The 72,089-nt window shown below is 36.2% G+C and overlaps 5 protein-coding genes across 11 annotated transcripts; 2 read left to right on the top strand and 3 right to left on the bottom strand.

Moving 5' to 3' along the window:
* Window positions 1-36,802: 36,802 nt before the first annotated feature.
* On the bottom strand, window positions 36,803-39,300 carry LOC145074984 (zinc finger CCCH domain-containing protein 11-like). Its single transcript, XM_079021292.1, has 8 exons — window positions 38,994-39,300; window positions 38,813-38,897; window positions 38,570-38,710; window positions 38,382-38,470; window positions 37,740-37,928; window positions 37,481-37,611; window positions 37,182-37,272; window positions 36,803-37,093 (listed from the first exon to the last, which is right to left on the bottom strand). Exons 1-8 carry the CDS (start codon window positions 39,159-39,161, stop codon window positions 36,935-36,937), a joined length of 1,053 nt encoding a protein of 350 aa, XP_078877418.1. The 5' UTR covers window positions 39,162-39,300; the 3' UTR covers window positions 36,803-36,934.
* Window positions 39,301-39,860: 560 nt separating this feature from the next.
* On the top strand, window positions 39,861-44,315 carry EMB3136 (Ribosomal protein L10 family protein). 6 transcript variants are annotated; one of them, XR_013691138.1, is made up of 3 exons: window positions 39,861-40,633; window positions 43,945-44,044; window positions 44,140-44,315. XR_013691138.1 is itself a non-coding variant. In XM_079019212.1 (2 exons), exon 1 carries the CDS (start codon window positions 39,909-39,911, stop codon window positions 40,608-40,610), a length of 702 nt encoding a protein of 233 aa, XP_078875338.1. In that variant the 5' UTR covers window positions 39,861-39,908; the 3' UTR covers window positions 40,611-40,633; window positions 44,140-44,315. The 6 variants fall into 6 exon arrangements, 3 of the variants coding, with proteins under 3 accessions (XP_078875338.1, XP_078875337.1, XP_078875336.1); XR_013691136.1 differs by having other exon boundaries at window positions 43,945-44,067; XR_013691137.1 differs by having other exon boundaries at window positions 43,945-44,076.
* A 272-nt stretch (window positions 44,316-44,587) lies between these two features.
* LOC145076620 (uncharacterized) lies at window positions 44,588-49,569 on the bottom strand. Of its 2 annotated transcripts, none has more exons than XM_079022433.1 (3): window positions 49,444-49,569; window positions 47,919-49,319; window positions 44,588-45,165 (listed from the first exon to the last, which is right to left on the bottom strand). In XM_079022433.1, the coding sequence occupies exons 2-3, from the start codon at window positions 48,835-48,837 to the stop codon at window positions 45,017-45,019; spliced, it is 1,068 nt and encodes a 355-aa protein (XP_078878559.1). In that variant the 5' UTR covers window positions 48,838-49,319; window positions 49,444-49,569; the 3' UTR covers window positions 44,588-45,016. The 2 variants fall into 2 exon arrangements, with proteins under 2 accessions (XP_078878559.1, XP_078878558.1); XM_079022432.1 differs by having other exon boundaries at window positions 47,919-48,987; window positions 49,109-49,542.
* Window positions 49,570-52,593: 3,024 nt separating this feature from the next.
* LOC145076615 (putative adenylate kinase 6, chloroplastic) lies at window positions 52,594-54,138 on the top strand. The gene is made up of 4 exons (XM_079022429.1): window positions 52,594-52,985; window positions 53,102-53,245; window positions 53,330-53,602; window positions 53,715-54,138. Exons 1-4 carry the CDS (start codon window positions 52,599-52,601, stop codon window positions 53,856-53,858), a joined length of 948 nt encoding a protein of 315 aa, XP_078878555.1. The 5' UTR covers window positions 52,594-52,598; the 3' UTR covers window positions 53,859-54,138.
* A 7,980-nt stretch (window positions 54,139-62,118) lies between these two features.
* LOC145073545 (uncharacterized) lies at window positions 62,119-66,562 on the bottom strand. The gene is made up of 18 exons (XM_079020088.1): window positions 66,307-66,562; window positions 65,905-65,974; window positions 65,336-65,815; window positions 65,045-65,242; window positions 64,820-64,933; window positions 64,672-64,730; window positions 64,522-64,588; window positions 64,378-64,429; window positions 64,177-64,269; window positions 63,962-64,045; window positions 63,490-63,839; window positions 63,364-63,425; window positions 63,228-63,297; window positions 63,048-63,128; window positions 62,872-62,973; window positions 62,658-62,782; window positions 62,476-62,542; window positions 62,119-62,328 (listed from the first exon to the last, which is right to left on the bottom strand). Exons 1-18 carry the CDS (start codon window positions 66,360-66,362, stop codon window positions 62,239-62,241), a joined length of 2,220 nt encoding a protein of 739 aa, XP_078876214.1. The 5' UTR covers window positions 66,363-66,562; the 3' UTR covers window positions 62,119-62,238.
* Window positions 66,563-72,089: the final 5,527 nt, after the last annotated feature.

Raw genomic sequence — 72,089 nt, 5'->3', positions numbered from 1 at the left:
CCCATCGGATTAGTGTTTTGGGCCGAAAACCCTAATTAGGGTATAAAAGGAGGGATTTCGGCCTCCCCCCTCACTTTTCACGCCTCCACCGAAATCGCTCCTTCTCTCCTTCTCATTCAGTATCGTTTGCTTCTCAATTTCCTATAATCGATTCATCAATTTTCCTTGTGTTTCATCAAAATTGTTCATTGATTCATCAAGGTAAATGGATTGCGAGTGCAGTGCATCAGATCTAACATGATTTTATTAAGTTTTTTTGCGGGTTTTAGGACTAATCCACGATTCTAGCAGAAGTTCTTCGTCAATGTGGGTTTAGGTTTTCAGTGACGTGTTTTCGGCCGAAAACCCAAATTTAGGGGTTTTAGGTTTTTTGGTGTAAAGTTTTCGGCCGAAAACCCAAATTCAAGGGTTTTAGGTTTTCGGTGGGATTTTTTCGGCCGAAAACCCAAATTCAACCTAAAACAGACCAAATAAATTGAACCTTGACCACTTTGACCAAAATCAATTTAATTTTGACCAAATTTCAAGCCTAATTCAAGCCTGTTTGACTTTGGTTGACCGAAATCAACCTTAGTTAATCGAAATCAATGTTTCGAGAAAATTAATTTTATTTGTTTAATTTTTCCTTTCTCACTTGGCTCGTTTGGTGCATATAAATGGTTGGATTGAAATTTTCTGACACTCACAACATTGTTGGATGTCTTTCTGATCCACCATAGAGCCATCAGGAGTTTAAGTCCATGGTTCATGGTCTAAACAACTGCAGGATCACTCACACACTTTGAGCAAATCCTGTCATTTACAAAGATTTAGTGAGTGATTTTTGGGATAAGGCGTCTCTCAATAAAGTAGGAGCGGATGGCGTAGGCACTGTAGAGTCAACAGTCAAAGGGGAGAAGATAATAGTGTCAGATGAAACCTTCGATTTGGAGATCAGCCAGGATCCCCGACTGAAATTCCTGCTACTCAGATTAGGGAGGTTCTCGAAATAATGTGTTATGAAGGAACCTTTCCTCCGACCTTGAAGAAGCTACTCCCTCCCTACGGGCGCTTCCTTGCTCACACTTTTGTGATATGCATTTCAGGCAGGAGACAGGTAGCTGATGAGATCTCCCAGTCATCTACTGGTGCCATTATTGCTCTTATTGTGGATTTGGACTTCAACTTTTCTAAGTTTGTGTTCAATGAGATGAAGAGCAACCTGCAATGGAAAAAGAAGGATGCATTCTTGATGTACCCAAGGTTTCTACAAATGATCTTTGATGATCAATATCCTGATTTGGAAAGGACGGGTGAAACTTTAGATATGAAATCTTTGGGTCCAAACTCCTTTGGCTTGATGAAAAAAATCGCAAGGGCTCAAAGATTGTATTCAGGGGGACAGGTCCTTTAGTAAAATTTGGAAATTTTGCTAAGATCGAAGAAGCTCTTGTACTTCAAGATATTCCAGTTGTTGAACCAGAAAATGTTTCAGAAGATGAAAGAATTTTTGTTCCTGAACCTGAGGTTGTTCCTGCTGTCAACCCTCCTGTGGCAATTGTGGCAGAGGAGCATGTGCCCGTTCTTGATGTTGATGATGATGATGATGAAGGAGAAGATAATGATGAAGAGGGTGATGCATCGGGTTTTAATGATGAGGATTTCATGTTTGATTTTGAGCTCAGTGATGATGACATTCATTAGTTTTTTGAGTTTGATGAAGTCAATGACGTTGTGAGTTTTCCAACAGAGACTGAAGGAGATACGAGCATTTTCAAGCTGCCGTTTCAATCGCCCGCTCAGATGGCAGAAGTCATTGCTCAATTGGATTCAACTACGAGGATTTCTCCCCGAGCAGTTGTTACTCCAAACATTATTCCATCTGATAGTTATCTTGAAGAGTCTCACGCCTCCCAGCCGCCTTTGAAATGAAAACATGTTGATCCTAGGCCGGGAGTGCTCATTAGGGAACAAACTCAACCAGCTCAACAACCAACCGCAACCACTGAACCAGCCCAACAAGCTCGATATGAAGGCCCAATTTTGCATGAGGGGACTATTTTTGCTCAAACATCTTTTGAACCAGGAAGCTCTTCAACTCCTGGAAGTTCTTCAGTTCCTCAACGTGCGCATGATGTCGCTTCTGAAAGGCTTGCCAAGTTTCTTGCTCGAGAAAGTGTTGATCCTGCACCTAAAGGCAAAGGTATATATATTGGTGCAGGGAGCTCCGATGATGAAGATAAAATAATTTTTGAGCTAAAGGAAGAAATTGGGGTCTTAAATCAAAAGATTATCGAGAAAGATGTCTTGATTGGAACTCTGGATGTTAGAGTTTCCGAGCTTGAAAGAGAAAATGCTCAAAAGTCAAAACAGATTTATGTTCTGCAGCTAAATCTTGGTGCTCTTACTGCCAGATATTTTTATTTGAAGAATAAATTGAACAGTGAATTTGGCAAAAAATTCAAAACATCTGTCAGTGAGCCTTATGAAGCCAATGCCTACCCAAGTGTACCTACCCAAGCACCACAAGATGTTCCTCTTCAGGCCAATGCAAATCGTATTGTTGACCAATTTGATAATGAACCTACTAATGCTGATCCTAGAGTAATCTTGAAGCGAGCTCCGAGGCAAGCCAAAACTCAAGGAAAAGGTCAATTGCTTTTCATGAAAATCTCTAATCAAAATGTTCATGGAGATCAACCTCGATTAAGTGTCACTGAGCTCGGTAAAAGGAGATTCTCAGCTAAGTATGGCGATCGGTCGGGTACAAAGGTGTGGGGATTTCACGACAAGAAGAATATATGGGCGGTCAAAAGAAATAATGGCAACGTGGAGTGCTACGAGCATCAAAATGACTTTAGTTATTGGACTAAGGTTGATCTTACATAATTAGCTAGTGCTCCCTTCCACAACCCATCGAATGATCCTCATGGAACTGAATTCAAGCTCTTCTTGGAGAATCAAGTAAAGAGAAAGTTCGATGGGATCAAGACTGCAAATTATTTCATCAAGAAAGTCAAAGGTGTATTTGATCCCAACACCAACCGAACCGTGAAGAATGTGATGTGGCCTCCCACCAAGCAGATGAAACAAATTCCTATTATTCAGCATTCACTTGACAGTTCTCTATGTAATATGGAATATTAGGTTTTTGATGAACCCACAGCCACTGCCGTCATCAAGCTTCTGACTGGTGTTATTCGCCTTCTTGAAGTGAAGGATCTTTTACAGTTCGGTGAGCCTGATATCCGTACTCTTGCAGGTCATCAAATCGTGGTCAAAATGATATTTTGGAGGTTGTTGCCAAAGAGTTCACTAGTATGGTTGCTGAAATCATTAACAAGAAGATGTGGACAGGTGTTATGGGGAGCTCAGATGTGTTGATTGTTGACAAGCCTTGAGATCAAGCTAGCATCAAACCAAGGGGGAGATTGTTAGGTCCTGTTTTGTTGGTTTGCGTTAGGCATATATATTATAGGCTTTTTTATTATTTATTTAGGCCTTAATTTGGGTTTTTGGTTGGTTGGACCGAAATCAGTCTTGATTTCGGTCCTATGGTGTTTTCGGTTTTGGGTGTCCTTGTTCCCTATATAAGGAGACTTAGATGGTTGGTTCTAGGGATAGTAGTTTATGGTCATAGCATTGTGAAGGCTCCATTATACTAGACGATTTCTTAAATATATAATCATGTGCATTGGATTGATTTCGCTTCTTCTTCTTGATTAATTTGATTTGATTCATCATTTGCTTAGTGATTTCGACTGGTCACTAGTTAGTTCATGTTTTGGGACTTACATTTCTCTTTTTCATTTTATGTGAATAATCACTAGAGTGATACTTTTAAACAACCATTTTTTATTATCCTATTTTAATAAAAGAAACATGAGAAATATGATCCTCATAAGTATAATCATTACAATGTAATTTGTTAATTTTTTTTATCATAACAGTGTATGAAAATTTTTACTAAGTAATATAGAAATGTGATATTTTTATTTTTGTTTTCTATTAATCTATTTAAAATGAACGTTTTTCTGACTTTTATATTGTTTATTTTAATTGTCTAGAAAATCATGATGAAAAATATAAATATCAAAACACATCTTTCTAAGAATGTGCTCGTTAAAATTAGCCGAAAGCTCGAAAATGTAGCTTTAATTGTGTATGATTGTTCAGCAAAAAAACGATTGTCCAAATTATAATCTTAAAATTTATAAATATTTTATAATTATTTTAATTTGTTCAGATGTTTGGCTTTCTATTATTTTTATGTATACTGATATAGAAATATTGGTCCCTCAAATTGATTTTATTTTATGCAAAAGACACGATAATGGACACTTCAATGTATGAAATAAAGCTTGTATTATAAAAATCAACTACTTTACAAGGCAGCTTCTCGATGGATTCTAAAAATGAGACCTTCTTCTTATTTATAGGGACTTTACACCTCCTCAAATGGAGGTTTCTAGGTATAGTATATTCCCAACTATTCTAGACTGTTCCAATGATATCTATATAACATTTACAAGACTCTGTAATATACTACACTATTCTACGATGTCCTAGAGATATCTAGGTCATTCCAGAATTATCCAACTTGTTCTTTCATGACCTAGCATCTTCTAGGTCGTTCTAAAGTCACTACAAACTAAATGACATTTGCTAGCATACATTTTTAATGGCATATTTTATTTGTGCCACTATATTATGTATTTAGTGACATATTATATATGCCACTATAAAATTAATAGATTTAATGACACTTCACATTTTATGCCAATAATATTCATATTTATTAGTGACATAATGATTTGAAGTGTCACTAAAATTTATGGATTTTGTGACATATAAATCATTGTATGCCAATAATGTGCCACTAAATGTTTTACAATGAATTAACTAGTCTGTTATGCCACTATAGATTTTAATGTATTGCTTTTCATTTCCCTTATCTCTTCTCGCCCAAAGGTTTATAAAGGGAAAAAATAAAATTAATCCTGATTATTTGGCAGGTAAATCTTAATATACATTTACACCACTTCAGTGGACCAGCACGTGACCTAAAAAACTCACTCAAAATCATGATTGTAAAAACGTTGACAAACATTTCATGATTTATCAAGAAAACTCGACATCTCTTTGTATAATTCTCAGGTAACTTTACAATGACGAATGCACATTCGAGTACTCTTCCTGGCGACAAGAATCATCGATGCTCACCTTCCCTCTCTTCAAAAAGATGAATTCATCTATCATGGATTCATCATCTCTTTTTCTCGACTAAATGATCGTCAATTTTAGGTACTCAAACCTCCCTAGGGCTCATAAGCTTGTAGATTTATTCGATCGATGTTCGTAATCGACGTTGATTTCAGGTGCTCTTCACGGCGACCCAAGCCCTTTCCAGCATTCTCTTGTCGACGACGACCCCGTATTGTGACCATTTAATGACCAATCAGCACATACATGCATATGAATTCGACTAAATGGCCTCAATCTGTATCTAAACAATATAATGAAAATTTTGAGCCTTAAATTCTTTGTTCTCAATCTCTATCTCAGGTATATAATTTAATTTCTCTCCACAACTTGTATGTTGATGTTTTTATTAGATTATTGATGACCGTTAGGACAACTTTGATTGAATCGATAGCTTCAGATGAAGATAGTTTTTTAACCATTCTGAAACATTCTTGCCTGAATTGTATCATATCATCAATTGCCTATTAGTCATGGTGAGTCTTAGTCTCTTGGAGGGTTTTCTATGTTAATTTAGGTTCTTTTTACTTATTTCACTAACTATTTTCAGTAGTTTTTTCCACTAGTGACATCAACTGTTAATCAATATTGAATCACTGTTACGTGCATTTCATGCACCCATTTTGTAGCTTTATTTCATAAAAGTGCATTGCATATAGGCTTAAACTCATGCATTTTTCATGTTTTTCTGGATTTTTCATGAGGCAATTTCATTCACGCATTTTTGTGATATTTCAGGGACTTTTGGAGGTAGGATCATGTTTGAGGAGGTAAATAAGAGTTGCGGACAAAATTTCGGGACTTACGGAGCACCGAGGAGGAAGATATCAACGAATTAAAGATTTTGGCTTTTCAGAGATTTGCACGGCCGTGTAAATGGAAGCCTTGTGTTTACACAGGCCGTATAAACAGAAACTCTTGAGCATTATACATTGAAGACCTGACCAAATTACACAATGTACTTTTGTATTTACACGGGCCGTGTAAATGGTAGTGTTAATTTACACGGGCCGTGTAAACATGGTCGTCAATTAAAAACAGTTTTTCTTCTTTCTAAAAAGGGGTAACCGATTCCATTAGAAGTTGAGTCGATTTTAGAAGTTCTGAGGATGATTTTCTGGAAATTTTGGAAAGCAATTCATACTTGGAAACACTTGGACTTCGTTTGGATTTCATTTGTAAGACTTTAATTTCAATTTCTAGATTTGTGTTTGGTTCTAGTCATGTGTGGCTAGAAACCTAGACTCTCCAACTTCATGTATTGACTATGGTGTGTGATTTAAATCATGTGACTTGATGTTTGCTTTTAAATGTTATCTAGTGAATTTGATTTTGTTTTATTGAAAGTTTGATTTCAATTCTATTTCTTTTTGGCCATTTGGGTTAGGGTTGAATCACCCAAGTTATCTATTTTGCAAAATTCGTAATTGTTTTGTTAAATATAACGAGTAACAAGCACTAAATTGAATTTCTTCAAGTGATTCTAGTGTAAATCAAATTCACACATTCTTACACTCGTGAGCTTATTAGGAGTATTGAATGTTGTTGGGAACATTCACATAAAGCTCAATGCAATCCTTTAATCTAATTCTAAGAGCTTGTTTAGATTCGGTTAGTAAGGTTAGGGTTAATCAAAGAGCTTGTTTTGGTTAATTAGTGTGGTGAATGGGAAGTGTTAGAGCTTGTTAACACTGTCAAGTACCAACTTAGATAGAATTGAACAAATATCATTTCATCCTTGGAATCACATTGCTAATTTGTCTTGCATGGAGTTAGAGTACTTACAAATCTTGAATTTATTTTAATTAATCAATCGTTTACTTACTACTTTAGTCTTTTGCTTAAATCAGTGCATATAACCCCCCCCCCCACCACTTTTGTAACCACATTTGTACCTTACGCAAAAAGGTATAAACATGTGTTCCGTGTCTCTGTGGATCGACCCTCCTTACCTTGTTTTACATTTTTTCAGTCCAAAGTAGCAGTGCTTTTGGATTCATTTGTACCCCCTTATTTGTTAGGTTTGATATGCCTAACAGATTGGCGTCGTTATCGGGGACACGGTATTACTAATTGTTTATGCCTAGATCTTTACGTACAGGTACACCACTACCAATTGATTCGGAGATAGAGAAGACTGCAAAGAAGTTAAGGTAGCAAGCCAAGCTTCCTAAGAAGCAACCGGGATCCGGGACTTCTTCATCATCTAAACCTCTAGTGATCAACATTTGGGAGTACATACCCCTCTCAAGTGTATCCGCATACGAAACAGAAAGCCTATCACTCTCATCTCAACCAACCTCACCCAAAAGTACCACTCCACCCACTTCACCTACTTACAACATTCCAAACACTACACCTATAGAAACTTCAACCACTACTCATACCATGGGAGAAAACCAAGGAGGGAATCCACCTCCAAACCCACCACCCGAACAAACCCTTAACCAATAGGCAAGGTAGGAGGTTACACAACAACCTCTTTGCATCACATATCCGACAGCTACCAATCTTGAACTAAAATTCGGACTCATCCACTTACTCGCTACCTTTAGAGGCCTAGAAAACAAAGATCCTCACAATTTTCTAACTGAATTCCATGTCATGTATGTGGGAATGAAGCCACACAATGTTACGGAGGATCAAATAAAGCTCCAGGCATTCCCCTTTGCGGTGCAAGATGCAGCAAGAGACTAGCTCTATGACCTCCCATTGGGGACTGTTACTACTTGGGTAGATCTTGCACGATTGTTTTTGGATAAATACTTTCCCGAGATGAAAGTTTCATCCCTATGGAGGGAAATCATTGCAATCAAGCAACATAAGAGAGAGGCTTTTCACACATATTGGGAAAGATTCAAGAAACTTTCTGCCCGTTGTCCTAAACATGGAATTACCGAGTATCAGCTCCTCCAATACTTCATTAAAGGCATGAATCCAATGGAGAGAAGGCTTTTTAATGCCTCAAGTGGCGGGTCTTTACCCGACAAGACTCCAACCGAAATCTAATCAAAAACATAGCTGAAGATTCTAAACATTCAAGCCATTATGAAGAATGGTACACGGATGCACCCCGAGGTGTAAAGGAAGTCCAAACTCCTCAAATTGAGGATCAATTGTCCGAGATTTCAAAAGTGGTAATGATGCTAGCTAAAGATAAAGGTGTGCAGCCCACACCCTGCCCTACTGGTATTTGCACTCAAGTGGGACACCCAACCGATATATGCCCACAACTTCAAGAAGAAGATTATGAAGAAGCAAAATTCATGGGAGGCTATTTCGGATCAAATCAAAGAGGATACGATCAGCCATGGGGTGACCAAAGATGGAATAGCAGTCAAGGTTGGGGAGGAAGTCACCAGGGAAGCTATCAACCAAATCAACCACATCAATACCAATAAAGACCACCTTTTCCACCACAGAACTTTCAGTCAAGGCAGTCACAACACCCTCCACAAAAAGCGGGTTCATCAAGTATGTCCTTAGAAGACATAGTGAAGAGTTTGGCAACTAGTACACAAGCTTTCCAAGAAGATGCAAAAGCAAGCATAAAGAACTTAGAGCAATAAGTTTCACATCTTGCTACTTCTGTAAGCAAACTAGAATCTCAAGGAAAGTTGCCTGCCCAAACTGAAACGAACCCAAGGCACAACGTGTGTGTCATCACATTGAGAGGCGGAAAGAGTTACAATGGTCCAAAAGAGTCGGTTGATCAAGAGGAAGAAGAAATAGTGTTCAAAGAGGCAACCAAAGAAGAGAAGAAGGAAGATAAAACAACCGAAAAGAATCCCTTCTTCACTGAATCTAAAGCCACACATGCTCCATTTCCCGAAAGATTAAGGAGCACAAAGAAAGAACGGGAGGAGAGTGAGATCATGCAAATGTTCAAAAAAGTTCAAATCAACATTTCACTCCTCGAGGCCATCAAACAAGTACCTAGATGTGCAAGATTCCTTAAGGATCTTTGTGTATCTAAAAAGAAAATAAAAGGAAACCAAACTATAACAGTCAACGAAAATGTATGCACGGTTTTGCAAAAGAGGATGCCCCCGAAGTGCAAGGATCCCGATGACTTTACCGTGCAATGAAAATTAGAGAATCGTTATGTACCTCGAGCCATGCTCGATCTAGGTGCATCCATAAATTCCCTACCATATTCTATTTTTAAATCAATTGGTGTAGGACCATTGAGCAAAACCGGTGTGATCATCCAACTTGCCGACCGGTCAATAGTACACCTAAAAGGTGTACTAGAGGACGTGTTAGTGCAAGTCAACGAACTTGTTTTCTGGGTTGATTTTTATGTTCTAGATATGGGAGATGATGACTCTCCAAGTTCAAGTTCCATACTTTTAGGTAGACCTTTTCTTAAAACTTTTAAAACTAAAATTAACGTCTACAATGGAACTTTAACTATGGAATTTGATGGTTAAGTTATCAACTTTAGTATTCATGAAAAAAGGTTCCTTCCAAGGTTCAATCTGTCAATCTTGTGGATATGATCCAACCCTCAACTAAAAAAGGTTTGAACTTGTCTAACAATGAATTTCTAAAGTTAGTTTTATCACGAAAATTAGACAGGAACAAAGCCAAAGAACTTGCAAAGGAATTCATTATAAATGTACATATGATATATATATATATATATATATATATATATATATATATATATATAACTAATATTTAGACGACATTCGGACGAATAACCGATGCCCTAAGGCCACATCCCAACGAGGAAAAGGAAATAAAGCGAGCTAGTTGTCCTAAGTCCTTCAAACATTATTTATATAACTATACATATATAGGCATACATTTGCCAATATAAAAATATAAAAGAAGTTTTGTAAAACCTTTCAAAAGTTTAATAAATAAGAAATGATGACTTGATGTCAGTTTATAAAATGATTTGAAAGCAGTTTGTTTGATAAGAACAGTTTTAAATATAGGAAGACCTTTGTTAGAAACATGATTCTAACAGCGTTTGAAAGGAATCATAAAGTATGTAAGATAGTTTGATAAAGAATTTTTAACATGTAAAAATGTTTGTCGTAAACTAATATAGTTTTTCCAAAAGTTTGTTTCGTTTGTATAGTAAACCCTAGTGAAATGCTCACTCGTTATGTAAAGTATAACTTTTGTAGTGACATAAATGAACATATATACTCAAAGTTTAGATAAAGTGTTTGATTCGTATATGTTTAACAACATATTTAATTTAAAAAGACAAGATGTTATCGTGATATATTTTGTGTACGAAAGTTTCCATGTAGTAGTTATGAATCACATATGGTATACTTGATAAAAAGAGTATATAATGAAACTTTAGGTTACACACGATAATAACCGTGTGTTTACTTGTATTCCCCCCCCCCCCCCTTAAAAATGTATAAAAGCATTAATAACACATTTGAAAATGTAGTTTATAGGGGTATGAACTCACCGAAGAAAGTGTGTGATTTGAAGAAAACGAGATATTCCCGGGCGGCACCTTGACCGGAAAGTGACGAGATTCTCGGGAATCTCGGGGCTTCGGACCTTCGTCGGGGCTTAGATATGAAACCGGGAAGTCGGGATATTGTCGGCACGAAAAACAAGGTGAAATGTGAGTGAAATGAAGAAAATGAGCATGGATGGCCGACACCCTCGCATTCTAGTTATAGGGGTGAGAGAGGCCTCGTACGATGGGCGTACTTCGGGCTTACGCGGGGCGTACCTCGTACGTTGGGCGTACTCCGAGGTTACGATGGGCGTTCGCTTGCATCACTTCTGACCGCATCCTCGGGCGAAGTGTTTGGTCGATGTGGACGATCCGGAGCCTAGCATCCGAGTACGCTGGGCGTAAATCGTTTCGGTGTGTGTGCCACGAACTTGTAAAATCCGTAACTTTCGCACACGGGCTCTGTTTTTGACGTTGTTTATATCCACGCGCAGGTGAGAAAATACTCTACAACTTTCATTTAGACTCCGTCGGCTAATTTTGACTTTATTTTTAATTATATTTTAATTAATAGGCCGGGACACGATAACTTCGTTAAAATCCATAACTTCTTTATCCGACGTCCGTTTTCGTTTGTCTTTTTACCATTGAACACTATTGTCGAGACCTTCAACTCTTGTTTAAGTTGTGTCGGCTAAAAATCGCTTGATCTTTATTTCGAGTTTTTAGCTGTCTACCGCTGTTACGAAACTTAGAAAATTTGTAACTTCTTCATACGAAGTCCGTTTTGGGCGTTCTTTTTATGCATGATCACGGTTTAACGTAATCTACGACTTTCGTTTAGATACCAAAGGCTAAAAATTATTGTATTGAAACTTCGTGTTTTTCGCTTAATCGGTGTTGCCTGGTTTTACCGAGAATCTTCGGTTGGTCATAACTTCTCCGTTATAACACGGATTTTAGGGTTCTTTATATGTACGAAAACCTTGATATGATTTCTACTACTTTATTTAACCCAGATAAGATTTTTAGGAAAGTTATATTTTGGCCTAAATTTGACTGGTGTTTCATTTTATTGTCTCAAAATATCGGGTTGTCACATCATCCCCCTGTTAGAGGGAATTTCGTCCCGAAATTAGAGTTTTAGCAGAATTAATAATCATGCTACGGATAGAAGTTTTATTTGCTACTAGTGTTCTTAAGTGAACTCTGGTCCTCGCTTGGCATTCCAGCAAACCTTTCACTATCGGGATACGACTTTGCTTCTTTCGTTTGACTTCACTGGTATGATAACTCTTCTTTGTCGAATGTGTGTTGAGTGTTTTTGTGGTCTGTGAGAGTATTACACCTTGTACCCTACAAGTAGTGTCTTCGGATCTTCAGAGCCATTACTGCTGCTCATGACTCAAGATCACGTGTTGAATAGTTAACTTCCTGTGTCTTAGGCTGTCTTGAGGTATAGGCAGTGACTTTTCCTCTTGCTTAAGAGCACAACCAAGCCCTTGGTTGGATGTATCGCATTACACCATGAAATATTCTATCCCTTTTGGGAGGGATAATATTGGTGCGATGCATTCGGCTTACTTTAGCGTTTTGAATGCTCTTTCTTGTTTACAGACAAGTCCAGTGCTCCTCCAAGTGAGAAACTTGGCCTAAAGAATCCCCTTCTGAGGAGTTTGTTAAGCTCGCTAGGAGGTTCTTGCATCTCGGTTGGAGCTCGACCATAAGGTGATTTAGCTACTAGGGTAGCCCCTGGAACTAAGTCGATTCTGAATTCGACTTGACATTGTGGTGGTAGTCTCGGTAGTCCTTCTGGAAAGGTGTCGGGAAAACCATGTACTTCTTGGATGTTCTGAATGTCATTCACTTCTCGGCACGTCTCGGCGATGTGTGCAAGGAATGCATGATATTCCATTCATAAGCATTTCTGACCTTGCATACACGAAATGATGAGGGGGTTCGTACTTGGTTCGTCACTATAAATAACTAGGGTCTCGTTGTTTAGGGAGGTTAGGACGAACTGTTTATCAAAGCACCTGATGTCGGCTCGATGTAGACTTAACCAACTCCTACTGATTGTGATGTCAAAACCTTGGGGTGGATTAGATGTCGTGAAGATCTAAAAGAAAGTATGACTACTCATGAATTATGTAACATCCCGAAATAGCAAGAGTAGAGTTGAAGGACTAAAAGTGTTATTTGGGAAGAGTGACTCGGCGAGTCCATGGATGGACTCGGCGAGTAGAGTCGCGACTTGGTCGCGTGTTAAGTAGCCGACTCGGCGAGTCGATGAGATGGACTCGGCGAGTAGGCGCTGGGTGGAGAAAACCCTAATTCTCGGGGTTGAGCCCTATATAAAGAACATAACAGCCCACTCTCAGCCTCTTTATTCATCTCCAAGTCCAGAAACCCTTAGCCTTCGTGTGTGAGTGATCCTATCTCAATTGGGAGCTTGAAGGAGATGATTATTGAAGGAATTTTGGGAGATTGAAGGCTTGGAGCAAGGGGCTTTGCTTGGATTCGAATTTCATTGCAGTTGGGGCGTCCATTGGAGGTATTATCTCGTTCTTGGTCTGTTGATATGTTGTTTCTTCATTTTGGGGTTTGTGGGAACTTGTCTATGGATGTAATTGGAAGTCTAGAGGTTAGATCAGGGCGGTTCTGTGCCGCCCGAGGTTATTGGTCAGATGAGCTCGTGCGAGTTGGATGCGAGGATTCGCGAGATCCTGCATGATGAGGTTGTTGCTTTGTTCCGGGCTGAGTTGCCGGAACTGTTTGGGTCGATCAAGACCGCCACGGTTGAGTGTTTGAATGAGCGCTATGCGGCTCTCGCGGAGACGGCTGCCGTGGCGGCTACAGTAGCTGTAGCAACGGCAGGGGGAGGAGCTGATAGGGATTTTCAGTATCAGGACTTCGATAATGCGGAGCCTCCCACCTTCGATGGAGTTCAGGACCCGATTGTTGCTATGAGATGGTTATCGGACATGGAGGGGTGTTTCTTCATGTGTTCATGCCCTGCTGATCTGAGGGTGAGGTATGCTCTGAGCCTGTTGAGACTCGGGGCAAAGGATTGGTGGAGATTGACCACGGGGTCATACTCGGATGCGCAGAGGGCTACGGTTTCATGGAATCAGTTCAGAGAGATGTTTAGCACTCGATATGATCCGCAAGTTGCGAGGGAGAGATTGGCTCAGGAGTTCCTTGAGCCGAAGCAGGATTCGGAGTCTGTGACTGAGATCGCCAGGATGTTCTTTGTGAGGGCGATGCTTTGCCCTGAGTTCGCTTCAGAGTAGGCTCAAATGTCCCGATATCTGAGTATGCTCAAGGGGGGAAATCAGACAGTTCGTGTCTGCGCAGAGGTGTGAGACTTTGTTGGAGTTCCAGGAGGCCACCAGGCGGCGTGAGTTAAAGGTTGAGTTACAGTTGCGTGAGCTGAGGCAGGCTCCGATGCAGTCGCAGTCGGCGCCGAAACGGTCCAGGACCGTTGATGTTAGAGTGGGGAATCTGAGCGGCCACACTTGTGGGAAGTGTGGGAGGGGTCATACCGGAGTTTGTTGGTCCAGTGGTGCATGCCGCAAGTGCGGAAGGGAGGAGCACTATGCGCGGGATTGTCGGCAGTCAGTGCCGGTTCGGGATTTGAGGATTTGTTATCATTGTTGTCAGGTTGGACATTTGAGGGTCAACTGTCCACAGCTTTCTGCAGGACCGGTGCAGGCTCCAGCACCGGCCACTTTGAGGATTCCAGGAGGAGGTCAGGATGGAGCGGAGCCCCAAGGGCTCAAGGTCGTGCTTATCAGCTTGCGGCAAAGGAGGTCACAGCAGTGCCGGAGGCAGCTGCGGGTATGTTTCTTTCTTGATGTTTTGTTATCTTGCGATTATGGTGGTGTAATGTTTGTGCTGGTATCTTTGTGTGGATTTCGATGCGGTATTCGTCGTTGTGCGGGTTGAGGTTTGGCATGGTTATGGATTTATGTTTCGGGTTTTCGTCTTGGTATCCGTTGTTCCTTGAGGGTTTGGCATGGTTTTGGATTTGTGTTTCGGGTTGGTATCTGTTGTTCCCTGAGGGTTTGGTATGATCATAATTTAGTGTTTTTTGCTATCGTTGGTTATCGTTCATGAGGGTTGTTAGTGGAGATGTGGCATTGGGTTGAATGTCGGGAAGCATCCACATTCGTGGAAGGGATAATTGGAGATCGGATTCTTTCGAGCGGATTGATCAGTGAGGAGATGTATTTTGTTGAGGGTTGCTTATGCTTGTGGGAAGCAGTGAGTGTGAAAGTGTTCTCTTTGTGCGGGGTTGTTCTGGGAGGTCGTTAATGGCGACCAGTGGTTGTTAGTCAGTGCTTAAAGTGGGGGAGAATTGGGGAATTCTCCGGGAGATCGATGAGTATTTGAGGGTGCTTAGCTGTTGGGATTCAGCAGTGTTTTGTCAGCCCAGAGTATAGGCTGATAGGAGCAAGTGTCGGGTATGCGGGGCGAGATACAGACCTAGGGCATTTGATTGTGGAGGCCTGGGAATAGGCCGGGATCAAGTTTGAGTAGGTAACCGGGGTTATGTGATCATAGTATTTGTATGCTTTATGTATGTTATGTGTTGTACTGCATTATTTCTATGTGATTTATGCTGTGCATGTTTACAGATTTGGAACCGGAAGGTTCCTGGAGTTAGAACCGGAAGGTTCACAGAGTTAGAACCGGAAGGTTCGCAGAGTTAGAACCTGAGGGTTCACGGAGTTTGGGTGTACGGACCCACAGAGTTATAGCCTCGAGTGGCTAATATGTGCTATGTGAGTCGGTCCAGTATGCTGGAGACTCTGTTGGTATTGTCGGATCAGTTTGAGATTGCGGATTGTGTATGTTGCAGTGGGATTGCATTGGAAGGTCTGGCCCCGGGTAGTGATCTTGTTTAGTTGAGGTAGTGCAGGGGCTTGAGAGTCCCTGCGAGGAGATTCAGAGTAAGTGTGTGGGATGGATAGCGGAGACGCTAAAGGGTGGTGTAGCGTTAGACGTGCACCGTGGCATTTGTCGGAGTGACATTGTGGCCGAGTGGATTTCTTGGTAAAGGAAGAGAGAGAGAGGTAAGAGGTGTGTAACTCCAAGAGGGAGTGCAAGTTCACGGAAGTGAAAGCGGCAAAGCAGAGTTATGATTAGAGTAATTCGAGTTTGGTTACTGAGCAACGTGTTTGCGGCAGTGGAGTAGAAGCTCATCCGGTTTGGAATGTCTGCTGAGGTCGCGGAGGGAAATCCGCAAGTGTAGAGCCAAGAGGCTCGGAAGGGATGCAGGGAGAGAGAGTCTTGGACTCTCACTATGATTCTGATCAGGGTATGGGGTGTATATTAGTGGTTCACCCTGGGAGATGTTCGAGGATATTATCAGTGTATCAGGTTTTCCTAACCTGAGGGTGTTAGAGTTGGTTCAGCTTGTGTGTGCGGTTGCAAGGGGAGAATTCGTGAGAGTTGCTCTGAGATTGAGAATGGGTCCCTCAGTCGTCCCGGATTGGATAGAGTGGGATTCGGATCGGGGATCCGATGGTTCATGGTTTTCTAACCCTTATGGGTCGAGGGATTATTGAGATTTGGGGCAGTGATGCATCTTGGGTAATTCTCGGTTATTGAGAGTGATGATCAAGGGTACAGTCGGTGCCCGGTTCGAGACGGTGGCTAGGACACCGTGAAGGAAGGGAAAGTGTGTTCGAGTTTCGATAAGTATGCCTTGAGGGACCTGGCCTGGTTGAGGCCAGGTGGTGCGTTGCGGGAGTATCTTTGGAGTTGAGCTGTTGTAGGCTTCGAGGACGAAGCCTAATCTAAGTGGGGGAGAATTGTAACATCCCGAAATAGCAAGAGTATGTTATTTGGGAAGAGTGACTCGGCGAGTCCATGGATGGACTCGGCGAGTAGAGTCGCGACTTGGTCGCGTGTTAAGTAGCCAACTCGGCGAGTCGATGAGATGGACTCGGCGAGTAGGCGCTGGGTGGAGAAAACCCTAATTCTCGGGGTTGAGCCCTATATAAAGAACATAACAGCCCACTCTCAGCCTCTTTATTCATCTCCAAGTCCAGAAACCCTTAGCCTTCGTGTGTGAGTGATCCTATCTCAATTGGGAGCTTGAAGGAGATGATTATTGAAGGAATTTTGGGAGATTGAAGGCTTGGAGCAAGGGGCTTTGCTTGGATTCGAATTTCATTGCAGTTGGGGCATCCATTGGAGGTGTTATCTCGTTCTTGGTCTGTTGATATGTTGTTTCTTCATTTTGGGGTTTGTGGGAACTTGTCTATGGATGTAATTGGAAGTCTAGAGGTTAGATCTGAGGTTGCTACCTCAGATCTGGAATGAAGAAGAATCAGAGAGCATGAAAGTCCCTGTGTTGGAGTGTTTAGTGAAGCTTGCATGTCCCAAACCCTAAAACCAAAGTGAATAAGGCCTAGATCTCTTTGGATTCACGTAAAGTTTGCCACTTTACGTGATGGATGAGTTGTAGGAGGCTAGATCTATGTTTTGGATCAATTGCATGGTCTGGAATGCTTCTGTATGGATTCAGATCGGTGGTACTCGGCGAGTCACATGGGTGAACTCGACGAATTGTTTGAAGATGAGCTGGGACTCGGCGAGTTGGAAGAACAACTCGGCGAGTCGGATGAAGATGGCCTTGGACTCGGCGAGTTGTATGAACAACTCGGCGAGTAGGTTGAAGATAGCCATAGACTCGGCGAGTCTGTTCTTGGACTCGGCGAGTCTTGTCGAAGAGTTCCGATATTCTTTGGTTGAGTCGAGAATCGGTGAGTCAAGGGATCACTCGGTGAGTTGTGTGCGAGAGGACTCAGAAGTTGTGGGACTCGGCGAGTCTCGGGGTGACTCGGCGAGTTAGGTCGCGAATTGAGTGAGCTCTGAGTATGGGAACTCGGCGAGTCATCGAGTTGACTCGGCGAGTAGGGTCAGTCAGGGGTTGACTTTGACCTTGTCTTTGACCAAAGGTTGACTAGTGGTTTCCAGGGGTATTTTGGTAATTGTTGTTTATGGTTTTGAGTTCAGTGCATTGGTGGCTGTCCAGCGGTGGAGATCGTATCAGTGATCGGAGCAGCTTGAGTTATCTGTTCTGTCGGCAGTTTCGAGGTGAGTTATCCTCACTATATCGATAGGGTTTATGGCACCAAGGCCAACTATTTTATCGGATGGAAATCCGGATAGTTGTCTATTGCTATGATATTGCGGAATATGGGCCGGAAGGCGTTATATGTTGTGGGCCGGAAGGATTACATGTTGTGGGCCGGAAGGCATTGCTATGTGGACCAGAAGGTCATGGCCTGGAAAGGCGTATGTGTGCATTTAGTATGTTGACTAATTCGAAGGGTGATGTTATGCTAGTGACCGGCTAGGCCGGTATCTTGATTAGAGTAATGCTATGTTATGTGATCTGTTGATCGATTGCTAACTGTGAACTGTTATATGATTATGTGTTATGTGCATGATTGCTAGGTCTGGGGTGTGACCCGGTATGCAGGGTCGTTCTATGTTCTGTTATGATTTGTATGCTTTTTATGCTGTGGTCCGGAAGGCAATATGTTATAGGCCGGAAGGCAATATGTTATGGGCCGGAAGGCAATATGTTATGGGCCGGAAGGCATTGCGTTAGGGGCCGGAAGGCGATATGTTTTAGACCGGAAGGTCGTGGCCTGGTAGAGCGTATATGTGGTTGGTATATTGGGGGTATCTCACTAAGCTTTCGGGCTTACAGTTGTGGTTTTATGTTTTCAGGTTCTCAGGAGTCTGTGGCAAGGCAAAGGCGTGATCGTACCGTTCCTCACGTTGGTGTTTTAAGATATGAACCTGGGAAAATGCTCTGCTAAATAATGTATTGAAAACCTTTTGTAAAGATTTTATGGAATCGAGATGTTTTTGAAAAATTTAAAATTGGTTGTATTTTTCGGTCGTTACAAATTAGGGAAAAGGATAGGTATTTCTAAGTTTATTCTCACGGAAGCACGATCACTCGCAGTCTTGGGCAGTCTCCGTCCTGAAGTTCATAGTAGAATTTATACCCAGTTCATCAATCACAGTCTCGGGTATACGAGTCGTATATAATTAAGATTGAAAAGGTGGGTCTTTGGATTGAACTTAACGTATTGCACGAGTGGTACTTCGGGGAAGTTTGCTAAGGTTTTTTTGGAAAGGATAAGAAACATGAGGTACTCTATGCATGAGTTCTTCGGTGTTCCGGAATGACGGCTTCGCTAGAAAGACGTTTTTGGAGAAGGAGAAGTACGCACAAAACTGGTATTGCGAGGATCGAATTGAGTCAAGTTGTATGATGATATCGTACTTACTTGGAAATAACGGTATTAGATTTGATCATAAGGGTGTTACAGACAAAACACAACAGTGCAACTTTTAACAGAGTTACAGCACTTTGGTTTTACTACAAGACTATTGTTGCGAACAAGGTATACTACAAAAGGCAAGTATAAGCAGCACGAGGGTCCCCTTTACTGACGAGATCTCTCAAAAGATAAGACTCGAGTTGCACTAGTTTTAAACATGTTTAGCAGCATACTTAATGTTGTCGATTGGAAGTGAGTCCCTATTATAGTTGGGTCCTTTATTGCCTTTTTCCATCCTGAGGTCAAACTCCTCCTGTTCCACTGTTGTTCTTCTCTGTTGGGTAATCCCTCTTGAAGTGTCCCATTAAACCACATAGATGGCATATCCGAGAAATTTCGACATTAGTGGTTGAAGTAATGTGTTGGACCCGAGTCCTGCAGAAGCGGGTAGTGTGTCTGTTGTTGTTGCAGGTCTTGCAGTGTAACAGACGACAACTACCTAGGTGGTGGAAGCTGCACTTATTGCACTTCGGTAGGTTTCCAGCATACTGTCTGGCTGGGTTAGGGATAATTGGGATACCAGCAGTGTTGGTGGTAGGAGTTGCAGATGTCGTGGCTGCGAAGGCTGCCACCGCCGATGGTTTCTTGTTTGTCCCTCGAGGTGATTTGCCTTTAACTCTATCCCAGAATTTTCGTTTATTTCTCTTTGGTTTGAGGTTTGGAGTGTCGTGGTAGTTTGTTACTCGTGGGTGTACTTGGTTTTTACTTGGATTGGAATTATTGAAAACCATCCCGCTAACATTTGTGTTGTTAGCATTAAGGTGATTCAGAACATCTGTCACGGTAGCTGAGACTGCAGCTTGAAAGGTAGATGTATCAATCTGAAGAGTTGGTGTTTGGCTGATGGGTTGATTACTTTTCTTCGGCGACATGATTCTATAACACGAAAGAAAAAGGATTTTGTGAGCGATTTTGGTTGATCCTAAATGTATTTCGATCGCTTAAGTAAAGAGTAAGAGTATGTTCTCGAAAGTTTGACCTACATCCCTATGATGCAGTCCTAGTACAGATTGGAAGTATGTTCATGATATTTTGACCAACATCCCTATGATGCAGTCCTAGTACAAAGTAGAAGTATGTTTGTAGAATGGTGTTAAGATGTTTTTCGTTCAAGCCGAGGTATCGTTGGTTGGTGAATAACATGATCCGACCACTAAAAGAGACTTGGAAATGTCTTCGGAGTTAAATTAATATAGTCCAATGACTTGACTAAAGCATGTTTCAGATACACTCCAACGAAGGTATGATGAGGGTTTTTGAACAAAGAGTGACACGAAAGTTAGGCGACTGTCAATATCATCGATGTTTAAGATGTAATAAGTTTAGGAAAATTTTATCTTGAAGGTCATACATCATATCCGGAGTAGAAATGTTTTGGCCGCATAAAGGCCTAACTAATAGTACTTACAGTACAAGATAGTTACATAGAAAAATGCTACATAGGACATACACAGGAAAACGATTCCTTTAAACAAGGAAGGGAAATAAAGCATTTCTTACTGGTGGCGGTCATCCTTCTGGTGAACTCTCAGTTCAGCCAATTGACGTTCCATTATCAAGAAGGTGTCTTTCGTACACTCTCTGGCGTACTCGTAGCTCTATGACTTCGGCTCGTGTTTTAGCTAACGCTTGCAGCAGGGTCTCATGGTCTCTCTCAAATCTCTCACGAGTGTTTTCATAACGATTGGTGTGGATGGTGTGCATTCTTGCATTGGCATTTAACCTCTTCGATATAATGGAGAGTCGTCATGCCCTGAATTTCGTTTCGAGCAATTCTACGGATCCGGATTGGTAGAACTTTGCTAAGCCTCCTTCGCTTAAGTTGTAGTGGCTTCGGTCTCCTTTAGACGGCATAGGTTGATCTTGCTCTTCGCTCCATGTTTCCAAGCATTCTACCCAAGGAAACGTCGAGCCATGAAGATTTGGACGAGGGTTAGGATTTGAATTGGGAGTTACCGGGGGTAGGTTCGGAGTTATCATCATCCGAAAGGTCTTCAACATGGTGATCATTCAAAAGGGATTGGATTATCATTCTCTGGTTCTTCTCTGAACCATCCAGCATTGCCTTTGTTCGGGAAGTACGGGTCGTCGTAGGGATGGGGTCCCGCTATGTTATCTATGCAGTAATTGGGGTATAAGAATCTAACACATAAGTAGTTTATAGTAATACACAAAATACTCCTATAGTATTTTTAGGTTTATGTTCTATTGTTCTCATTGTGGTATTGTGGGTAAGTTTTTAGACTTGTTGCAACTCACAACCACACTTAGTCACATGCTAGTCAACCCTCGGATAACATAGTTGATCAGGCTATATCATCCCAGTTTTCACTATATGTCTCTAAGTCTACTTGTGCTGCCCAACGATCGTAATACTTTTGTTCTGTTCTAGTGACACTGATTTTAGTATTAATGCAGGCATGTATACTTAGTTAAATATTTTATTATTTAAAAGTATAGACTCTTTATCAGAGTATTTTAATCCCTATTGTATTTATAGTTTGTATATCTTTTATGGGTTGATATACTCAATTCACTATAAACAATGCTCTGATACCAATCTGTCACACCCCAAAACCGAGAACGGCAGAAACGTTCTGGGGCGGAGGACGTCATGTAATGTATCACAAAATGCAAAGTAGTAAACAAGCAACAACATCATCCATTGGATTAATAGTATAATTTTAATTACATTTGAGTTCTTTCATAGTATAATTCTACAAAATGAATAATCAAAATAAAAGACGAGTCTTGACCGCTCCGTCTTCACAGAACCTGGTAATCGTACCTGTCTATCTGTGTCCTGGAAATACAAGTTATTTTGAAAGAGAGTATCAGCAATAATGTTGGTGAATTCATAAGTATTTATGTGAATTTGATTTGTAAAACTGTAAAGAAAGACCTGCAATGTTTGAAAGAAAGTTTGTACCAATGAACATGTTTGTAAGTAATTGTAAACGTTTGAAAACTCTAGAAAATCCCATATTTTCTACTAGTATAAAAAGTAGCCTTCTACCAAGACCCGACCGTTTTGAATGTTTGCTTTTAGAAATCCAATATTTGCCCATAAGTGAGTGGTAGTTTAAAAGTCCCAAAAATGAACTACAATGGTGTTTTCGTGCCTAAAATAGTAGGTTTGTGTACATATAAAATCGCTAAGGTATTTGATAAACCCGTAAATCAACGTGCTTTTAATACTCCATGTGAGTTTTATAACCATGCTAATGACCCAGACTGCCTGTAACAACGTTCTTCAGGCGTTGGAATGTTATGACATTTGTCGCCCAAGGCCTGCCGGCCTAGCTGTAGCTAACAGCTTAGGTGTAGGATTGTCAATCCCGTATAGATCTATACACAAGTATCACGCTCCCCCTACAAGGGATTATGGTATATAATACAGGACTTAATAATGCATACTCGAAAGTATGTGAAATGTCTCACCAAACCTAGTATAAAACAGATTTACGTATGAAAATGTCCATTTGTTCTTATATATGAAAATATCTCTTTGATATGGTACTTGTAGTATGTAAAATTTCATGAATATCTAGTACACTATCTTATGTAATCGTATCTCTCGTAATTGTATTTTTTGAAATTGTATGCCTTGTAATTGTATGTAATCGTATCTCCTCATATAGTATGTAATGTATTTGTATAGACTCATGAATAAACTGACTCTTGTGTGATCCCTTGTACTTGGAATGGTAAGTAGTATCTCCTAACTATACCTATTACAGTTTCCAGTATTGTATGTGTATAACCGAAATATGCCTTTTCTACTCAAAGGTACTGAACCAACTGACGGAAACTTTTATGTCTATATATGTACATATGATATATATATATATATATATATATATAACTAATATTTAGACGACATTCGGACAAATAACCGATGCCCTAAGGCCACATCCCAACGAGGATAAGGAAATAAAGCGAGCTAGTCGTCCTAAGTTCTTCAAACATTACTTATATAACTATACATATATAGGCATGCATTTGCCAATATAAAAATATAAAAGAAGTTTTGTAAAACCTTTGAAAAGTTTAATAAATAAGAAATGATGACTTGATGTCAGTTTATAAAATGATTTGAAAGCAGTTTGTTTGATAAGAACAGTTTTAAATATAGGAAGACCTTTGTTAGAAACATGATTCTAACAGCGTTTGAAAGGAATCATAAAGTATGTAAGACAGTTTGATAAAGACTTTTTAACATGTAAAAATGTTTTTCGTAAACTAATATAGTTTTTCCAAAAGTTTGTTTCGTTTGTATAGTAAACCCTAGTGAAATGCTCACTCGTTATGTAAAGTGTAACTTTTGTAGTGACATAAATGAACATATATACTCAAAGTTTAGATAAAGTGTTTGATTCGTATATGTTTAACAACATATTTAATTTAAAAAGACAAGATGTTATCGTGATATATTTTGTGTACGAAAGTTTCCATGTAGTAGTTATGAATCACATATGGTATACTTGATAAAAAGAGTATATAATGAAACTTTAGGTTACACACGATAATAACCGTGTGTTTACTTGTATCCCCCCCCCCCTTTAAAAGTGTATAAAAGCATTGATAACACATTTGAAAATGTAGTTTATAGGGGTATGAACTCACCGAAGAAAGTGCGTGATTTGAAGAAAACGAGATTTTCCCGGGCGGCACCTTGACCGGAAAGTGACGAGATTCTCGGGGCTTCTGACCTTCGTCGGGGCTTAGATATGAAACCGGGAAGTCGGGATATTGTCGGCACGAAAAACGAGGTGAAAATGTGAGTGAAATAAAGAAAATGAGCATGGATGGCCGACACCCTCGCATTCTATTTATAGGGGTGGGAGAGGCCTCGTACGCTGGGCGTACTTCGGGCTTATGCGGGGCGTACCTCGTACGCTGGGCGTACTCCGAGGTTATGCTGGGCATTCGCTTGCATCACTGATGACCGCATCCTCGGGCGAAGTGTTTGGTCGACGTGGACGATCCGGAGCCTAGCATCCGAGTACGCGGGGCGTAAATCGTTTCGATGTGTGGGCCATAGTGCCACAAACTTGTAAAATCCGTAACTTTCGCACACGGGCTCCGTTTTTGACGTTGTTTATATCCACGCGAAGGTGAGAAAATACTCTACAACTTTCATTTAGACTCCATCGGCTAATTTTGACTTTATTTTTAATTATATTTTAATTAATAGGCCGGGACACGATAACTTCGTTAAAAATCCATAACTTCTTTATCCGACGTCCGTTTTCGTTTGTCTTTTCACCATCGAACTACTATTGCCGAGACCTTCAACTCTCGTTTAAGTTGTGTCTGCTAAAAACGTTTGATCTTTATATCGAGTTTTTAGCTGTCTACCACTGTTACGAAACTTAGAAAATTTGTAACTTCTTCATACGAAGTCCGTTTTGGGCGTTCTTTTTATGCATGATCACAGTTTAACGTAATCTACGACTTTCGTTTAGATACCAAAGGCTAAAAATTATTGTATTAAAACTTCGTGTTTTTCGCTTAATCGGTGTTGCCTGGTTTTACCGAGAATCTTCGGTTGGTCATAACTTCTCCGTTATAACTCGGATTTTAGGGTTCTTTATATGTACGAAAACCTTGATATGATTTCTACTACTTTATTTAACTCAGATAAGATTTTTAGGAAAGTTATATTTTGGCCTAAATTTGACTGGTGTTTCATTTTATTGTCTCAAAATATCGGGTTGTCACACAAGCACAAGATTCGGGATCAAAAATTCCACTGGACCCTTTAAAGAATATATATATATATATATATATATATATATATATATATCGAGAAGGAGAGCACTCAACTGGTCATCAACTCAAATAAACTATTGAAGAAGGAAGCGAAGGAGTTGATAAGCGTGTTAAATAAATACCAAAAAAGGACCGAGTGGACAATCTCTGACATTAAGGGTTTAAGTCCCTCTTGGTTTGTGCGCAAAAAGAAAGCCAAAGAATGTTCCATTGAAGGATGTGGTGAGAAGGTTAATGTGTTGGAAAGGCCCACATACTTAGAATGAAACATATTCAGGGCCAAGTCGAGCCAACGACATGAAAAAAACGGGCGGCTAATCGGGTGGCAACCCGGGGGTATTTTTTCATTTCTTTCATTTTCTCATTTTCTCATCATATTTTCTTCATTTTAAAGCTTTCAAGTTGTTTTTCATGTTCAAAGAGGTTAAAAAATCATTTTCTAAGCAATAGCGGATTAGCGGGTTGCAATTTGAAAAAATGAAAAATCGAATTTATATTGCCTTCTCAGAGATTTACACGGCCGTGTAAATTTTTGCCTATCATTTACACGGCCCGTGTAATTGTTCAGTCCAGTGCATTTCAGATCTTTCATTTACACGGCCATGTAAACTTTACTCTTCCATTTACACGGCCCGGGTAAACGCAAATACAGGGCTGTGATTTTTAAACAGCAAAGTCTGATTTTTCTTCACTTTCTCTTAACAAAAACATGTGATTCTTCTTCTCCCTACTTCCCCCTTCGAAAAAAAACCTCCAAAGCAATCCATCTTCCTCAATTTTTCTCCATAAATCAAGCTCTAAGGTATGAAATTCTTCTCTTTTCTTCACTTTCTTTGTCTTGCATCTCAATTTCACCCTCTAATGGCAGATTTTGGGGGGTTTGAGCAAACCCTAGAATTTTTGGGTTTCACAATTTCGAGCTAATTCTTGTAATTTATTGTAGGATAAGCTTTGGGAAGCATTGGACATCACCCTAACACCATTTACAAGCACAAATTTTGTATAATTGCTCCAAACTCCTTTCTTTGTGCATACTATAGGACCACGTTTTTGGGGTAATTTTTGGTGGAATTGTTAGTTTTTGTTCATGCTTTAGTGTTCACACTTGTTCATTTGTTCTAATTTGTGTGCACAAATTTGTTAAATTCATTGGATAATGGCATCCCGTGGCAAAAGGGCTAGAGTTGGGACCTCTAATATGGATGGTCAAGAAACTCATAATGTACAAGACCAAGGTCCCATGGAAAACCCCTATGAATTTGGTCTTATTTTTTAGTCCAATCCACAAGAAATTTTGTACTCAAGCCTTATTCGAAGGGTAAAAGGGGCTCAAAAATTTGTGGATATCCAAGCCCTTAAGGACCTTCACATCTACAAGGGAGTCCACAAACTTTTGAAGAACGTAGGTTGGGAAGGTCTCTTGAATCTCCATGCAGTGAGTTACCAAACACCCATGTTGGAACTCTTGTCCTCCATCCCCTTTTATTACCAAACACACATCCTCACCTTTCTTCTACTCAACCAATCACATCGGATTCATGCTCACATCCTTTGTGACATTATTGGTGCTCCAAAAGCAAAAAGGGATATGTATACGGCAAAGGGTAGAAAAAATGTCATATTTGAGCAAAGTTGCGAAGGATTTTGGACAAGCATCTCTTGTGAAGGCGAATTTCAATCTGGTACGGAAAAGGCTTCTAGTATCATACATCCGGTCCTTAAGGTCACATACCGGATCATTGCTTATCTCTTGTTCCCTCAAGAAGAGATTAGCAAGGCAAACAAGAAGGAATTGGAAGTCCTATGGTGCATGATCCACAAGCCCGAGGAAGTTCCTCATTTCAGGTGTTGGGTAATCCAAAAAATACTCAGAAACTCCATGAGCAATGGTGGCCAGCTTCACTGTGGTGGAATAGTTACAATTATAGGTGAACATCTTGGTCTCCACCTACCCAACAACCCCACTGACATAATTCTGCGCCGCACTCGTTTATCTATTGATGTTATGGAGACTGTGCATCTCTTTCACCGCAATCCCAACGAGGATGTTCATTGGACCGTAGATGGTAAAGAGTATCTACGTATTGACAGCCGAAATAAGAAGATACTCGCTTTGGCAAATGACATCTCATATACAAATTGGCACCTCCAGTCCAATTTGGGTGTTACTGCAGCCCGTAGATCCCCAACCACCACTCCTCATCCCCTGCTCCAACTGCAGGTGCCTCCAGCTCGTCTTGCCCTATTCCCTTTCCCGAACACAACATTTACATGGGTAAGTTTGCACGATTAGATCACCATTACATGAGTCTTCAGCAGGAGGTAGGCGAGATTTATACAGGTATTGCTGATCACACCTCCGAGTTTCAGGACTATCGTAATCTTCAGGAGGAGCATTGGGCCGAGTTTGATCAACGATGGGCCGCTCAAGAGCAACACAACCGCAACATGCATTACTTGATGAGTAATCTCCACCGTGTACTTCTCCTTCCGCCGCAGCAACAACCATCATCATCCCAACCCCAGTGTCCCTCATATTATCCTACTGATTATCATCCCTCTCACCCTCCACGGTTCCCACCACATCCTCTGCCGCCCGGCTCTCAATAGGCTGGTTATGCCTCTCTCCAAGCATCGAGGACAATGTTATATTTTAAGCTTGGGGAGGGGCATCCATCCATGCAAATAGATCTTGTTGCATGTAGGTTGTAGTTTTGTATTATATTGATTTTTCATTTTATTTTTTTTATTTTTCTCTCGTTTTTTGCATCTTTTTTTTCAAAACCAAAAAAATTTTCTTTCTATTCTATTTTTAATATTTTTTTGCATTTTGCATCTCAATTTTTGCATTGCATTCATATATATATATATATATATATATATATATATATATATATATATATATATATATATATATATATATATATTAAGTTAATCTGTGACCTTTGGGATTCGAATGAGTAAACTCCGAGGGGTGTTCTACACCTAATCGCCTAAAGCTGAATTGTTTGGGACTAGTTGGGTTGAAAGTTCATTACATAGGTTCCACAGAAAGTCATGAACTTAATAATAACAAAAAAAAAATATAGATATGTATAAGTATCCAAATAAAGCTAATATGTGGCCTTTGAGGTTCGAGCAAGTAAACCTGAGGGATCTCTTTAAATCCAGCACACTAAGGTCATCTGGTCTGGATGTGTTGGTTGGAAGCCCGTTACATTGATTTCAAAGAAATCCATGAGCTTTATTTGTAGGAAAATATAATTAGATAGTTTGTATATATTTAGTTTATATATATTTATGTTTATAGTTTAATTAAATAATATGTTTAGGAAAAATGCTTGAATGCCAAAAGATTCCTTTGGACTTGGACTTGAACTTATGACATTGGGACTGACTATTAACTACTTTGACAGGTGTAAGTGGTTTGAAATTTGTAACCAATCTGGGTAAATTTTAGGGAATTTTAAGAAAAGATTTTTTAGAAAAATATTGTTGTTAATCAACAAATAGTTGGAATCGGTCATTGTCATATTTTGTAAAACAAAGATGATTGAGCATATTTTTGTCACATACATTTTCACGAGAGTAAGACCATAATTTGTTCCATGAGATGACTCGATGCTAGTAAGAGGGAACAAATGTTGTGACTTTTGATTTGGTTGAGCTGCATTAGGGAATGGTCAAAACTTTTGTCTTTTAATGTTATATAATATTTTGGGACTAATGCCAAGTTGACTCAAGGCACGACACGTACATTCTCGACTATGCTACAAAATTAGGGTAATTGGGTTGGATCCCTTTCATGTTTGTTTTAGTTATTGCATTAAGTTTCAAAAGTTTGGATTTTGTTTTTTTGTCTCTTTTCTTTAATTTTCTCCGGTCTAAATTTTTCTTGTTCTTTCTTGGGGACAAGAAAGGTTCAAGCTTGGGGAGATTTGTTAGGTGCATTTCATGCACCCATTTTGTAGCTTTATTTCATAAAAGTGCATTGCATATAGGCTTAAACTCATGCATTTTGCATGTTTTCGGGATTTTTCATAAGGCAATATCATTCACACAATTTTTTGATATTTTAGGAACTTTTGGAGGTAGAATCTTGTTTGAGGAGGTAAATAACAGTTGCGGACAAAATTTCGGGACTTGCGGAGCACCGAGGAGGAAGATATCAAAAAATTAAAGATTTTGGCTTTTCAGAGACTTACACGGCCATGTAAATGGAAGCCTTGTGTTTACACGGGCCGTGTAAACGAAAACTCTTGAGCATTATAATTTGAAGGCCTAACCAAATTACACAGTGTACTTTTGTATTTACACGGGCCGTGTAAATGGTAGTGTTAATTTACACGGGCCGTGTAAACGTGGTCGTGAGTTAAAAACAGTTTTTCTTCTTTCTAAAAAGGGGTAACTGGTTCCATTAGAAGTTGAGTCGATTTTAGGAGTTCTGAGGGCGATTTCTAGAAATTTTGGAAGGCAATTCATACTTGGAAACACTTGGACTTCGTTTGGATTTCAATTTGTAAGACTTTAATTTCAATTTCCAGATTTGTGTTTGGTTCTAGTCATGTGTGGCTAGAAACCTACACTCCCCAACTTCATGTATTGACTATTATGTGTGATTTAAATCATGTGACTTGATGTTTGCTTTTAAATGCTATCTAGTTAATTTGATTTTGTTTTAATTGAAAGTTTGATTTCAATTCTAGTTCTTTTTGGCCATCTGAGTTAGGGTTGAATCACCCAAGTTATCTATTATGCAAAATTTGTAATTGTTTTGTTAAACAGAACAAGTATTTCTTCAAGTGATTCTAGTGTAAATCAAATTCACACATTCCTACACTCTCGAGCTTATGAGGAGTATTGAATGTTGTTGGTAACATTCACATAAAGCTTAATGCAATCTTTTAATCTAATTCTAAGAGCTTGTTTAGATTAGTTTAGTAAGGTTAGGGTTAATCAAAGAGCTTGTTTTGGTTAATTAATGTGGTGAATGTGAAGTGTTAGAGCTTGTTAACAATTTCAAGTACCAACTTAGATAGAATTGAACAATTATAATTTCATCCTTGGAACACATTGCTAATTTGTCTTGCATGGAGTTGGAGTACTTACAAATCTTGAATTTATTTTAATTAATCAATCGTTTACTTACTACTTTAGTCTTTTGCTTAAATCAGTGCATATAACCCCCCCCCCCCTACACACACACACTTTTGTAACCACATTTGTACCTCATGCAAAAAGGTATAAACATTTGTTCCATGTCTCTGTGGATCGACCCTGCTTACCTTGTATTACATTTTCAGTGCAAAGTAGCAGTGTTTTTGGAGTCATTTGTACCCATTTATTTGTTGGGTTTGACACGCCTAACAATCATATCTTAGACTGTTACATAATCTTTAAAGTTGGCTATCACTTGAATCGCTTATAATCTTTAAAGGAATTTAGAACCTGAATCAAACTAGAAAGCTGATAACCAAAAGATAGAATACATTAAAAGGTATTTTGTCTGTGTATATTACAGAACACTGAGTATGTTTTCTTATAAAGATGCTTGTGGATGTTAATTCCTTCTTTTTGTAGCACGAACAAGTTGTGTAAGATCTCATGAATGATGACGAATGTGGAAATGTAATGATTATGTGAATCAAACAATATCAAGAACACGATAAGTAAATAAAATTATTTAAGCTCTCATTAGTCTAGAAAGTAATTACAAAGTGGGTCATGCAATATTTCTCTCTCTAGACTAATCTCACATTCTTACATAAATTGGAGCATTTCACTTCCTATTTATAGGAAAAGTTCAACCCATTACGCATTCCTAAGAGGGCAAGCCTACATCACATCCAAGGAGAACTCTGTACCCCAACATTCTCCCCCCCCCCCCTCAAAGTTATGATTGGATGTCCCAACTTCAATATCCAAACGAGCACCAAGGGATCAAGACCAACTCCCCCTCAAAGTAGCACCGGTCTTCAAATACGCTTTGAAAAAGCATATCCTTTCAAATACCCATTTCAATTTCTCCATTTTTTTATAATCAAAAAATGATTATAAAATGCCAAAAGGGTATGAGAAATGCTCGAGGAATAATCCATACGAAACTCCCCCTCAATATGTGACAAAAATGAAACGCTTCAAATCCAAGAAAATCCATATATATATATATATATATATATATATATATATATATATATATATATATATATATATATATATATATATATATATATATATATATATATATATATATGCCAAATTCTTCAAATCTTTGACTTCCCAGACTTGAAAATGAACATACATTGTTCATAAACCACGAAAAATCTTGCACTAATAACAAACTCGAAAAGCCGAGAGAAGATCTTCAAAAATTGTGAAGATTTCGACTTATGGCTGAGAGTTGTTAATATTCTGAAACTTCAGAGGCCACAAATAAAAATCTGCCAACTTCTTCCCATTTGAACGTTTCAGTTGCAAGAAGATGAGAAACTTGGTAAAAATTGACAATTCACTGAAAGTGAAGGGACCATTTCGAAAAATGTGCATCTTCTTCCCCAATTCCATATCCAAGAATGAACTATCGAATACAGCCAAACTTTCGAAAAATGTGCACACTCTCGACTCGAACCCATTCACTCCAACTTTCGAATACAACCTTGAAATTTCGTCTCTCATGCTTGACTTTCTTTTCCATATGCTTTCGTCTTCATTCGCGTTCCAATTGTTTCGATCCTTCACAGTCAAACTTTCGACTGTTATATCAAACACTTTGGATTCCAATCCTAGTTTCAACATTTGATCCTTGAACTTTCGATTCCAATCATTCATAGTCAAAGTCCCAGATTTCGACCAACAACAATCGACTCAAACCCATATCACTTTTGATTGACTTCTTCCTAAACCATCACAGTTGCGACCATTCTTGATATCAAGTATTCCAATCTCGATATTCCTACCTTTTTTCGAGTATCTCATTCTCACAATCACTTATTCCATCCTTGTTATGAGTTTTCCCTGCTTATCATCCAAACTCGACATCGATCATGAGTAATGAAAACCAAATACATCTGCTTTCTCTTTCGTTTTCAAACACCAAACACTCGATACTTAAATTCTCGCTATCGGTATCAATTTCGAATCTCCAATAACGAACCATCGAATCAGTTATCGATCCATCAAAATTCTTTTTACAGAACCAAACCTGAAAATTCGATTTCCAAATATTAAAATCTAACCAAAATCGATTCCATAGACTTTCGAAAATCATCTTCAAAATGATTTTCGATTCTTAATCCTTCAATCGGTCGATGCGAAAAATCATCCAAAATCATAACGATCTTTTTCCGATTCATCCCCTTCTTGTCGATTTTCTGATCAAATCCATTTGGATTATGACCAGTAACGAAGACAAAAGATTTTGGGCCAAAAATCAAATGAATTAGGTTGGGCTTTCAAATCGGATGAAGTGGATAGTAAATAGATCGAAAGTTTGGATTGAGCAATTAGATTGAAATTTGGGATAATTCAACATTAATTTGCAACATCTTCATTTGTTCTTGGATTGTTCATCATTAGTTCTTCAAAACTAAGATATCTATATCAACTTTTTAGAATCCATTTGAGGTTGATAATTTGAGAAACATCCTTGAAAATCCTTTGTGCATTTGCAATGTACGAATTGATCATGAAAGATCCAACATCATATAGTTGAGAATGATATGAACTTCTAGGTTTTTAGGTTGGAATTAAGAAATTTCAAAATTATACATTGTACCATCCATGAAACTTCTTCTCATTTTTCCAAGATCTAACTTCATCTTCATATTGAATTTGAGAATCTTCAACAACTTTGGTTTTGAAATTTGATATTGTTGCAACATTTGATGATTTTTGTTTTGGTAACCAAATTTTCTTCTCAGATTTCGACGTCAAAACATATTTTGAAGAATTTTTCTTAATAACCCACATTTTCTTGGTTTCAATTTTCTTCTTCTTCTTCTTTTTCATCTTTTTTGATCTAGAAGTTTTAAATCCAAAAACAACATCATTCTTCGCAACTTCAACTTTGTATCTTTGAATCATATCCTTTGGAGTCTGATACATTTGAACATCTTGGATTGAAGGCTTTCTATAAGGCACCATTCCTTTAAATGAATCACAAGAACACAAACAATCATTGTTTTGAACTCCAATTGAACAAAAACTTTCACAACTTCATGAGAATTGCTTTGAATCTCCTTGTCTTAAACCTCAAGAACATCATGATGATCTTCAATAACATTCGAGTAAAGTGCAAACACATTGAAACCATATTTGCATTCATCAAGACGAATTCCTTTAATGATTGCATCTTCTTTCTTCTTCCTTCTTCTCTCATGATAAGTTGCAACCAAATGATTAAGCAAAACTTTATGATTATCATGATCAAGAGGATAACCAATCATCTTTCCACATTCATCTTTTCACCACAAGAAATGAGTGAATTTTCTCTAAGAAACCCGGTTATAAAACAATTGAGAAGTGCTTCAAAACTATATGGATATAGGTCATCTTCATGTAATAAAGACCATCTTTCACAAAATTCTTTTCCCATTTCATCCAAAAATGAAAAAGATCACAAGAACTTGGATATTTCTAGAGGGAGAAAGTGATTTCGAATGAAATTCTAGAGAGAGAAAGCAAAAAACACATGAATTCTAGAGAGGGAAAATCAATTTTTAATCAAGATTAAAGAATTAATTCGATTCCTAGAACCAAAAACTCTCTCAAAGAAAGAAAACTTACAACATGAAGTTTGATTAATGATTCGCCAAATCAAAAATGTCATCATGGATCAATTTCTTGAAAACTTCAAGAACCCGCTCTAATACCACATGTAAGATCCCATGAATGATGATGAATGCGAAAATGTAATGATTATGTGAATCAAACAATATCAAGAACACGAGAAGTAAATAAAACGGTATAAGCTCTCATTAGTCTAGAAAGTTATTACAAAATGGGTCACGTAATATTTCTCTCTCTAGACTAATCTTGCATTCTTACATAAATAGGAGCATCTCACTTCCTATTTACAGGAAAACCTCAACCCATTACACATCCCCAAGTGGGTAAACCTGCATCACATCCACGGAGAACTTTGCACCCCTAACAAGTTGTTTGATGAGGATATTGGAGATGATGATGAGCTTTGGAACCAAGATCCTTTAAAAGATGTAATTAACTAACCACAAGAAACCCGTAAGTGTCCTTTAGGTTATAGAATTTTTTTACAAGATTTTGTTGCTTTCTTTTCAAGAATAAGATGATACAAACTATGTAGAAGAAAAAGAGGCTGTAGAAGTTTGCGACAGTAACTTTGATGAAGATGTATGTATCATCTGGTTCACCTTGATTTGAATTTCACTGTGAAGGATACTATCTGTCCTAACAAACTAAATAATATAAAATGCCCTAAATTTTCATGCACTAATAAGATTATCTTTATTTGTTGATTTCCCAAACTAACCATGTCTAAACTGACATGACTGAAGAGGGCGACTAACACATCTGGTTCACATTGATAAATGGCTAAAATGCCCCTAATTCTCCTGCACTAATAAGATGCTCTTTATTTTTTTGATTTCCCAAATTACCTGTTATCTAAACTAACATTACTGAAGAGTGTACCTAACACATTCGGTTCACCTTGATTTGAATTTCACTGTGAATATTGGTTGGTTTTATTAACCAAATTACTTGGTTTGACTATAGGAACCAGAGTTAGAAGAGGAAGTAGAAAATAAGCCAGATGAAAGGTTAGATTTTTGTAGTGGACATAAAGTGAAAAATAAAAAATTAAATCTTGAATGTAAATTCTATGTAGGAAAAGGTCAAAGAAAAGATAGACGCTTTCCAGGAAAGCAATTGCCAAAGTAGAAAAAGTATAAGGTTATTTCATAACTTGATTGCTGTAATGAGTAAGAAATAAGAAGACCATGAAGTCCCTCGTAATTGAATTTACTAATAATGGGGTGTCATTTCAATCACAGATTCCTACGTCAGCCCCTCCATGTGAGTAGTAGTTAATTATTTAACTGTATTTTGAATTGTTTTTATTTATTTTTTGACAAGAAGTTACAAGTGTTGATTCTAGAAAAAAGTTGACACAAGGTGATTCAAACTAGCATAAAGTTTGGGGAATAGGTTCCACTATAATAAAGTTTCAAGTTTTATTTTTTACTTTTATTAGTTATTTTTATGGTTAGTGTGTACTTTGTTCCACATTTAGACTTATTTGACATTTAAGTAGACATTTAATTCAATGGAGTTTTTCTTATTTTCCATGGACGACAATAGAATTAGTTTTATATTTTATATTTTAGCAAAAAATGTGTCTATATAGTAACTGAATTCTAGAAATGTATGGATAAGTGCCACTAAAAGTGGCATAAACTCTAGAACCACATGAGTAATTATCAACACAAAATATGCCCCACAAAAGACTTTTTGTCTTCTGTAACAAATAAAACAGTATCACTAAAGACCTCTAAACCTACAGCGGCAAAACCGAAAAGTGTCACTAAAGGGTTTTAGTGGGAGCGCTTTTAGTGATACTTTGTAATTGTGTCACTAATTCTCTGAGAGACCTTTAGTGGCACTTTTTACGTATTTAGTGGCACTTCTTGTGTTCCATTAAGTGACATATTATTTGTAGTGAGTCCTCCGAATTATTCTAGCTTCATCTTGGACTTCACTTTTGGATGTTTTACATTTTTAGCAGGTTATTCTTTTGAAGAATTTTATGTGTATTATGATTTGAGAACTAGAGATGTTTCAGACTTCTTGAAGCTGAAGTGTTATTTCTGAATGGATCTTCTACTTGATCATTATGCTTGTGATGAGTTTGAAGATTTGAATCTTATTTTTTACCTCAAGAGTGATGACCTTGAAGCCGAAGATCTTTATTGATTAGAGATTCATGGTCAGCTTCAGAGGTCACAAACACTTCACAATTTCAAAGACATTTCAGCATTTGGTTCTTATTATGTTTCATTTTTATTACCACACTTGCTAGTCGATTACTATATATTTTAGTCTTTTATCATAGTATTTGTATCTCCCATCATTTGCGAGCATTTAAGGAGAGGTTGTTGGAGCATGAAAATGCTCTACAAATTATGAGTGATAAGTTAGGTTATTTTATTTCTTTTTATTTTATTGTAAGATTCATCTCTCTATAAATAGAGGGAGTGGTCATTGTATTGGAAGTGCAACAAAAAATATAGTTCTCTACTGAGAGAGAGTGGTGGGATTTCTCCCACCAAGTGTTCTTGTATTGTTATATTTTATTACTCTTTTCTAGTAAAAATTATCGGATTACTCATCTCTTTCGTCTTTTTCATATTTTTATTATCGTTAAATCTCAAGATGTTCTTATTCCGCACAATCCAATCGTTAAAATGGGCAACCATCTTGTATCTTCCAGATCATTCTTGGTCGCTCCATATTTTTCTACAGACTTCTATAATTTTCTAGCAAATTGCAGGGTCTTGTAGTGTGTTCTCGGTCTCTCCAAAGACTCCTCAAGGATACTTGATTGTTCCGGAGTTCTTTAGACGATCCTGGAATTTTCAGAAAACTTTGTCCGTGACAAAAGGCTGCAATACCACATGCATCAAACTAGATGGGAAAGACTAGCTACGGGTGCAAAGAAATATGTATTTTTTTATACATTTAGTTCCATACCTAAAATAGTTTTTTGTTATTTTATGTTTTAACAGTCCTAATGGGTAGGTTTTAAAAAAATAAATATAAATAAATCAGCAGTTTACAAAATATAAACCTAAAAATATAATGGCATCATGATATTTTCCCTTTTAATAACAAGTATATTTTTTTGCTATTTGTGACACTTATACTACCCATTGCAATTGCAGTTTTTTTGACTTGTACCCTTGACATTTATCTATGCCCTGTGGGCAATACATTACAATGTCAAATAATCATTTGGACTTTTTATTTCAACAATCAAAACATAGATGATCGAAAATCGAGCAACACAATGCACACAACATGAGCAATAAGTTAAGCTTCTGAAATTCGATAAGAAAAATAAAAATTAGATTTATTTTTGGGGCTCTTTAATTTGAATAGATGCTTTTGACAAGCTTGCTTCCAGCTCATTCAATTCATCCATATCCAGATCATCATCATCTTCTTCTTCTTCAATATCAGCCACACTTGTCGATGTGCTTGGTCCAGCTGTAGAAGTACCGTTTTGCCCCTGCATTCAAATGTTAAGGCATGGTCAGGACAAGGGCATTCATGTCTTTTCGCAAGGATACATGTTTAATTGGGACTTGAGAGTATACCTTATCAGGTTCTTCTTCTCGGTGATACTTCTCATACGCCTCAGCATCATCCACAAACACACTAGCATCAGACAGAAACAACTCGCGACCACTGTAAAAGTGAGGGCAAAATGGTCATTTTACACACACTTAACACCCTTCAATATATGGTGTCAGCAACCAAAAGGGTTATATATATAATAATTATACCAAAAGGACAAAAACAAAGAAAAAGGTTAAAAAGATTCCTTTTTGAACCAAACCCACAAAAAAAAGACTATAACATAGGGGCAAAAATGTAATTATATGAGCTAACAAACCTCATTCGGTCATTTTTAGCCCTCTCTGCTCTTTGAGCAGCCAAACCAGCATCTCTTTCTTCCACCTTCTTCCTCTTCCACTCCAAAAATAGTTCAGTAGTCATTGGAGTTGTGGTTTTCACTTTTGCACGCTAAAAAAAATCAAATAAACATTTATGTAACTAAACATATACACAAATATATAGTTACTATCAATGTTATTGAACTTTTGACAAAAAGATCAATAGTTACACGAAAATATACAACAAAAAATACAAACCTGATCTTCAATTTCATCCTCAATAGCTAGCTTGTTGGATTCTTCTTCCAAAAGAGCTTTCATTTGTGACTTAAGAATGTAACCTGGAGGAAGAGCATGCCTATAATGACACTCTTTGTTACCATTGGGACAAACCCAAAACCATCCATATTGTTTCTTCTCCACTGCTTCTAGAAAATGCTTGCAAACCTACTCATGAATTTCATAAAAAGTTAATTATCATAACTTCATGGCTAATGCCAAGAAATTTAGATACATAGATATGAAAATTCATCAACTTTGGTGACTAAAAAGGTCAAACAATGTGAGGATTATCATTATGATTGTGAAAAGGGTTCATAATGTTTATAGTTTCTGTTAGTTTGAGAGATAGAATTGATATTTATCACTGTAAGGTAGAAAAAATGGCACCTGACAAAAGGCACCAATGCCTTTGATTCATACAACTCTCCTGAAACATTGGCAAAGATAAAGTAGGATTTGATTTAGATTTTAGAGGTTGGAGCATGAATAACATTAACATTGTTTATGGGTTTGTGTTTATTTTATTTTTATACAGACAGTTGGCAGAGTATGAAGAGATAGAGTCATGAATAATATCAACATGGTTGGAAAAAGTTTAAAGAGATTAAGAGAGCATACAATGTCAGTTGGTTTATTCTGGTTATACTCTTTCCCTTTTGATTCCACAACCTTTTCCAATGTCTCTTGATCCCAATCCTCCATTGTTCCTAAAAGCATATTGCAGATCAAAGGAATAGTTATAATCCATATCAAGTCATGACAAGAATGTAATGGTGATAAATTCAATAACTTGAAGCAAAAAATACCTTCATCACGCTTATCACTGAAGATGTCAATCTTCTCACCCTTCCTCTGTATATTCAGATCATGAGAAAACTTGCATTTGAATCCTTTTGCACACTGACCAGCTTTAAAGAATTCACACAATATAGACTTCGGATCCACCCCTGACCAAAGCGATTCGAATCCAGGATTCATCAATAAAACTATGATCTGACCTGAAAAAAAGATCAAATTGCTATAAATTTTGGAGTAAATCAAAAACCTACCAAGAGGTACTTTCGGTTGAACAACAGCAATCTTAAACAAATCATTTAATTCCTTCTCTCTAGCCTTCTCTTCCTCTTTCTTTTTCTGTAAAATTGAAAATTAAAATTAATCAACACTTAATTGAAATCAGCTAATCCCTCGATATCCACTAAAATCGAAACAGCCAATTGAAATAGATACCTTAGCAGCAAGTTTGGAAGCATCGGGTTTAGGCTGTACGTTCTGTTGAAGTGATTGCACATACTTCTGAACATTCTTGCTCTTGTTCTTGTTCTTAAGTCCAAATGTCTTGTCTTCCACAATTTTCTGCTTCTTCGCTAATTCCGCTTTTGATTGTTTCGGAGGCATCCTCTTAATACAGAACAAATTCGAACTTTGAATATCCTAATATTTTGTTCGTACGAGAATATTGATCGAATTGATTACACAAACTACCGATCAACTTATAATAATCGATCATTCTAGGGTTTTATATTATCTCACAGTAGAACTACAAAAAAATCACAGCTTATTGATTAATTATTGCTTATTTTCACCGCAATAAGCTAATTTAAGTGTTTGGATAGGATGCTTAAAAAATTAGCTTATTGCGGTGGGAATAAGCTAAATAAGCTGATTTTAATAAGCAAGGGGTAATGCTTATTGCTTATTAGTCATTTTACTCATATAAGCTGTTTTGTTTGCCAAACACTTCAAATGCTTATTGCTTATTGTTTATTCCCACCGCAATAAACTAATCCAAACACATTTTAAAAAAATGCTTATTCCCACCACAATAAACAATAAACAATAAGCAATAAGCAATAAGCTAATTAAGCTAAAAATGCATTTATCCAAACACCCTCATAATATAATATTCATGTTGAGTCGAATTAATTAGAAAGTAGTAAATTAGTCCCTGTATTATTTCAAAAAATACATACTTTGCATACTGTTTAAATAATTTACGATTTTAGGTCTTTCTTGGAAACATTTTAAATTTCAGTCCATACAACGACGTCGTTTCGTCTGGCAAATCCATGATGCAAAAGATAAGGTAAGTTGTTGCCACTACAAAAATCAACACCTCCATCTTCTTCCCCAATCCATAGAAAAATGGAAGCAACCCTTTTCACCCTCCCGTCCTCCAAATTCCCACCACCGGCTTCCACCGCAGTATCCCTGAAAACCCATTTCCACAACCCACTTCTCCTCCATTCCACCACCACTTCCCACCGTAAACCCAACCGCGTACCCCTCACAATCCGCTCCGCAATCAGCCGTACAAAGAAAGAAGAAACGATCGAAACAGTCAAAGAACAGCTCCAAGACTGCTACCTCATCGCCGGCATCAAATACCAAGGCTTCACCGTCCAACAATTCCAGCAGCTCCGTACAACCCTCCCGGTAACCACCAAACTCATAGTTGCAAAGAACACATTGGTCTTGAAAGCAATTGAAGGCACGCCATGGGAAGCATTGAAGCCGTGTATGAAGGGAATGAATGCGTGGATGTTTGTTCACAGCGAGGAGATTCCGGCTGCTATTAAACCCTACCGGACTTTTCAGAAAGAGAAGAAGCTAGAAGAGAATGATTTCAGTGGAGCGGTTTTTGAAGGGAAGTATTATCCACCGGAGGAGTTTAAGGCGTTGGAGACTATGCCGACGAGAGCGGAGGTTTATGCGAACTTGTTGGGTTCTTTGAAGGGCCCTGCGACGTCGGTGGTGGGGACTTTGCAAGCTCCGGCGAGGAATTTAATTATGACATTGAAGGCGTATGTGAAGAAATTGGAAGAAGAGAGTGGTGCAGAGCAATGATAAGGCTCTCATGTTACAAATCTGTAAGTTTTTTGTGCAATTTTTTTGAGTTTAAATCGAATTTCAGGGTTATCATGTAGAATCTTGTATAATCTAATGCTACAGTCATATATCACGACTATGAAAGTTACAATTTCATGATCTCTTTTCTTCAACTGATCTTCTGCTATAAGAACTTGAATGTAACTATGAAAGTTTAAACTCGAATTTCAGGGTAAGCATATTGAATCCAAAGATGATCTTGTGAGCATTTTATGTTGGATTGTAAAGTGTTTTTAAGATTTAGAAGCCCTCTGTTGTTAGTTTAAACTGATGACTTTGGATTAAATTTGGACCTTTTTGGGTGTTTTGTGGTGTTAAGTCATTGATTTTAGATCAGATTTTGACCTTATAGGTGTTGTGTTTTTCGCTTAAACTGGTTTTATAACATAAGGAGTAGAGATTTGAGATAAAAATTAGGCATTTTGGGTGTCATGTTATATAGTTTTTAAATTGGTCTTTTATATGAAAACTGGTATCACTAACAAAAATCCAACTTCTAAAACAAAAAATTGTTAACCAGTAAATAGTAAATAGCAATGTTCTTGTCATTAGATATTGGATTATGGCAATAGAGTTATATATTTGAACAAGAAAGTTCACATCGATTTTGTCTTGCAAGATTTTGGGAATTGACTTCCAAAGTCAACATACAAACAGAATTTCATCATAAGCAAACCCGAATCTGAGAATCTGGATGATTAGAATGGATTTTGAATTGAAATTGAGTTAGAGTTGCATACTATGTCATATAATATTATTGATTGAAAAACAAAAATGAATTTGTTTTTCAAGTTAGCAATAAATTAACAAGAAATATTAAAGGGTTTTTACCATCTTATATGTGATCATGTTGTACACATCATTTTGTTGCAAAATAAACATATTCAAATACCATCTTAAATGTCGTTTGTGAGATCACATATTCAAATACTTCATCCACATTACAAACAATACAAGATTCTCTTTGTTGAAAATATTGGTGTGCCAAAATAGGTTTAAACGATCTTTAGACCAAACAGAACCTACAAAAACCAATTTCTTATATTTAATTATGTACAATAAAGTTATATTTAAATCCAAGATTAGTATTGTTCAGTTAAAAGTTCGGTTATCGGCTTAAATCTTCTTGTGAATTCACTAATGTCCTAAAAATCGAATTCAGGATGACCAAACCAAACCGATTAGAATTTATTTTTCCTTTTAATTTTGTTACTCTTGAATTAGCTTGATCAGTTTTTAGTTTGAGTTGAGATCTATTCAAATAAAGGAATCTAAACTAAAATAGCATAATTTAACCAATAGGCACGCTAGTTGAAAACATTGTCTTGGCAAACTTTCTATTCCTTAATTAACAACAATATAACAGCAATTCCATATTTAAAAAAAAAATACGATAAAACGGTGGTAGGAATAGTATACATCCAACTAGAAAATGAGTGTGCCAAAATAACAGGCGGTTAAAAAGACATGTTATTTTATCAAATAGACATTCTATTTAGTTTTTAAAATATTTTTATTGATTGAAATTGTATTGTTTTCTGAAAAAGTTAGCTATAAGTACTTGACTTTTGATAAAGATGTCAATGAGTGTTTAAAAGGTGTCAATTTAGCAGCATCACAAAATAGAGATGTTAGCGTGGGAACTCATCATCCTACACTATGTGTGTTTCTTATAGGTCTTTAAGATTCTTAAAGACCATACATGGACCCTAGAAAAGCTCATCCTACACTATGTGTGTTTCTTATAGGTCTTTAAGATTCTTAAAAACCATACATGGACCCTAGAAAAGCTCAGAGGCTAATGGTAAGTGCAAATGATAAAACTAATATCAATGAATGTTTTAGATTTGTGGATCAAATATCATATTAAATTGAGAAAATTGCAAAGAGAGACAAAATTGTTTTTTCAATCTGTCTAACAAAATTCTTGAAAAAGAGTTGAAACTATTGCTTACTAAAATCCTTTTCAATGAATGGAGTTGGTTACATAGTGAACAGAAAGTTGACCTTTGACTTTTGGAATGACATCCCAATCAAGATTAGTCTCAAAGCATCTTGTTAACCCGTTGTGTTGATCTTTAAAACTATATATATTCTCTTTTTTCACTCTTATCTTGCTTCTTTACCTCTTTATTCATTCTTTTGTTCTTTGGTGACCCTCTGAACACTTGATTTTTCTTCTAATAGACTTAGAAGATGATGAAATAAAAGAATGAGTAAAATACACGAATTGTCCATCGTATATGTATTAAAAGGCATGTTTAGTCTCTATTTTTAAAAATTAACTCGAACAATCATTGTATTATGTTTTTTTCACTCAGGTCGTCCATAAAGATATAAAATGATTATTTACCCTTAAGACAACATAGAGTCGACAAAAGAGTTATGCTGACAGACATTGTTATGAGTTAGAGTTCCAGGTTGGGGACATGTTTCTTTTAGGGGTGTTGTTATGGAAGGGCGTCATTTGTTTTCGGAAGAGGGGTTAGTTGGGCCCTAGGTTATTGGACTTTTAGGTTAGTTTTAGTGCTAGAATCAGTTCTAGAAAGGATGGATTTTAGACCTTTCTGGAATAAGTGCTTATTGGCTAAGTTCTTGCCTTATTAAGCCTTTTTGGGACCTGTGGATGGTCCTAATGGAGAAAGTTGAAAACGTTATCCTTTTAGATCACATTTATGTCCAGATCTAAGCTTTGGAGCTCATGGAATCGAAGGAAACAGCTCAATGCATTAAGTTGTTGGGATATCGGCAACCACGACGTGGTCCTAGGTAACCACTGTGTGGCGGTTGGGATTTTCCCGCTTGTTGGATCGCATGCGGACCACGATGTGGCCAAGGAAGACCACGTCATGGCGGTCGGTTGAAGTCAACATTGACTATTGATTTTGACCATTAACCTTGAGGGTTGACTTTGGACTTTTGATTTCTATTCAATTGTTAATATCTTAGTAGATAGATTAAGGTCTTGCCTTGTGTGATTATCTAGGTGGCATCTAGCACCCGTTGTGGGATTTTGAGAGCGTGTTGACTTTTGAGTTGTTTTATGGTATGGGGTATTTTGGGAGAACTCACTAAACTTTGTGCTTACAGTTTTCAGTTTATGTTTTAGGTACTTTCAGCTCGAAAGGGAAGGGTCCGTCTTGATCGCACCGCATCCGCCCATGTTTTTTGGGATTTGTACTCTGATATTATTTCACTATGATACACTTTGCTTGTTTTGACATGATTAGTGGATGTTTTGAATTGAATTAAAAATGAAATTTATGTCTGAACTTTTGGGATGTTACATTAGGAGGTGGCTCTTGGCACTTGTCTGTAAGACCTAGGGTTTTGGCCCCTGGTTTGACAAGGAAAGAGCATGATACGGCTCATGGCATAACGACAAGACTATGGTTGGCACATAACAATCTCTATTGTATGTATGGTATGTGATATTTTGGGGAACTCACTAAGCTTTGTTCTTACGATATTATGTTTATGGTTTCAGGTACATCCACTACAAAAGGGAAGGGTCCGATGTGACTGCACAACATCCCCTAGAGTTTTCCGCATTGGCAAATTATGATCTTTACTCTGATTTTTAAATAATATACTCACTATAATCGGTTTTGGAACAACTCTTTGTATGGTTTACAGTTTTAAAAATGAAAATTTTACTATGAATTTTGAGATGTTACAAAATGATAATATCTAGTGATTTTCTTATCTATGATCAAGACAATTAATCAAGCGCATAACATGGATAACTAATGCTCTCTAACACAACTAAAGTTACTAATGAATATAACCTAACCCTATGATTTTTTCAATCTCTATATCTAACTATTTAATGATTGTAAAAGGTTAAACAACAAGTTAATGCAATTGGAGTGGTCATCTAACAAAAAATAACTTAAAGATAAGCAATAAAAATCAAAATGTTAAGGTAGTCGATATACCAAACACAAGTAAAAATCAACTAAATAAATCCAAATAAAATCAAAATCAACACATAGTTTCAAGGATCTTCTATGCTAAACAAACGTCTAGGGTTTTTAGCCCCCATAACTAAATCAGAAAAAAACAAATAAACATTGAGTAATCTAGATTAAACATGTTGAAATCAAGCAAACCGATTAATCTATCGCTTCTCGTCTTTGGATCTCTTCTAATCTTGTTCTTCAGTCGATCCCTGGTCTCCTTAGGGTTTCTAAGGAGTTTTTGGTCGTCAATAATCGCAGTTAATCACAGCTCTTTGTAGCACCCCTTCAAATTCTGACCTAATTCTGTTTTTATAAGTTTACCTAAAATATGCCACCACGTCGTGGCATCATTTTTTTATACGCGCACCCCCAAGATTTACATTCAAATTATTCGAGAACCTCCTATGTCTGACACTTCACCACGTCGTGGCATGCATATGACCATGATGTGACACACTTTTGTGCACGAATTTCCTCTTTAATGAATGCTTCCAATTCCTTAGCCTCGAGCCTTGTAAATTGCTTTTTTTTCCTTGAGAATATTTTTGCCACTACAAAAATGAAATATAAACAAATTAAGTATCATTTATAAAAAATAATGACTAATTGTAGCTAAAAACACAAATATATCGCCTAAGATATATGACTAAATATGGCGATATCAAAACCCGAGAACTTTTACTCACATTAAAAAAGATGTGAACTGGTTTAAGTTTTCATTTGTCACTTTGGGATGTATGGTAAGATAGTTTTCTAAGTTTGTTTAGGCTATGACCTAGTGCTAATCTAACAACACAAATACAAAATGAAAATGAAATCCACGCACTTAATAGACTAAATGTTCTAGAATTTTTAGTCTTAGTCCATAGTCATTCTTCATATTCTGAACACGCATTTTTCATATCCCAACTTAGAAATGTATTAGATAAAAAAAATCAAACTAACCTAGTTCGTAGAATACATGTGTTTATTCAAAATAAACTTTAAAGTTCAACTAAAAAAATATTGAATTGACCAGGATGTCATTATGGTATGAGGTATGTTCCATTTATATAGGAGGGGTCAACACATAGATTTGACCCGTTTTCTTCGTGTCTGAAATAACCCATTTTAGAGTAGTTGGTTAGTTTTCAAGATTGTGAAAAAGTTTATCTTTTTTTGTTAAAACTAAATAAAAAAATTGGTTAGTTTAAGCAATATAATACAACATGATACTTAAGAGTTGTTGACAAATTGTTGAAAAAACAGGGTGTGTGTTCGGCGAAGTACCGTCGACAGCATCATTTCAGCTAGGGTGAAAAGATAAGGGTTGAGTGAACTCCCTCTCTTTTTTCTCTCCTATCAAGTTGTACTATATGCATTAAAACTTGTACCACAATGTATGTGTTTAGAGACATGAATTTTCATGTCTTATGGGTTAGAAGAGATGAAAATAAAAGAAAATATAAAATACTGATATGGTACTAGCCTACTAGGTGGCATGTTGGTTGGTAAAGGTGGATGGTCCATCAATAATGTTGGTGTGAGTGGTGTTGTGGATGTCGAGCTCCACCTCAGTATTCTCCTTTGGCAAGTCTTTGTCGAGGGGAGAGCAAGGCAAAAAAATATCGAGAAGGGCACAAAATTTGACATGTCGAGCATCCAACATGGTGTTTGACAAGCCATATTGGTTTTGTCGAGCTCCCAACCCACTCTGAGTAGCCTAATAGCCTATGGGTAATTGGTAATGGGTAAAAGTGTAATAATGCACCGTGATTATTATTATTTTTTTTTTTTTGGAAATGGTAGAATTATATTAAAAACTAGGTGCAAGCCCCCCGCTACGCGGGGGTTAGATGGTGTACGTATGTTTACCGTTTTGAGTTAAGGGGAATGTTGTTTGTGGTTGGATTATTTCGTTGTATTACCTATGGATTCTATGATAGGATATGGATAAAAACATATTCATTCATTATATGGTGGTTACATAGTGTTTCATTACATAGATGCGTACAAAAGTGGTAGATGTTGTAAGAATCTAAAGTATTAGCAGAATGAAGAATACAGTGATAAAAGTAAATGATAGCAAAACATAATGATAAAAAGCCGGGTAAAATTTAGATACTTGAATATTTATCAGAGGGGCAAAACAGAAAATAATAAAAATTTAGTATATAACTTATTTAAAAAGAAGATGTTACCTTTTGGATAACTACCTGGAAAGTCAGTCTATATAATAGGGGTAAAATAGGAAAAAACTAATTAGGAAACTGTAGATATGTGAATAAGCTTAACTCAGCATATCGTTACGTAGATATCGTATATAAAGAATCCAAAGTATTAGCAGAATGAAAAATACAGTAATAAAAGTAAATGTTAGAAAACATAATGATAAAAAGGCGGGTAAGATTTAGAGACTTCAATATCGATCAGAGGGGCAAAACAGGAAATAATAAAAACTTAGTATATAAGTTATTTAAAAAGAGGATGATACCTTTTGGATAACTACCTGGAAAACTAGTCTACATAACAGGGGTAAAATAGGAGATAAGTATGATATTAAGTTTAAATAACTTAGCTGTTATAGTGTATATAGAATAAAACAGCTAACAGTTACAATTTTTATACAAAAGTAAGCAAAATAACAATAGCATATGCAAATGATAAAAGTAAACAGTGGGGAAAATCAGCAAATAATTAAAATTTAGTAAATGAGTAAATAATAGGGAGGATATTAATTTTTCAAATCAGAGTATTGAGTAGCGGAGAGTATATTAAATTTGGTGTCACGAAAATGACAGAAAATAAGTAATATATTTGATTTCATTAGATGAGTTGTTTAAATGCGTATACAATACAACGGTTAAAATAGGGGCAAATCAGGAAATCGTACAAATTTAGTAAATAAGTTAATAATAAGAATGTATAATTAATGAATTTGATATGGGGGCAAATCAGGAAATAACAAATAGGATGTTACTCTTCAGATAATAATCTACAATATGAGTTTACATAGCAGGGGTAAAATAGAAAAATAAATTGCATATCCGATGTGGTTAAATAAGTTCTAACAGTGCATATAAAATAAAACAGATAACATAGGGGCAAACCCGAAAATAATACAAATTTACTAAATGACTTAAGAATAAGGAGGATATTAATTTCCCGAGTCAACATATTGGATAGGAGGACAAATGAGGAACTTACATGAAAAGGACATAAGATTGTATACTTTTAGGTGATTTTGAGTTTTGTAGAGTGTGAACAACATTTGATATAAAGGATTATTAGGTTTGTACATATAGCAAAGGAAATGTAAACGTACATGCATCGACATCGCCAAAGGTTTTGTCCTCCTTAAGGAAATCGATAAATTCATGGACTTTGACATGGAAGATTCTGGCTATGATATCTGCTCTGCTGTGTACATCCCTTTGTGAATGTGTATCCATATACCGGGTAATCTCTGGCCACTTGACATTACACGTGAATGTGATAAAATACTGCGGGTTGCCATAAACTCTACATATCGAAAGCGCATCCTGATAATGGCTATACATAAACCGGGGGCCGCCAGTGAACGATGCAGGCAAGAAAACACGCTTGCCAACAACGTGAGCCTCCATGTCCCCCTTTGATAGGGCATCATAAAGCCCACTCACATAATCCGAACGTAAGTTTGACTGGTGTTTGGTTATATAATCTAATCGGCCTTCCTCTATACACGTATATGCATCAACCAAATATTGTTGGAAAAGCCGAGTAGCATTTACAATCGGAGACCAAATTTGATGTCGAGCATGTATATAGTACGCGTAATACATATTGACAGTGAGATTTTTTGCATTGACTCCTCTCTGATTACGCATCTTCAAACGGGGTGACCACCCTTCCTCACCGTAAGGAAACAAAAGTGGATATTGTAAAGGCAGATAAGAGGGATGCAATTTACTAATACGTTGAGGCCGACCCGAATGTGAAAAGACAACGATGTCATATGTGATACTGGTAGTGTCATCACCACTTACTATACATCCCAAGGATCCAGGGGAGGGCAATTCATATCTACGGTCAACAACGTTGTTAAACAGCCGGACACTATAATTTTGTAAATTATTTTCCTCAGCCATGACTTTTGCTGTTTTAAAGGTTTTGACGTACTCGTTGTTAGCCCCTAAAAAGGTAACCAGATATTGCACGATATTAGGATCCAAATCGGTTCTTCTTGGACCAGCAAAAGCCATGAATCTATTCTGAACCTCATTCTCTGTGTCAAAAAGATAGAGCTAAAGAAATCTAGGGCCCTTCGTAGGATCCGGAGACAACGATCCTATCCTATGAAAAATCTAACCAGATATCTTGAAAACATAAGGGCCCCGATTGTCATTGATAGACTCATCCACATTCGCCCCAAAGGAAGTCAAAGAGAACATGCTATTATATGCCCTAATGTCTTTCAAAAATCTAGGATTTTGATACAAATCAACAAATTCAGGATGAAACCTCGAAGGATACGGAAGAACGACATCACCATCCCGACAACAATGATAGTACTTCGGATGGCCAGGCGTAGAAAGTCTGAGCACCCTTTCAACATACCAGAAATAGGTGCCACAAAATTCGCAAACACACGTACAGTCACCGGAATCAACATACTGAGGAAGATCGGCAAAGAAGACAACATGCCGCGACCTGCGAGTTCTAGGAAGAGAGGAGGAAGTACCAGCTGAAGATGGTCGTTTCGCCGGAAGGGCCATCATAAATCGAACAACAAAAACACGCACAACAACAGTGAAAGACGAACAAAATAACACAATACGCGAAATAGGAAAAGAAGACAGGGATTTTACCTTTGGAAACAAAGAACGAAGAACAAAAAGGAAACAGCGGTCGAGAACGCAGCCCAAAGAAATAGAGAAGCAGAACACGTGGATCATAAAGGAAATGGAAAAAAGACAGGTAGACACAAGTCAGCAGTCTACCTTAAGAAAAGCAGAAAGGGATAAAGTAGACGAATGACAAACGAAGAGAACTAAAGGGGTAAAAACAACAATTCCATAAACGAAGAATGAAGGAGACGAAATTCCAAATTAGAAGGGCCATATATGTCCCAAAATAGGACAGAATATTGTAGATAAGAGAAGAAAACTTTAATATATATATATATATATATATATATATATATATATATATATATATAATCATTGTCTAAAAGGCAAAGGCAGGATAAAAAGAAAACAAAAAAATCAAAAAATATTGAAAGAAAACACACCAATCATACCAAATAGAACTTAAATATTTTTTCTTATGTTTTACCTAACTAAAAAGTAAAAACCATGATGATAATATTATACGTCAAAAATAATAATAATAATAACAAGGGATAACGACTTAAAAGGGTAATGTATTTTTTGATTTGTACACATTTAGTCACCGACTTTTATTTTTGTCCACATTTACCCCTTCAACTTCTTAATCTGTACACATTTAGTTATTATGACGGCCTACTCTAGGTTAGCCGGTAAAAATGACTTAATAAGGTAATATATTTCTCACTTTGTACATATTTAGTCCTTGATATTTTTGTACATATTTAGTCCTTAATATTTTTTTTGTAGCAAAATAAGTCATTTTTGTTTTTGTATTAATTTAGTACTTATGAATGATTTCTTTAGGTTTTTCTCATGACATCTTACGTAGGATAGTCATATGGTGGTGGGATAGTTTAAGGTGGTCTTGCTATATGTTGTAGGCCAAGATACCTGGTGTAGGCACGGAGGCTCGATAAGAGCGGTTGGGTTAAGCCGACATGCTAACAAACCTTGGGTATTCCAGTCTGATGAATGACTAGATCTATTGCATGTTGGCATTCCTGTCTGATAACTGACTGGTCCAAGGTATTCCACTCTGATGAGTGTGGGCTCGTTATGCATGATAACACGTTTGTTGTATCGAGTATTTTGGGGAAAATTCACTAAACTTTGTGTTTACCCAGTTGTTTATTATTTAGGTTCTATCGTTGATCGTGGGAAGGCGAAACACACTCATCAACAGTATTGAGAATTTTGTGTTTCTTATATTACTTTGATTTTGGATAAATGTATTTTGGAATAAACGTTTTTTCTTAATAATGGATTTAGAATTAGGGACTTTTGCCTTATTTAAAAATGAAAATTTTTTGTTGCGAAAATGAGACGTTACACATAAACATCAACAAGTCCACACACTTCATCAATGATTGTCCCACGTAAGATGTCGTGAGAAAAACTTATAGAAATCATTCATAATTACTGAATGAGTACAAAAACAAAATGATTTATTTTGAAACAAAAAAAATATTAAGGACTAAATGTGTACAAAAATATTAATGACTAAATGTGTACAAAATGAGAAATATATTACCCTATTAAACCATTTTTCTCGACTAACCTGGAGTAACCGGTCATAAGGACTGAACGTATACAGTTTAACAAGTTGAAGGGGTAAATGTAGACGAAAAAAAACTCAGTGACAAAATGTGTACAAATCGAAAAATATATTACTCTTTTATGTCATTATCCTTGATAACAAAAATGGAAAGTTATATTTGGAGTAAATTACACGAATCGTCCCTCGTACATATGTCAAAATGCACGTTTGGTCCCTATTTTCAAAAATTAATTCGGATCGTCCCTCGTTAGTTTAAAACTAACATGCTTCATCCCTCCGCACATAAAAAGACCATTATGCCCTTATTTATTTTATTTTTGATTTATTTTCTCTTTATTTTTTATTTATTGATTTATTTATTATAAAAAATAATTACTATTTCCTTTTAAAAAAGAAAAAGGCCATTACATCTCATAACTCGTCCCCCCCCCCCTCGGTCCCTTCCTCTTCTTTGATACATCTCATATCCAGTTATCCACCATCACCAGGCATCTTTGGTTTCAAACAAAGGCAATTGACTCCAACCTCAATCTTTATTTCACTCTCGATCTCCTGTTTCTTCTCTCCTAATCTCATACTTGCATCCTCATCATTCTTCTCTCCATCTCTCTATCTCTCTCAATGAAGAACACTACATAAGATCTAGGGTTTTGACCCTAGGCGGCGTACAGGTGACGATGGCGTTGACGATGACGGCACACAGGAGACAATCTGTGAACGATGGCGATGGTGGAGTTGTGTCTAACCCTAGACGGTTGTTTGAAATGCAGGTGTTGATTCGAATGTAACCACATATTACCAACTGGATTGGATGAATAAAATTGGTGAATAAAACCACCACCACCAGCAACAATTATGTTGTTGTCCTTCCTCCTTTGTCGCCTATCTTCTTTCTGTCCCACTCTCTCTTTCTTGATTTCTAGAACCATTGGGTTACAAGTTTCATATTGGGAACCATAGGTGAAATGTGCAAATTAGGGTGGTTGGATATGATGACAAGAGTATGATTATAGGAAGACAGAAGAGTGCAGATCGGATTGGTGATGTAAGGGTAAAGTTGAGGAGTGGTGGGAGTGTAAAATGCAATTATCCAACTCCGGTGGACGGATTTTGACTTTACAGGGGGTGAGATTTTGAGATGAAGATAGAGAAATGAGAGGGAAGATTTAGGGTATCCAACTAAAAAAGGGTCGGGGTGTGTAATGGTGAAGGGCCAGTTTATTTTTTATATATTACTATAATTTATAAAAGAAATTCAAAAAGAAAATAAGTAAGGGCAATATAGTCTTTTCAAATCTCACAAGGGATGAAGCATGTAGATTTAAACTAATGAGGGATGAAACGTACAATTTTTAACCAAACAAAGGACTATCCAAATTAATTTTTGAAAATGAGGACCAAACACGTATTTTGGTATATGCACGAGTCTAATTTACTCTTATATTTGATTGGATGCAATGGAGGGGGACATGTAAAAAAAATTAAAAATAATAATAATAATATTGGACCAATGCACCGTGATTTCACTTTCAAAGTATTGAAGCACGTTGTTTTGGGCACCGATGTTCGGTATGTCATGACGTTGGCACCGATTGATTTCCAAAGACAAAGACAGCTGACAACCCCCTTAATTAGATTTACACACAGTTTGTGCGTGTTTTATACATCCATGGCGGTTCTTAGCCGTCTGCTGAGAGCTACAACGACCACTTCCTACACAATTCTTCGCTTTTCCTCTCCCTATTCTACATCATCATCCTCGGAAATTGGTGTGTTAGCGCCCACGATAGCTTCTAATAAGAGTAGTGACAGAAGGAATGTGCAGTGGGTGTTTCTCGGCTGCCCTGGTGTCGGAAAGGGCACCTACGCCAGCCGCCTCTCCAAACTCCTCGATGTTCCTCATATCGCCACCGGTGATCTCGTTCGCGACGAGCTCTCTTCCAAAGGCCCCCTTTCTTCTCAGGTAACTAGACAATTCAATTAACCCCAATTTTTGCCATCACTTTAATTTCTTGATCAACCTAGGTTATTGAGGAGATCTGTAGAAAACTAAGTATTCCTTTCAATTTCACTCTACAGCTTACAGAGATTGTTAACCAAGGGAAGCTAGTTCCAGATGAGATCATAATTAATCTATTGTCCCATCGTCTTCAAATTGGGGAAGAAGCCAAAGGCGAATCAGGTTTCATACTTGATGGGTTTCCCCGAACCATAAGACAAGCAGTGAGCATTTTCGTTTTTCATTCTACTTTCTTTTCATCTTCTTTCTCTTCAATTTGTTCTGATTTACATAAAATCTAATTTCAGGAAATTCTCGAGGGAGTAACAAACATTGATTTAGTAATCAATCTGAAGCTCAGGGAAGAAGCATTGCTTGCAAAATGCCTAGGGAGAAGAACTTGCAGCCAATGTGGTGGGAACTATAATGTAGCTTGCATTGACATTAAAGCTGATCATGCAAACCCTGCAATGTACATGCCTCCCCTTCTTCCACCTCCACATTGTGCATCAAAACTTATCACTCGATCTGATGACACTGAACATGTTGTTAAAGAACGCCTTCGCATCTACCATGAGAAGGTATGTTTGTTTCATCTTTACGCAATACACATCAAAGTTGCTATTATGTGTAAAAATTGATGAAATTATGTTACAATTTCTTGCATTGAACCCTTAATTTTTATAATTACAGAGTCAACCAGTGGAAGAGTTTTATAGGATCAGAGGAAAGTTGTTAGAGTTTGATCTTCCGGGAGGAATCCCGGAATCATGGACAAAACTGCTTCAAGCTCTAAATCTGGATGACAATGAAGATACAAGATCTGCAGCAGCATGAATTTGGTAGGGGTAAGTTGGTCATTCTTTACATTGTAAAATGAATAATTAGGAAATTTATTCTTTATACAAGAAGGCTAAGATGATTCAGACTTTGATTTGGATTTGAAGATGATGAATGGAAATTGTTCATCTTACTTGAAAGTAGTAGTAAGGTTGATGTAAAATATTCTAATAATCCCAAAATGATAATGGGATAGATAATCATAAAAGAATTGTGGATTTAAGATAATGATGAACAACATGTATGTTAGGATTTCAATTTTTGTTGTTTTGATGCACTTAACTAGTATTATTATTATATATATAATATATGTGATTGTTAATCCAGTTTGGTATAATGGAATCTTTAACATGAGGCTAAGCCTCGTGCACTAGAGTCACTGCAGGGCCTAAGTAGATGTATGATTTAAAGATTATATGAATGAAAGTAATTTATAATTATCATTTCATTCCATAAGAATAGCGAAAAAATGAAAATAAACGTTCTCTCAAATCAATTGTTCTATGCCAAACAACTAATCCATAAGATAGCATGTTAAAAATAACATGATTTCACATAAATGGAACAAAAATAAAAGTTTGGGTAATTTAACTTCTTTGAAAAACGTTTAAGATACTTAAGAAGTGGAACAATGGTGACTAGATAATGAAACATTTTTGTACCATCAAATTACTTTAGATAAAACATTTTTGTAGGAATGAAAAGGCCCATTAGAACCGAACCGAGTAGGTTCACTTATTTGGTTCTTGGATCTCGACTTTCCCGTTTTTTTGGTTTTCGGTTCCGGTTCCGACACCTATGAGTGAGCAAACTACTCGTTGGAATCAGTTGGGAACCAAAATATGTAATTATGTTTTGTTCTCTGTTCTTCAAAGTATTTATAAATTCGTTTTTTGGTTTTACGGTTGTGTTCTGAAACTAATCTCACCCTTATTTATTTATTTGAGAGAGAGATGTGATTAATTAAGAAGATAAAAATAACAAGGGATATTTTTAGAATAAATAGAAAAATATAGTATATCTTTTTTTTTTTTCTAAAGATGAGTTTCAAGAGATATTTTACATTTAGAATATAAACAAAATTGCAAAAAAATGTCCCTGTGGTATGCATTTTTTTGGGGTTTTAGTCCAAACCCCGACTTTTTTGGATTAGTGGTCCTTTTGAGCTAGTTTCGTTGCGGATTTGGTCCCTCTCCAAATTGAAAAGACTAAAATAACCTTAACATATTTATTTTTCATTTTTCTTTCTTTTTTAACATTTTATAATTAATAAATAAATACAAAATCTCTCTCTCTCTCTCTCTCTCTCTCTCTCTCTCTCTCTCTCTCTCTCTCTCTCTCTCGTCTTCTTCCCCACCCACCCCTTCTTCTCTGTTTTTCTTTCGTCCAGTAGATCACCTACAACCCAAAATCAAAAAGGAAAATCCATTCACTATTTTGTGTATAATCGCTACCAGCAAACGAATCCAGTTAATAACTTACCACCACTACACTTTTCTCCCTTTATATCTACTTCCGTTTTTTATCTAGGTTAAGAAATTATCACATTGAAATTCATCAGCTTGATGCCGAGAATCTAACCTCACACCAAAACCAAGTTTTCTTCATACAAAAGAGACATCTTGTTCAGAATTCAACATTACCACACCAGATCTTGAAACATAAGATAAAAAGGATTACAATTGAAATAAGTACAAAAAGAAACATGTTGATCAGAAGCATTCAGTGAAAGGAATGTGGAGGCCGTCGATGGAAGGGTGATATAGGTCATTGGTAGAAGTGAAAGCACCGTTGGGATTGGAAGAAAGAATAAGGGTGGGATGGTGGGGTGGCTTAGCTTTGTGAAGAAAGAAATAAGGGTCGAAGTTTAGACCGCTCACGGTAGTTCTACCTATAAAAATGATACGAGAAGAAGAAATAGGGAAGGAGGTTCGATGGAGTGTAACGGTTTGTGACGGGGAAAAAAGAAAGACGAAGGAGAGCCCCCATTGTTTTCTACAGGCGACATCCCATCATCTAACTGAATCGCACATGATTCCTCAGATGTTGAATCCAGTAGAGTTGGAGATGTTAAAAGCTTGATTTTCATAGATGTCAGTCCGATCCGATTACAGAGAGATCTTGATTAACTGTAGATCTGTGGATATGATGAGGTGGTGGTCACGGTGGTTGTTGGTGATAACTCAGTGGGTGTACGTGAAATTTTAATTAAGAAGGAAGATATGAGGAAGATGAAGTTTTCCTAGTAAAAGATGTGGGGGTATACGAGAGAGAGAGAGAGAGGTGGGCCCATATTAATTATTTATTTTCTTTTTCATTTAAATTAAATAGAAAAAAAATAAAAAATTATAACAAAAGGGCATTATCGTCATTTCAATTTTACGAGGGACCAAATCTACGTACAAACATGGCCAAAAGGACCACCAATCCAAAAAAGTCGTGGTTTGGACTAAAACCACAAAAAAATGCATACCACAGGGACCATTTTTGCAGTTTTGTTTAGAATATATTTCAAACATTGTTTGTGTTTGAAGATTGGGACTAGAATTGATGTCAAAGAGATAAAAATTGTCTAAGACTATGTTTAACGTCAATGAGACCGGAACTGGAATTGATGTCAATGTGACAAAAAAAAACTAGCTGATAGCTAAAAAACTAGTAGTAGTTATATGAAAACTAGTTGTTATATAAAAAACTAGCGATAGTTGAAAAACAAGTTGATATAGTGTTTGGTAAATCTAATTGATAAGCTATCTAAAAGATATATAAAATGACATAAAGAAACATTTAGAAAAAAATGAGTTGTTTTTTGTAGTGGAAAAAAATCAATAAGTTGTTTTTTTAAAAGTATTTGTTTTAGTTTATATATGTTTTAAGGAGTACTTGTCTTTTACAACCCAAAAAATTATAACAAATTTTAAAAAGTTAAAAAATCTAATTTATTGAAATCTCGTTTTTAAAAAAGTTTAAGAGAAATTATTTTCATTGTTGGGTCAAAAATATGGTTTATACTTTGTTTTTCTAAGAAAATATATTTTTATGTAGTTTTTGTGTATTTGTGTACAGCCGTACTCCTGTGTACGGCTGGAGATCCTATATATATAATGAGGAGTGTAGAGGAGTGCACGACTAGAAGAGAGAGAAAATGAAGAGCATGTTGTAGAGAGAAAAAGTTAGAGAGAAGAATAGTGTGTGAGAGAATCTATTGTAAGGAGCATCATCCATATTATTGAATACATCATTAGATTCACCTTAATTCTTCTTCTTTTTCTCTTCTATTTGATCTGACATCATCCAATTGATTGAGATTCCGCACCATCAATTGGATCTGACTGATACACAAGCAGATCAGGGACTTACAATTGGTATCAGAGCCAATTCAGTGTCAAATTTGAAAAATCATAGAGTGTGCGGTTGAAGATAATTATGGTTTTTGAAGTGAATTCATACTTTTGAACGGAATAACAGTGACGTATATGTGTGTGTTTTCAAGGTGTACTTGACATTTATGAGCAATAGATGTGTGCATGCTTGATGTTATTCTTCTTCTACTCCTACACTCTACACTCTACTTGATTGTTTGCATTTCATTGATCACTGATTTGGATCCATCAGATTTTGGACTTACATTGCCACACACTTTTTTTTGACTTATTGACTGCTCAAAAAGCCAATAAGTTGTTTTTAAATAAAATCTCATACACCGTAACTTATAAGCTACTTGTTTGCTTGTCAAACATAACAACTTTAAAAAATGGGATAATGACTTAAAAGGGTAATATATTATTTGATTTGTACACATTTAGTCACTGACTTTTTTTCGTTCACATTTACCCATTCAACTTGTTAAACTGTACACATTTAGTCCTTATGACCGGCTACTCCAGGTTAGCTGGTAAAATGACTTAACAGGGTTAATATATTTCTCACTTTGTACATATTTAGTCATTAATATTTTTGTACACATTTAGTCTTTAATATTTTTTTTGTTGCAAAATAAGTCATTTTTGTTTTTGTACTTATTCAGTACTTATGAATGATTTCTTTAGGTTTTTCTCGCGACATCTTACGTAGGATAGCCATATGGTGGTGGGATAGGTTGAGGTGATCCTGCTATATGTTGTAGGCCAAGATACCTAGTGTGGGTCGGCTGTAAGCCGTAGGCACAGAGGCTCGAGAAGAGTGGTTGGGTTAAGGCAGCATGCTGACGAACCCTGGGTATTCCAGTCTGATAACTGATTGGACCTGTTGCATGTTGGCATTCCAGTTCGATAACTGATTAGGCTAAGGTATTCCAATCTGATGAGTGTGGGCCCGTTATGCATGATAATACGTTTGTTGTATCAAGTATTTTGGGGGAAACTCACTGATATGTGTATTTATATATATATATATATATATATATATATATATATATATATATGCACTTTATCATAATATTTTGGCCTTATTTATTCTCTTTTAGAACTAAAAAGCACTCATAATGCGTTGAATTATCTTTTGCAGCTCTTCGTTGTCGATAAAGCACAAAAGAAAATACTGAAGCGGAAACCAGGCTTAGAAGCTAAAAGTAATTAAAAATGCTGGAGCAACAATTACGCCCCGCGTAAATAGCAATTACGCTAAGCGTAGCGACCAAATTGAATTACGCCCAGCGTAACTTAAGGGTACGCCCCGCGTAATGGCTGGCCTCGGATAAGTTCAATCCCGTAGAAATCTTCAGTACGCCCAGCGTAATCCGACTTACGCCCAGCGTACGTAAGTCGGCTACAAAGGTTATAAAAGTCAATTTTCAGCTAACCAGAAAGGGGGATTCGACTTCCAACTTAATTTAGTCGATATTAAACTTCTGTTAAGCCGTTTTGAGGGTCTAGAAGGCGGTCGGAAGGCCGTTAAGCTAACGGGAGCGGAGATCGGAAGGGTTGGAGAGCGGATACGTATCGGTAATCCTATGGGTTGCTAACGTGACCATGTTTAGCATTCCATTGTGTTACTATTCTGTATTTAGTTTCTGATTTAGGTGTAAAAACCTTTTACTTTGTGTTTATGGTTGAATGAAGCTTTGATTATTAGACTAATTGCTATATTGAATTGTTTATTTATGTTTAATTTATCTTGCCAAGCTTGTTAAAAGATCCTTACGTATTAATGATGATTATTTGTTGTTAATTGTTAAGTGAATTGAGTTGTATAAACATCTGCTTGATTGCTTGTCTCTTATGATTTTGAAGACCATCGAGATTATAAGTCTAGGAATAACGAATGTGAAACTAGGATTAACTTGAGAATGAGTAAATTAATGTGTGAGCCTTGTTTGATGACCATCAACAAGAGGTTAAATTGAATTAGTAATTCGACTAACTATATTTACAAGTCTTGTTTGATACGAACTGAACACTAGGAAGCATGTTAGTTTAATCTACTGATCACTGTTTAAATTGACTTGTTTGCTAAAGGATTAGTTATAGTGAACGCGAATCTAATCATTTTAGGAATCGGTGAACATGAATAAATGAATTTGTGTATGAAATTGTCTATGTTTTTAAGGTGTAATTTATCTAAACCAAAGTACCTGAAGAGATGTGCTTTCCTGTTAGTTTATCGAGAGTTGTTAATTGTTAGTTTGAAATTTATTAAACCATTTTCTTTATTATTTTCGTGTGACCTGTAACCTATAATCAAATATATTAAATTAATCCACCGTTCCCTGTGATCGACACCCGGCTTACCTAAGCTATATTGTAATCTGACTAGGTACACTGCCTATAAGTGCATAGATAGTTTAAGTTTGTTAGGTTATAAAGATTAAAATTAGTGGGTACTTTTGTGCACATCACTCACTAAACTTTATGCTTACCCAGTTGTTTATGTTTTTAGGTTATATCGTTGATCGTGGGAAGGCGAAGGCATGATTGTACACATTCATCAATAGTATTGAGGATTTCACGTTTCTTATATTACTCTGATTTATGATAAATATACTTTGGAATAAACGTTGTTTTCTTAATAATAAATATATAATCAGGGGCTTTTGCCTTATTTAAAAAATGAAAATTTTTTGTTGTGAAAATGAGACGTTACACATAAACATCAACAACCCTACACACTTCATCAATGATTGTCTCATATTCATAAGTATTGAATAAGTACAAAAACAAAAATGACTTATTTTGAAACAAAAAAATATTAAGGACTAAATGTATACAAAAATATTAAGGACTAAATATGTACAAAGTAAGAAATATATTACCTTATTAAGTCATTTTACCTACTAACCTGGAGTAGTCGGTCATAAGGACTAGATGTATACAGTTTAACAAGTTGAAAGGGTAAATGTGGAAAAAAAAAATCAGTGACTAAATGTATACAAATCAAATAATATATTACCCTTTTAAGTCATTATCCCTTAAAAATTTTGAAAAATAATATAGTTTATCTAAGTAGTTATAGTATGTCAAACACAATCTAAATATAATCTTAAGTGAAAAGGATAAACTGTATAATAAATGTTATATGGTTACAATAGCTTGATTCCCAACTTTTCATTTCTTTTAATCTTAATGAACAATTAAAAGAAATATATATATATATATATATATATATATATATATATATATATATATATATATATATATATAGGTGGGTTCAATTGAGAAAATAAAAAAGGTTGAGAATGGAGGAATCATTCTCAGCCACTCATTTTATTCAAGCATAAAAAGACACGGTGGCAAACTTGTAAATATGACAACAACCTTCAATCTTAAATACGTATCTGTAGTTCAAACCCATTCATCGTTCATCATCCAAATTTCTTCTCCAACTTTCAACAATCATTCAGATTTCTTCAATTAAACCATCATCAACATCATCCAGTGCTAATCAATCATCGATCTTCGTCAATAATCAACACGATTCAACAGTTAACAACAAAAATTCGTTTTTGGTTCTTTTAATTCAACCTTCAATTGTGTTTGAATACGATCAGATCTTCAACATCTATGATTAATTATACTCTCAACGTTATTAGATCAACATCATCGATAATCAACAAAAATCCACTTCATATCATTCATTCAACATCGATTATCAAATAAAACTTGAAAATTGAGGTTAGAAAAATATCAAATCGTTTTTTTTTTGAAAAATTTCATATAATTCTATATCAATCTACTCTTTTGTAAGATTTAAATGGTCAAAATATCATGTTTTTAACATTTTTAAAAAAAGTTAAATTGTATGCACTCCAACTGTTTGATGAAATACATGAACTAAATTACCACGTTATATTCATATATGAATATGTTTTCTCAGTATATGATTATTAAAACAAAAAAACAAATATGCAAGTCTGTATGTTATTCATATGTGAATAACATATAAAAATTATATATATTTGTGAAAATACCTTGTAATATTCATATGTGAATATACTGTATAATATTCATAAGTAGATATATCATCTAATATTCACAAATGAATATACTATGTAATATTCACATGTGATATACCATGTAATACTATGTAATATTCAGATATGAAAATATTATCTAATATTCATAAGTGAATATACCATCTAATATTCACAAGTAAATATACTATGTAATATTCATAAGTGAATGCATAGTCTAATATTTAAATATGAATATATCATGTTTATTATATGCTATATTCATATATGAATGATACTTAAATTGTAAAAAAAAAAAAAAATTAATCATAGTTTTTATTCATAACTGAATAACGAATGTACCGTAGTAAAAACCTGATTCATTTTTATTCACTTACGAATAACGATAGCTGAAAATATAAAAAAAATAAATTTTTTATTTTATCTTAAAACTATATCAATATGGATGTCTATTTGTAGAGAATAAAAAATCATGAATTTTGGTATATTTAAAATCATTTTTTGATAAAAATAACTTATAAAAATTAAAAAAAAACGAAAAAAACTATGTTTTTGTATATATTAAGGTAATGATTAGCATAGTTTAAGGAAATATGTTATTTTGCAAAAACACATGTGCATTTGTTTCCCATTTCCGCCGGTACAATGGAGGATTTTGCGGCAAAAATAAATGATTGGCTGAGAATGATTCCCCCATTCTCAATTTTTTTTTTCTCAATTGAACTCTCCCCTATATATATATATATATATATATATATATATATATATATATATATATATATATATATATATATATATATATATATATGTGTGTGTGTAAAACAATACGAACAAAATGCTACTAGCGTATACTTGTGAAACAAATAATATATATTATATTCAAGTGTTACAATGGTCAAACCCATAGCAATAGTACAACTTTTACTTCATGAGGTACAAGTCAATATAGCATAATAGTGCTACATCACATCAACCCAGGGACACCTCCTCCATTTGAAGACCATTACTCTTTAACTCATCACTAGACTTTACATGGTTTGCTTCTTCACCCAACTTTTCCTGTAATTTTCAAGACAAGTTTAACATTGCGAAATCTATTTTTTACTTTTTTTTATCTCTCTATAAATGAAAGTTGCAAGGGTAAAAATGGAATGAAATATCATAATAATAATAATAATAATAATAATAAGTAATACAGTAGCAAACCTTGTTCTTATCCCGCCACCCAAGTCCAAAAAGACTAATCTTTCTTGAAGGTTCTTGATTTGTTGATCTAAAGAACAAAGAGAAGTTATTCAGATAATAATAAAAATGAAAGCACAATCACAATGCTATGGTTATTTACTTTTTTACCCTTATATGAAATGAAAGGGGGAGTAGGAGTATACCTTGGGGAAGGCTGAGCTTTATGTTGACCAGATTGGTATTGCAAGGTAGCCTCCAACATTGACTCTGCCATAACAAGTCTCTCCTCCATTTCACCAAGTGAAGTAGTTGCTGCTTCATATTTTTCCTGAATAATATAATTAATATTAATATATTATATATATAAACTCCAAAATAAATGAAAGTAAGTTGCTATAAAAAAAAAAAAAAAAAAACCTGAAGGACTTGAGCTGCATATCTTTGGGCTGCTGCATCTTGCTCAGCATATACACGCGCATCCTCAGTCACCCTTTGTTCTTGCTCTACTCTCATCAAAACCTTCAAAAAAAAATTATATATTATACAAGGGCCCCACAGTTGTCACACTTTTTATTTAAAAATTAAATTAAAACCTGAAGCATTGCATTCTCCTGTTCTTGTTTGCAAGCAAGAGCTTGGTGTAACTCTGCTACTTCTCGCGTTAACTTTTCAACCTAAATATCATTGTAAAATATATATTTTTTTTAGAATATTTCTAATTATATAGTATATAAAAAAAATCAATGAAAATAAAATAGAGCAACAGAAGCTACCTTTGCACTTAATTCTCTTCTGTTATCTTCCTTCACCATCTCCATTAGAGCAGTTTCCAACTCATCAGCTCTACAAATTTAAAAATAAAACATTATGTTTTTATTTATAAATAAATAAATAAATAAATCTATTCACCTGAGTGTTGCTGATCGTTTTTCCTCTAGAATCGTGCACAACTCATTCTTCAGCCACAAAATCTTTAAAAAAAATTAAAAATTAAAACAGAAGTACATTGCTATTTCTAATGGAAAATGAGAAAACCTGTTCTTGAAGATCTGGAAGGGAATTAATCTCCACATCCTCTGAAACACCCAAATAAAGTTCATCTCCATTAGAAGATTCGGAACTCATCCTTGACAATACACCGTTTGACAATTTTACCCCTGGTTTATTTTCTTTCAACATAAGAAGCCCTTTTGATCTTTCCTCAAGTGCAGCTTCAACAGCTGGCCTGTGTTTATTTCTTAAAACTTGTAATCTTGATTCATCTACATTTTGATAACCCATGCAAGCAGTCAACACAAGTTGACTACTGTCAAAAGTTGATCCAGCTAATGACTGAAGCAATGTGATCGCATCTCCCGCGTCTTTTGTTGTCACTAATGCGGGCCCTACACAATGCTGAATCAACATAAATTATATGCAACAAAAAAAAATTAAAAGTTGATATCTTTGACAATAAGAGACAAAAGTCAAGAGAAAGAAAGAAAGAAAGAAAGGCAGAGATACATACCATACAACTCCATCAAAGCTAAAGCTGTTTGAAACAACATGACACGATTTCCTTGAAATAGAAGCACATCCCACACTCTAAGAACTAAAAAAACAACCAATAATGAGAATAAATCAATGAAAAGAAAAGAAAAGAAAAGATGCTGATATTTCTTGCATTTAATCAGAAACATAAATGAAATTTAGGTAATTAAACAGAGGATGATAGAAGCTAACCACTTTCCCAAGGAAGCATGTTCATAAATATTGAAAGGAACCATGGTCCAGAGACCCAGGCTACCTGAACTCCAAGGTAATCTAGATGATTCACTGCATCAGATAATTAGATGTCAGAATCAATCACAAAAAAAATAAATAAATAAAAATTAGGATTATTTAAATGTTTATGTCAATGATAAATAAATAAATAAAACAAACCAAGTTTGGGAAACCTCTCACGCACCAACTCCTCAAAGACAAGTTGATCAACCTGAGAATAGCAACATTACACTGTATAAAATGATATTAAAATGAACATAACTTGATTTAGTTAGTGTGATTAAAATATTAAAATAACTATACCTGTGACTCTATCATTTCTTCTGAATAATACCCTTCAAAGTAATCATCAAGAATTCCCATCAATGCCCTGATATCATATCAACAATATAGTATTCAGGAAACGTTAAAAGATGAAAAATGTAATCAAGATTTATCAAAATTCAAACACACCAAAAGGCATTTTCTTCGGGCATCAACAGTAGTAACAATCCAGCAAAAAAATTCATAGCCTACATGAGATCCAACAATTAACAATTAACAATAACAATAATATTTATTGTTGTAAAGAAGTAAATAATAATATTTATTTTATGTGTACCTGACAGTAGCCAACAGAGGGTTTATGTCTAGCATAAGCAGTGAGTAAACGTCTCAAAGCATTCCTACCATCATCATCCAAAGCAGGATGACCTGGAAATGTTCTAGGCAAATCCTTCATATGAAAAAAAAAAAAAAAAAAATTACATATGATTTAGGAATTAGGAGTGTTAGTAATAATAATGGTATTTATAATCTAAGAACTCAAGTTGATTTACACAATCACCTTCTCAATCTGCCCTTTCCATTTCTCAGGTATGCATATTACAGATTCGACACTTGATGTCTTACTTCCATTACTTCCATTCTCTGTTTGTGAAATCTGATTTTCTATAATGTTATCATTCTTTGTATCGGAATCCAACAGGTTTTGATAGTATTTTTCAATGCGACGTGCCTTTACACCCACAAAAGCTTGCCAAAGCTGCAATAAATGGTGGATAGTGAGGAAATCCAGTTTTAAAAGTGATGAATACAGGAATAGAAGCGATGAAATTGGAAATGCAGCCTTACTTACCTCTCCTCTAAGAGCCATTGGGACTCCTCCCTGGACTAGACATTCCAACTCTTCTTTCCATGGAATTGATGATTCCGTAGAGGCATTTACACTTGAAGGGGGTTGTGGAGTTGGGTCTGATTCTGACCTCTCCATATCGTAAAACTCTTCTTCAGAGTCATCTTCAATGCTTGGTTTCACAGGTATGGAAGCTTCAAACAAAGCAGGGTTTTTGGTTTCATCTAGTTTCTCGGTTTTAGCAACAGCTATCTTCTGCTTAACTCGGGCATTCATTATATCTTCAATGGCTCTAAGGGATGGTCTAATGTGAGCCCATATCTGTGCTTGATGAGTTGCAGGCGCCTCTTCCTTTTGAGCTTCATCATCCCCTTCTGTGACCTTATCAGAGCTATCAACTGTTTCCTGTCCAGAAGCCTGAGCAGACTCTGATTGTCGTTCAAGGAAATCCTTCCACCTGTCGGATCGTTCCTCCTCTTCCTCCTAAATCCATGAAAATTGTACAAATGAAGTTCCCATCAGAAAGTGAAAGGTATATAAGAAAGGGGATGAAGAGATGGAGAGAGGAGTACCTTGTAAATGCTTGAATATTCACGGTATCTCTGTACATGTTGAGGTCTCACAGCAAAACCATAAGCATCTCTGTCATATCACCAACATTTATCACAAAGTTAATCAAGTGAAATCAACAACGATCCGGTTAATAAGTTCACAAATATCTTCCGATAAATCACAGGCTCAGCATTAAAATTCAAAATTCTCGGAGTTCCCAATGTGACATTAAGAAAACTGACATGATTAAAGCTTTACACGATCAATACCACAAAGGAACCAGAAAAACAAAAAATGTCCTGATTGCAAGTGACAATAGTGTTTGATATAGATCCAATGACATAGACAGAGTAAGCGAGTAAAATGCGGTGCAACGCCCTAATGAAACGGATGCCAAAGTGATAAGATAGGTGTAATTGTACCTCTTATGTTCGAGAGTAACAATAGGAGAATTCAAGATTGGTGATTTGGCCTTCATTTTCGGATTCTGTAATGCTATCGATCTAGTATCTAGTCCGCACTACCAGCGTCTCAACCCCTTGATTTTCTGCTAAAAATGAAGAGAGAAAGCTGTGCGTAAGTATGTGCTAGTGAGTGACTCTGCTCTCCAGTTACGATTTCTAGTTTTTCCACCAACTCCAATACACAGAGAGAGAGAGAGAGAGAGAGAGAGAGAGAGAGAGAGAGAGAGATTAATGGGAGACAGAAAGAGGGGGTGGTGGGGTGTTGCCGGAGGTCACGGGGAGAAGCCCTCACGTTGTAAACACTTTTTCAATATTAATTCTTAGATCACATCATCATTTATTTTTTTATAAATTGGTACAAAAGATTATTGTTTAAAATATCTAACTCTATGTAAAAATCATAAGTCAAATCCTACACATTTTTATTCATAACATATAAGTAAATATCTCATACATTTTTCAACATTAATTTGAAAATTAATACGATAAAGGGTGTGGGGTTTGAATCCAAAGATAATGATTTAGAAAATTAATACGATAAAGGGTGTGGGGTTTGAATCCAAAGATAATGATTTAGAAGGATACTAAATTTCCATTGTTGGTCATTGTATTATTTTTTGTGTTTTATTTGTTTATGGGTTTTTTTTTTTAAATTTCACGTCATACTCTTATGACCGCTAAGGTGGTAATAGGGGTTTTTGTCAGTTTCCGATATATTTTCCGGCCAAATATGATTTTTTGGTCATTCCGGTCAAACAATATTTTACGGCTAAGTATGAGTTTTGAACACATTTTTTAGATTTCTTGTTTCACTTTATATTATCTTTTCTCTCTTCTCTAAAACAAACTAATAAATTAGTATTTAGATACATAAACAAAGATCTGGAAATCGAACTAAAATCCTTGACTATTTGAAACAATTTTAGAACTCAAAAAACATTTTGAACTTCAGATCTTGAAAATGATATTCTTGAACAGTTCTTAAAATGATTTCAAAGCTTGGAAAAACCTCGCGATTTCAAGAGCTTCAAGATTGTGTTCTAAGGTTTATGATGTGGTTCATTTTATAATTAGGTAATGAATAGTCATTTATAAAACACTATTGTTAACTTTTTTTTAAAGGTATCATCATAAAGTAAACTGTTTAATTTTATTATTCTCAAAGCATCTTCAATGAGAACTTTTTTTTTAAGTTTATTAATATTTTTATTCATTAAGTGGTCGATATCATTCGAGAAGATAACTTATTTATGTTCTAAGGTTCTAAATCCCAATTTTGTAAGTAATTTGACGATGACAATAATCAATAATATGTTCTATGTAAAAACCGATATCTTATAAGCTAACAAAATTTGAGTAATATTAGATTTTGTGACAATCAATTTCTTGTCCTTGTTTGAGTTTTCCAAGTATTTTAAAACTGAAAAGCATAACTGCTAGGGTCAAGATCCTAAATCCCATTTAGAATCCCGGATCTTGAAGACATCTGAGGATCCCTAAATACATGTCAGGATCCTGACTGTTGTTATTATTATTTCTTAATATAATCTAACAACTATATGTCTTGTTTATTTCTCACTTGTGCAAAAATAGTCAATATAAGACTCATTCTCAACGAAGAAACATTTTAATCAGACAAAAGACCTGAAAATACTAAGTTAAACCAACGGTTCATATATATCCCAAGAGGATCCCAGAAATATCGGACTTATGGTTTGTGACAACCCGATATTTCGAGACAATATGATGGATCACAAGTCAAATTTAGGTCAAAATTTAACTTTCCTAAAATCTTATTTGGGTTAAATAAAGTAGTAACAATCGTATCAAAGTTTTCGTACATATAAAGAACCCTAGAATCCAAGTTATAACGAAGAAGTTATGACCAACCGAAGATTCTCGGCAAAACCGGCAAAACCGGCAACACCGATTAAACGAAAAACGCGAAGTTTCAATACAATAATTTTTAGCCTTAGGTATCTAAATGAAAGTTTTAGATATCATTAAACCGTAAGCGCACATGAAAAGAACGTCCAAATCTGACTTCATATGAGGAAGTTATGATTTTTCTAAGTTACGGATATAGCAGGAGACAGCTAAAAACTCGAAATAGAGATCGAGAGACTTTTAGCCGACACAAACTAAATGAGAATCGAAGGTCTCAACAATAGAATCGCAACGGTAAAAAGTCTGGCGGAAACGGACGTCGGATGAAGAAGTTATGAAACTTTAACGGACTTTTCCTGTCCCAACCTATTAAAATATAATATTAAAAATAAAGTCAGAATTCGCGTGGATATAAAGAACGTCGAAAACGGAGTTCGTATGAGGAAGATATGAATTTTTGAAGTTTACTGAATTATTAAAATATAAATTTAATTCAAAATCCGGTATTATCCGAAGGAGGAGTCATCGGACCAATCCAAGTTATGCCCAGCGTACTCGGATGCTAGGCTCCGGCTCGTCCACGTCGCTCCGATGCTTCGACCGAGGATGTGCTCATGCATGACGTTGCGTACGCCCAGCGTACGCGAGGGATTCAGACCCTATATAAAGGGTGCGAGGATGCCGGCCATTTTTGCTCAATTCTTCCCTTTCTCGCGCCGAATCTCTGCGTTTCAACCCTCGAAGTCATCCCAAAGGCCCAGTTTTCATATCCAAGTTGGGAGGGAAGTTTTACGTTCCCGAGATTCCCGAGAATCCCGAGAAATCCGCTTGCTTGAGTAGAAGTTCTACTCGGTTTTCGTCTCGCTTTCTTCAATCTATCAAGTGAGTTCATACCCCTATAATCCACACTTTTAAATGTTTTATAAATGTTTTTATATGCTTTTAAGGGGGGGGGGGATACAAGTAAAACACACGATAATTTTCGTGTGTTATATAAAGTTTCATTATACACTTTTTATGAATGGAATCATATGTGATTTATAACTATTATAAGGAAACTTTCATATGCAAAATGTATCACGATAACATCATATATTTTGAAATGAAAAAGGTTGTTATATATGTATAAATCAAACACTCTGCTTATACTGTATGTTTATGTGTCCATCTTAGACACTATAAAAATTATACTTTTCATAACAAGTGAACATTTTACTAGGGATTACTATACAAACGAGACACACTTAAAGAAAACTATAATAGGTATAGTTTTACGAGAACATCACGAACTTTTACTTACTAGAAATACTATTTCAAGGAGATACATTCATATACCAGAACAAACGAACATTTTCATATGTACTTCAAATAGTTTTCTCAAACGTTTTTACATGTTGAAATACTTTTAGAAACTGTCTTACAAACTGTAGGTTTCCTTTTGAATCTCTTATAGTTGTGCTTCAAACAAAGGTTTTCTCACACTTAAACTGTGTTGTCAAACGGTTTTTGATTTGATTTATAAACTGACATCAAGTCATAAATTCTTATCTACTAAATTTTTCAAAGGTTTTACAAAACTTCTTTTATGCTTTTATATTATAAATTGCATGCCTCTATATGTATAGTTATATAAGAAATGTTTAAAAGACTTAGGAAGGCTATCCACCCTGTTTCCTTTTCCTCGATTTGGATGTGGTCTGATGGGATATTGGGTACTCGTCCGAAAGTCGTTTAAATATTAGTTATATATAATATGTACATATATAGTCTTAAATGTTCCATCAGTCAGTTCAATTCCGACACTCTTGGGTAGCAAGAGTGTATAAACCTACTTGGACACTCATCAATTACATTCTAGTAAACTATTATAGGAATAGTTTAGAGGATACAAAACATTATTCTTATTACAAGAAATTACACCAGAGTCAGTTCATTCATGAGTCTAGACTACATGCTATATGAAGGGATACTCTTACAGAGATTCCTCTTACATGGATATACTTATAGGGATACACTTACAGAGATCTCCGCTTACATGAATATGTTTACATAGATACGCTTACATGAATACGTTTACATAGATGTGTTTACATGAATACGTTTACGTAGATAATATATGATGAGTTACTATTACATATTATATGTGTAGATACGGTTATATAGTTCTCCTTCTTATCTTTACCTTGTGATGCAATCACATAATCGACGAGATAGATTGGACTGTATATCCTAGTACCAAAGGATACTTTGTGGGACTAACCATTCCTATAGCCACTGTTAGCTACAGCGGATAATGACACATCTCCTGATGTCTACGGTTAATACTTATACTAGGAAGACATTTAAGGAACTAACCATTCCTTCCACCTGCTGTTAGCTACAGAGGAAAATGAACATCTACGGATATTCACGGTGAGAACGTTTCAGCAGTCGTGACGTCGTGTTTATCCTAATACCAAAGGATAATACTTATATGGCTATATTTTCCCTATTACTTTTATTTTGTGATACATTCACGTAAACGATGAAGTAGACTATATATATTGTTAATATTATTCATAAAGGGGAAAACCATCTTTGTTACAGCAAAACATACAAGTCTTGGTAGAAGACTACTTTCAAAACATTCAGGTCTTGGTAGAAGACTACTTTTTATACTAGTAGAAAATATGGGATTTCTAGGAGTTTTCAAAACATGTACAAACAATTACGTTGAACGATTTCAAATGTTATCATCAAACTTATACGAACAATGACATTAAATACTTATGAACTCACCAGCTTAAATGTTGATCTACACTTTCAAATTAACTTGTATTCTTAGGTCACCAGTAGACAGGTACGATGACCAGGTTTTGCGAAGGCAGAGCAGTCAAGACTCGTCTTTTATTTTGATTACTTGTTGTAATGTCTTATTTCTATGAAAGAACACACATGTATTAAACTATTACTATTAATGCAATGGACGATGTTGTTGCTTGTTTACTAATTTACATTGTTGTGATACATACATGACGTCCTCCGCCCCAGAACGTTTCCGCCGTTCTCGGTTTTGGGGTGTGACATGGTTGCTTAGACTAGACTATAAAAACATATGTACTTCCCATACTATACACAACTAGACCTATTGCAATGCTTATACTCGTTAATGTACTTCCATTTCTGTAATTCACATTTCAGTCAATACAATTAAACAAGGTAGGTGATCATTATCACCTCCCAAGGTTTTGTGTCGGAGATCTTAGCAAGGATCAATGACTTTCCTTGTAAACCACTTGTGTAATTTTGTTCTAGTTTCGATAATCATTTCAACTACAACACCACAACCTCTCATTCACTTTGGTTGATATTCATTTGATTGATTTTTTACCAAAACTATTTGGCGTCTACCGTGGGGTCGTGGTGTTTATAATCCTCGAAAATCATGTCTACACAACCAACCTTTTCTTCTTCCTTTTTTCCCTTTATTCCTTTGAAAAATCTTCCACCTCCTCCAAGAGGACTCCCTGGTCAGAGGAAAACTTCTGATGTACCAAATAAGAGCACTCATTCGGTTGCTCCAGGATCCCTAGGATTCCAAGACCCTCCTACCTTGGTCTCTAATAACGAACTCTTCTCCATGAGGAAGGCGTTGACACAGCAAGTGGCTCAGCAACATGAAGACACCAGAATGTTGTTTAAGGGAGTGGAAAGGATAAGGGCGGAGATCCACAAACCTCAGGAGGCGACACCCTCAATCTTGCAACCGGGAATCCTGAATTCTGACAATCCAGGATCCCTGGGGAAACGCCCGAAAGTGACAGTTCCAACATCCGTTGCTACCCCAACAAGGAGAATAATCCCAAACATCCGAA

The sequence above is a fragment of the Lactuca serriola genome, chromosome 9, assembly GCF_051521515.1.
Source record: "Lactuca serriola cultivar US96UC23 chromosome 9, Lser_US96UC23_V15, whole genome shotgun sequence".
Taxonomy (NCBI): Eukaryota; Viridiplantae; Streptophyta; class Magnoliopsida; order Asterales; family Asteraceae; genus Lactuca; species Lactuca serriola.
The sequence above is the reverse complement of the archived record's forward strand: the minus strand, read 5'-3'. Positions and strand labels throughout refer to the sequence as shown.

Bases quoted from the DNA above. Each gene is read 5' to 3' on its own strand.
- LOC145074984 (XM_079021292.1), bottom strand. From the start codon at position 39,161: ATGCCTCCGAAACAATCAAAAGCGGAATTAGCGAAGAAGCAGAAAATT. The intron at 37,612-37,739 runs GTTTGTATTTTT...GATTTTTTTTAG, and splicing joins AGGATGAAATTGAAGATCAG to CGTGCAAAAGTGAAAACCAC. The intron at 37,273-37,480 runs GTTTGTTAGCTC...TCACTTTTACAG, and splicing joins GCTAAAAATGACCGAATGAG to TGGTCGCGAGTTGTTTCTGT.
- EMB3136 (XM_079019212.1), top strand. From the start codon at position 39,909: ATGGAAGCAACCCTTTTCACCCTCCCGTCCTCCAAATTCCCACCACCG.
- LOC145076620 (XM_079022433.1), bottom strand. From the start codon at position 48,837: ATGGCTTTTGCTGGTCCAAGAAGAACCGATTTGGATCCTAATATCGTG. The intron at 45,166-47,918 runs GTACGTTTACAT...TCATTTTTGTAG, and splicing joins CTTTGGCGATGTCGATGCAT to TGGCAAAAATATTCTCAAGG.
- LOC145076615 (XM_079022429.1), top strand. From the start codon at position 52,599: ATGACGTTGGCACCGATTGATTTCCAAAGACAAAGACAGCTGACAACC. The intron at 53,246-53,329 runs GTGAGCATTTTC...ATCTAATTTCAG, and splicing joins CCCGAACCATAAGACAAGCA to GAAATTCTCGAGGGAGTAAC. The intron at 53,603-53,714 runs GTATGTTTGTTT...TTATAATTACAG, and splicing joins TTCGCATCTACCATGAGAAG to AGTCAACCAGTGGAAGAGTT.
- LOC145073545 (XM_079020088.1), bottom strand. From the start codon at position 66,362: ATGAAGGCCAAATCACCAATCTTGAATTCTCCTATTGTTACTCTCGAA. The intron at 65,816-65,904 runs GTACTCCTCTCT...TCATGGATTTAG, and splicing joins AATATTCAAGCATTTACAAG to GAGGAAGAGGAGGAACGATC. The intron at 62,783-62,871 runs GTTTTTTTTTTT...TATATTATTCAG, and splicing joins ATGCAGCTCAAGTCCTTCAG to GAAAAATATGAAGCAGCAAC.